The sequence below is a fragment of the Harpia harpyja genome, chromosome 10 (assembly GCF_026419915.1).
Source record: "Harpia harpyja isolate bHarHar1 chromosome 10, bHarHar1 primary haplotype, whole genome shotgun sequence".
In the NCBI taxonomy this organism is placed as follows: Eukaryota; Metazoa; Chordata; class Aves; order Accipitriformes; family Accipitridae; genus Harpia; species Harpia harpyja.
This window is the reverse complement of record NC_068949.1, coordinates 15,811,812-15,883,900: the sequence shown is the minus strand read 5'-3', so window position 1 is coordinate 15,883,900 and position 72,089 is coordinate 15,811,812. Positions and strand designations below refer to the sequence as shown.

At 44.0% G+C, this 72,089-nt stretch overlaps 2 protein-coding genes across 3 annotated transcripts; both read left to right on the top strand.

The window, feature by feature from the left end:
- The first annotated feature begins 17,032 nt into the window (after positions 1–17,032).
- Positions 17,033–19,360, top strand: SLC18A3 (solute carrier family 18 member A3). The gene has a single exon (XM_052799389.1). It carries the CDS (start codon positions 17,115–17,117, stop codon positions 18,705–18,707), a length of 1,593 nt encoding a protein of 530 aa, XP_052655349.1. The 5' UTR covers positions 17,033–17,114; the 3' UTR covers positions 18,708–19,360.
- Positions 19,361–20,822: 1,462 nt separating this feature from the next.
- On the top strand, positions 20,823–63,620 carry CHAT (choline O-acetyltransferase). 2 transcript variants are annotated; one of them, XM_052799775.1, is made up of 16 exons: positions 20,823–20,977; positions 23,960–24,104; positions 26,185–26,376; positions 28,573–28,691; positions 30,132–30,185; positions 32,901–33,081; positions 34,075–34,252; positions 38,729–38,898; positions 40,973–41,073; positions 41,275–41,403; positions 42,557–42,679; positions 44,162–44,303; positions 47,410–47,472; positions 51,387–51,524; positions 59,538–59,649; positions 60,646–63,620. In XM_052799775.1, exons 2-16 carry the CDS (start codon positions 24,042–24,044, stop codon positions 60,708–60,710), a joined length of 1,830 nt encoding a protein of 609 aa, XP_052655735.1. In that variant the 5' UTR covers positions 20,823–20,977; positions 23,960–24,041; the 3' UTR covers positions 60,711–63,620. The 2 variants fall into 2 exon arrangements, with proteins under 2 accessions (XP_052655735.1, XP_052655734.1); XM_052799774.1 differs by lacking the exons at positions 59,538–59,649; positions 60,646–63,620 and adding an exon at positions 53,201–53,882 and having other exon boundaries at positions 20,824–20,977.
- Positions 63,621–72,089: the final 8,469 nt, after the last annotated feature.

The following is a 72,089-nucleotide window of genomic DNA, read 5'->3' as shown; positions in this document are numbered from 1 at the left end:
AATCTAGTGAAAATACGTAACATTTATTAACAAATTTTCTAAACATATACAACTGCCATCAGAGTCTCAGAGGCATGAAATCAGAGATTTGATGTTTCTGTGCAGAATTTGGTGTCAGTATACGCCAGCCAAGAACAATATTTGTTAAAGCAACAAATTGGGGCCTATACTGGTAAGTAATGGAGAATGAAGTTTATACGTCAAACACTCCAAGATGCAAGAGGAAATATTAAATAAGCAAGCTCTGTCAACCCGAAGGTGGAATTCATTTCTTGGTATGCCCCAATAACTAAGTTCCTTCTCACTTCAGAAAAGCGGGTCTTTTTTACAGGCAAAAGGTGGCATCAGATCTTTGTGCTAAGGAATGAAAAAGCAGCAGTTGCTCCATAGCTCAAATATGAAAATAAAATACGTTGTCACCCAAAAAGACATGCAGAAATGCCGTGCTGTCAGTAACAATAAAATACTATCTAGTAATTAGAAGTGAGTTACAGTAAATAGAAGGAACCCCATTCCCTGCCAGGCCGCATCTCCTATAGCAACTGGCATATGGGCAAAGGGAGATGAAATTCTATCAAATAATGCTTCTCCATCTGCTTACACTCTGCTTCTTCTAGACCCTCTTTTTCCTTTGCTGTCAAAGACTTCCCTAAATGCTAGGCAGTAGATAACCAGATCTGGGGCTGAGATGCAAAAGGGCTTTTTCCCCCCCAAAAATACACGATACCTTTGCTCCCCCTGCTGGGGAAAGGGTCAGGAGCGAACAGCGCGGAGAGTCCTGCCGCGGGGGACAGCTCCCTCCCCCCATCACCCTCCTTGAACTACGGACGACCGGGTTGCATCCGAAACATTTGCTTTCTTTTAACCCCGTGATACCAATTCGATTCTAGTCATAATCTCTACGGACTTTAGATGCAGTTAGTGAAAAGTTTACACATAGGATTAATGAATAATGAGGGAAGCTCATGAAAATTCCTTTTTTTGTGATCACCTTCTTGCAAGGTTACTCAATTCTTTGCTTTTCATAAGGAACGAGTCCTCTTGTGCTGGGTAGAAAGGCAATTTCAATATCAGAAAAGCGCTTAAGTAGCAATGTATCATTAAATAACATGTCAGGAGGACGAGCATTTGCTAGCTACTTAAAACCGGGCCTTTGCTATTGACATACAGAAATCGCTGTAGCAGATTTTCTGTAGCGAGGATGGCAAGCCCTCTTCTGGAACCTTGACTATCTCCCTTTAAGGTCAGCAGCAGCAGACCACAGTATGATGATTTTATTCTTATCAGTATTTTTTATTAATTTAAATAGTGATCCAAGGGAAAATGTTCGTGTTACTTGGTAGAAAATAAAAGTTAAAATAAAAGTATTCAAGAAAGCTACTAAAGAAGTTAGGTATTTGGTTATTCCAGTTTATCAAACAAAGAGAGCAATAAACCCATTTTTAAAGAGCATCTCTGCTGTTATATTTGTAACCAGAAGGTGGCATTAAATTGCCGCAAATCTGCTCCAAGTGTCCTTAACTGCTGCTCACCAGCGCCTAGCGGGGAAGAGTCCTGGGCATTTTACACAGCCACAAATTTGTCATTTAAGCTACCACTTGGGTAAACTCCCTGGAATTAGAGCACTATAGCCAATAACTAACTCATGCTACACTGGCAACAAAAATGCTTTATTTCTTCCTTCTCGTCTGTTCCCCCCATGCAACAGGCCTCTGGCATACCTGCCCTGGCTTTTCTGGAAGACCACTGAAACTACAGGACTCAGAAGGACCCCACGTCCCTTAGTGTGTACAACACGTGCAATACTGCCTCATGTCAGCAGTGGTGCAGAACCTCAAAAATGCACGGGAGTTTCAAACGAACAGGTTCCCGTGATCCTCACCACTTACATCATTTCCAATGAAAAGGAAATCGGGGGGTTGGCTGGATCTTCTGTTGGTTTCCTGTAAAGTCTGAGGGCCATGCTGCCACCTTCCCTCTCCTACAGTGTTTCTGTATAACTTCGGGGACGCATTTGTACTGATTGCCCAAGCAGAGGCTTCCCAGGTTGTACTGAGAGAGAAGTTATCATCTCAGTAACTGGTCCACACCCTGGAGCCCTACCCAAGCGCAATGGAAAGCATCCTGGGTGCACAGACTCAAACTGAAAGCATCTCTCAGATGGTTGAAGTTTCAGGAAGAAAAACCCACACAGGCACACCTGCGCACTGACACCAAAGAGAGCCTCAGAGCCCTCAAAGTTTCTTCCACGTGGCTCAGTTGAGCAGGAGGCTCGATTCCCTCCTGCACTGCTCCAGATCTGCACTGCTCCCCTCAGTCCCAGCGCCGATACACACTCCTGAGCAGTGGGACACCCTGGGGCAGGCACTGCTCCAGCTGCACTGCCAGCTGTCTGTCATGGATGCACAAGAGCTGTCCCGTGACATAAAGAGAAGAGGTTAAAGGGATGCTGAGAATATCCCGGTGAATCTTCTGGTACAGAGCAACACTCACCCCTGCGCTGTGCGCCAAGTGAACGACGGGGTGTTACGAGCAGCACTAGAGACACAGACAGGCACAGCTTGCCCGGCTCCAAGCCGCCCCTCAGTGCAATGGCAAGATTTCCAAGCAGACTGCAGCAAACAGCGGAGCAGGCAGAGAAGGAGAGTCAGGGCCCTGCTCCCCTTGGCCTGCTACATCCCCACACCAGGTCTCGGTCACGCCATCCTCTTTGAAGGAGAGGGCTTTGCTGCCACGGGGCTAGCTGCCAATCGACAGCTAACAGCATGCAAACGCATGGTGCTCTGCCCATAAGCAGTTGCTGTCTCAACACAGACTCTAGCATACTGCCAGAAAAGAACTTTAAAACAAAAAATATATATTTTTTTTACTAAGATAGCTCAATATGGTTATTTCATTTTCCATTTTTAATGAGTTGATCATTATTCTTTTTTAGTGAAGTCTGGTCTTACTTTGTTCTAGTGCTACCCCACCCCACCAAAAAGAACAAACTTGGGAGCAGAAATTGCCATTTACTAAAAAGTACAACAGAAAAAAAAAGTAGGCATCCAAAGTTGCAAAATGGAAGGATCAACGTTCAGGATATTTCAACTCTACTGCAGGATAAGGTGACAAGGTGAATACTGGGACTTCTTTCCATGATCATTTCCATGCAAACACAAAAGGAAACTCCAACAAGGAAGAATCCAGGTATTGGAGTTACTCTGAATTTACACAGAATAAGTAGCAGTTCTCTCAATGAGCCTTGTTCTTATCTCAAAACTTATTTGTAGCTTTGCTTGGGAAAGAAATAAAGAGAAAAATATGGTATTGTTATTCCTGTCCTTCAGACAAATAACTCAGAGGTTTCTGAGTGTTTGGAGGTTTCTTTGTTTTGAAGAGAAGGAAGGGGCTCCAGTGACAGACATTTAAAGAAGATATCAGCTTTGCTAACACCTATGTGGCAGCCCAGACAAGATGAATATGTGCATGCAGAGGGAGAGCAGAGAAATAAAGCTCAGGGCTGGAAGAAGCCTTGCCATTTGGGTTGCCAGTCATCTGGATCAGCACAGCCTCCTGACAGCCCACAAATATGTGTTTTCTTTGCCTGGGACTTGGTGGTGGAGGGACAGGGAGGACAGATTGAGACCAGCTCTCAGCATGACATGAGTTAGATGTGGTCAAGAGCCATATCTGGACCCACAATATAAACATGGTGGGGGGGTGTGTTTATGTATGAGCCCTATTACTGCTGCCTGAGAAACTGTAAGGCAAGGAAAGGTTTGGAGTGCACAAGCAATGGCAGGCAGCTCTGATCAAAAGCACAGTGATGCTCGGTTTGTAGCACGTGAAACCACTGAAAGATTGAGTGCTCAGAGAGACTGAGGGAAATGCAAACAGACACCCCGGAGGGGAACCATTTTTCAGCAGGTCATGAGCAAGCCAATAATGATTTCCACTTCATTTGTATGTGTGCTAAACATACTTGGCATTACTTCAGAGACTGGGGTCAAAAGTTCGATGATTATAGATCTTTGCTAAAGGCATTGTACTAGAAGATGCATCTGGATAGCTGCTAGAGGAGGGTCAGAGCCAGGTTTGCACTAACCTTTACCCCTGCCCTGTCCTGGTAGGGTTTCCCAGCTGAGATCCATTATATACGTAACTAGCACACTGAAAAGCAGCCACAAAGCTTATCTTGCATGTTACCTCACTGCCAGGATGCTTCAAAACAGCAAATAGGCAGCGGAGCAAGTAGGGCCAGCGCTCATTTTGCATCTCCCAATAGCCTTTCCATGCTGCCAGTCTCCTGGGCCAGCAAGAGCCTTCCTTTGCTCCAGACCCTCTTCAGCATGTCCTCCAAAAGCATATCTAAGTACAGCACACACAAAAATTAAGTCATGCATATGTGAGGGAGGGGGTAGGATAGCCATCTTCCCTACCAGCTGTCAGGGAAAGGTAGGTAATTACAGAAGGGCAAACTAGAGCACTTTAAACTAGCCAGTGCCTAACACAGAGAGTTCAAATACTCCCCCTTGCAGTAAGTCAGCATACACACTCTTGCTCTCTCCACAGTGGTGCCTGCACTGCAGTTGAGGCCCTTGCACACACTGCTTTCTCACCACACAGTAGGACACCCATTTTCCAGGTACAAACACAGCACCTGGTCTTGAGGGTACCCTTATGGGGCTTAAAATGGGACCTAACTCTCTGCTGCTAAAGGAAGCTTTGGACCAGCCTCATTCCCCCAGGGGAGGTAGTAGCAGATGCCTGTTCCCAACCCTGGGGCAGCTCTGCGGCAAGCCAGCGTCCCTCTGAGCACCCCAGCTCCTGGAGCAGCACCAGCAGGCAGCTCTGTCACAACCCTTGCTGCTGCCTCTCTGGAAAGAGAGCACACTGCACCCTTAGCTGCTTCACTGCTCGCCTCCCCGTAATGCAGCAGCAGCAAAGCAAGTCCCAGCACTAGCTGATTTGCCTTGACCCAAGAGAAACACTTAGCAAAGGGTCAGACAGCCAATAACTCAGTTTGTTGAAAACACTGACAGCATTTTAACCTCACCCTTTAGGCTTTGGTGGTCTGGTGGATTCACAACATCAACCCCACACGCTCCAAGATACATGGTGGAGTTCCTCCCACGCCTCCAAAGAGGTAGGTGGTCCTTATGTCACCCCTTATGGCCCCAGTAGCACTTGGCTGTTGCTGCTTGGGGATAAGCTGAAGAGAAGGTGACCTGCAAGCACAGGTTTCTCTGTCTGAGGAAGATAAGAGCTGCAGCAAAGAGGAGGGTCAAGTACACAACCACAATGCTAGGAGTGTCCCTTTCCACCAGCTCTTGAGAGCAGCCTCACAGAAAAGAAATATTCCAGGGAAACCTCAAGCAGATTCAAGGGAAATGGAGGACCAGAGGCTTTCAGTAACTCGCACAGGGCTTGGTTGAACTGGATTCAGGTAATGAATACTGGCTGGGGAAGACATGAGTTCATTTTTCAAGGACTCCTGTGCAATTGTCTTGAACTTTAATAGGAGCTTGCAATGCATGCTCTAAGGATATAAGCCTGGTAGACACATGTTGTCAGTTTGACTTTTCACAAGTGGGGAAAAAAAAAAGCTAAGGAAAACAAACCCATATCTTTTTTGGACACCCCTCCCCCCCCTTTTTTTTTGTAATTAAATTCACCATAATGACCACTGCAATCTAAATCTAATACGAAGTCTGAGTTTCTGTTTTCCATCAGTAGCCATTTGCACTGCTTGATTTAGGCAACTCACTAAAGCATAAGAACGATATTGCAAGACAACCTTCTTGAGTCAGCGGGTAAGAAGAAAAGCTTACCTAGACAGTATTAAATCACTAAAATTGATTGCACCCTATTGCTTATGCTCTGATTCCACTGGCAGGAAAGGTATGAGCTGGCTTATTTACACACACACACTAGTGAACTCATTCACACACAGCTGCTTTCCACCTTGGAGCAATAAAAATTAATAATAAAAATAATTAAACCTCATCAGCCTTCAGGCATTTGGAAGCCCCAGAGCCCCATCACCAGATCCTCTGAAAATGCATCAGCCTTCTCATGAGCAAAATTGGGGCTCAATTCCTGCAGGGACTGGCTGCTAGAACTACCACAGTGCCTGGTCGTCACACTCCAGCAACAGATTATTCCATGGTATCGACCCCTCTGCTCTGGGTTAATTCTTTTAATTGTCTCGCCACATCTTTTCCCATTAGGCTGATGTAACTTGTTTAAGCATACACAGATTGATTTATGACAGCACTAGGGATGTTAATCAGATGCCTGCTCTCCAGTTAATGCACGCTCTGTAAGAGATGCAGGACAATAGTCTCCCATATGGGAGCTCTAGCCTTTTGCCTTGAAATCAAAGGCAGCCTCACAGTGAGAGCAGAATTACACTGCACTAAGAATAGGCGGCTGCCACTGGCGTTGCAGGTAAGGCAAGGTCATTGCCTCCTGCTCTCAATTCTCAAGTGGCATCTTCTTTAAATATAGCTGCAATCAAGGAAATGGAAAATCTCTTTAAAAGTTCACTGTTAGGAAATTATTGGAGCCCATTGAAATCCTTGTCAGGAGGTAAAGGGTTCCCTTCAAATGCAACCTCGTTTGTCTCCAAGAGGCACTTTCCTTCATAGTGTATGTTCAACATCCTTTAGCTCACTGCTGCATGTTCCCTGCATTTCCCTTTTATTGAAGGAATGTACATAGGCAGAAGCCTGCAGAGGACAGGCTTCTTTTCCGTGCATACTGTTTAGGTCATGCAGTGCACAGAAGACATAATGTTCAGATACTATGGAGATAGTTGAAAAACAGAGTTATCAATAGTACCAATAAAAATTTGAAAAGTCTTTGGAAAAAATAGGACACCCTGCAGATCCAAGGTACTTTTCATTCTATTGCTGTGTTCAAAATTAAATCAATTAGATATATTCAGTGAGAATGAAGTTTATCTGCAGGTGCCACCGTCTCACTGAAAGTCAAAGAAAACCTGCCCCCTAACTTTGTGCTTCTAGAAAAAAAAAAAGAAAAACAAACAAAAAACTCCCACACATCCACTGTGCCAAACTGCTAAAGAAAACTGAAGTTCTGATTCTGACTCTAACCTACATAACCAGAAACTCTTTGGGATTACAACTGGGACACCACCAGTCCCATCACATTTTGACAGCAAATCCCATGCATTTTCCCACCATCAAGAGGGCTCAGAGCAGGAGCTCTCTCAGCTGATTCTCCCAGGTGCTTCTCCTGCTACCCAGCTGGTCCTAGCAAATGGACTTCATCTCCTCGGATTTGCAAATCCTCCAGAGAGCTTTCAGTACAATTTCTAAACACAAAGTTACTGGATGTGCTGACAAATTTCAGGACTTCTTAAGACATTTATTCCACTTATGGCCTACTCTTGTCAGATTCAAGGGCAGGAGGGGAGGAACTTATATAAAAATGTATTAAAAATTACAGAAACGACCTCTTGAACTGAGTCCCAGACCCATCTCGGACCCTTTAAACACAGCAGAGGGGAAGCTGATTTGGATGTAAGCAAATACAAGAGCAAATCCAACAAGGCCTAAAAGTGACCAAATTCATGGCAGCAGCCGAGGCTTTGGGGAGGAGAAACATTCACACAGCCAAAGTAGGGACACACTTCCAGAACTAAGTAACAACAGTACACCTGCCCTTTCACAGTTTTCCTATCTCATCTGACTTTTTCTGCAGCCAGGCCACAATCAGCAATGCCTCTCCATCAGTGCTGTGCAGCCTGGAGCCTGCTGGTAGCAGCCTTGCAGCCCCTGAGCAGGGGCCAGGACTGCCCCGGGCGGGGAGCAGGATATACCCCTGCAGCATCGGCCAGGCCAGTGCGCTGGCCAGCACTGCCTGCCACTCCACTGCCAAGCCCAGCTCTCACCCAGAAAGGGTGTCTGGAAGCATCAACCCCAGGAAAGATTTCCCAAAGCCCTGCATCAGCATAGATGCGCTAAGGATGAGACACCAGGACGGGGAGGGGAAACTGGCACTAACTCCACATGCTTCCAGCCCAGGCAGGGAAGCAACGGGAGGTGCACAGTCCCTGGGAGCCAGTCAGTGCAGTCCAGGTTTCCAATGTCAGGTATCTCGTATCGAGAACAACCTTCACGTTGAGAGCAACTCACAACATTTTCAAGCAAAATAAGTGAGACAACTGTAAAAGTACCTTCAGATGATTCATGAACAAAGACCAAAAAAACCTTATCTAATGTATTATTAAGTATGGATTATTATTCAGCTCCATTCAAAAATACTAAAGGCTGCTTTAGTAGATCTAAAAGCACCAGCAGGAACCACTGCCCTTTGTACCTTGCTAAGAAGAGCCCCCAGCTGATAAAGGCCCCATGGACCATATGCTGCTCTGAAGCAGCACTGACAACAGAGATCTCAGCAGATTCTCCAAGTGACAAAAAGCACTGTGAAATCACTACCTTCACTCTTCTGCCTCTACCCACAATCTATCCCAGGCTCTCACTCCAACAGCAGCTTCAAACCAACACTGGCTTGTCCCAACCCAAGATTGGCCTCACCTGGTGTCTGAGCCCATAGAATCATAGAATCATAGAATCATAGAATGGTTTGCGTTAGAAGGGACCTTAAAGATCATCTAGTTCCAACCCCCCTGCCATGGGCAGGGACACCTTCCACTAGACCAGGTTGCTCAAAGCCCCATCCAGCCTGGACTTGAACACTTCCAGGGAGGGGGCATCCACAACCTCTCTGGGCAACCTGTTCCAGTGCCTCACCACCCTCAAAGTGAAGAACTACTAATTTAAATATAACCTCTTTCAGTTTCAAGCCATTATCCCCTGTCCTATCACTACATGCCCTTGCAAAAGGTCCCTCTTTGGCTTTCTTGTAGGCCCCCTTTAGGTACTGGGAGGCTGCTATAAGGTCTGCCCGGAGCCTTCTCTTCTCCAGGCTGAGCAAGCCCAACTCTCTCAGCCTGTCTTCATAGGAGAGGTGCTCCAGCCCTCTGACCATCTTTGTGGCCCTCCTCTGGACTCGCTCCAGCAGGTCCATGTCCTCCTTATGTTGGGGGCCCCAGAGCTGAAGGCAGTACTCCAGGTGGGGTCTCACAAGAGCAGAATGGAGGGGGAGAATCACCTCCCTCGACCCACTGGTCACACTTCTTTTGATGCAGCCCAGGATACAGTTGGCTTTCTGGGCTGCAAATGCACATTGCTGGGTCATGTTGAGCTTGTCGTCAACCAACACCCCCAAGTCTTTCTCTGCAGGGCTGCCCTCAATTCATTCTCCACCCAGCCTGTATTTGTGCTTGGGATTGCCCCGACCCGTGTGCAGGACCTTGCACTTGGCCTTGTCGAACTTCATGAGGTTCGCACTGGCCCACCTCTCAAGCCTGTCAAGGTCCCTCTGGATGGCATCCCTCCCCTCCAGCATGTCAACTGCACCACACAGCTGGGTGTTGTCGGCAAACTTGCTGGGGATGCACTCAATCCCACTGTCCATGTCGCCAACAAAGATGTTAAACAGCGCTGGTCCCAATATTGACCCTTCAAGAATGCCACTCGTCACTGCTTTCCACTTGGACGTTGAGCCCTTGACCACAACTCTTTGAGTGTGACATCCAGCCAATTCCTTATCCTCTGAGTGATCCATCCATCACATCCATGTCTCTCCAATTTAGAGACAAGGATGTTGCGCGGGACCATGTCAAATGCTTTGCACAAGTCCTGTATGCTAGCAGGATAGGACTGAGGAACTAGCCATGATGCACACCTACTGTCCCTTCCTATATTTGTGTGGATACTAATCCTACATACCTGCAAGTACCTACACGATGGCTTCAGCCTCCACTGATTTTATCTATGCTGCAAAAAGGAGCATTTTCTCCCCTTGTTCTCAAGTGTTTTCAATACTTTGAAATGCCACAGCCATTCACAATGTTAAGGCAAAGGATGAAAGCTACAGAAATGTAACTTCTTATGAACAAAAGAATGCAATGAGAAGAGCTGGGCAAGACCAGTGATAAATTCTGCCACAGCCACGCCTAATGTGCCTATAATATATGCACACGAGTAAATATCTAAGGCACTGAGTAATTATCTAGGTTTACCTTTCCTGACTTTCATAAGTCACATGGAAAAGTAGGACCCACCACAACATTATGTTGTCTCCAGACACGAACACCTATTTCATACTTTACTCAGAATTTTCTCCTTTGCAATAATTTTCTGAAAAGGCATTACAAAATCGCCAGATGCCAGAGCTTTTCTCAACAGTATGAAGATGCAAGCTGACTTGTATCCTGTCACTGGGATATGTCATGTATAATATATCCTGCAAACACGTTTTTAATTCTTTGCCAAGATATTTGCCTCCCCAGTTAAGTAAAACATTCATATTCAATTCATTCTGGTTGGGAGAATGTTGATCACTTTACAGATTACCAACCCAAAATATCTGACAGGTTATTTGAAATATCCTTCCTCTGTAGCCAGCATGAGGAGAATGCCCAGCACGATGGAAACTGTATTGGTTTTGTGTGGCAAGGTTTTGGTAGCGGGGGGGGGGGGGTTACAGGGGTGGCTTCTGTAAGAAGCTGCTGGAAGCTTCCCCTGTGTTCGAGAGAGCCCATACCAGCCGGCTCTAAGACGGACCCACCGCCGGCCAAGGCCGAGCCAATCAGCGATAGTGGTAACGCCTCTGTGATAACATTTTTAAGAAGGAAAAAAAGTTGTGACAGCGGTATTCGGCAGCCGGAGAGAGGAGTGAGAACATGTAAGAGAAACAACCCTGCGGACACCAAGGTCAGTGAAGGAGGGGGAGGAGATGCTCCAGGCGCCGGAGCAGAGATTCCCCTGCAGCCCGTGGGGAAGACCATGGTGAGGCAGGCTGTCCCCCTGCAGCCCAGGGAGGTCCACGGTGGAGCAGATATCCACCTGCAGCCCGGGGAGGACCCCACGCCGGAGCAGGTGGGTGCCCGAAGGAGGCTGTGACCCCGTGGGAAGCCCGCGCTGGAGCAGGCTCCTGGCAGGACCTGCGGATCTGTGGAGAGAGGAGCCCACGGAGCAGGTTTTCTGGCAGGACTTGTGACCCCGTGGGGGGCCCACGCTGGAGCAGTCTGTGCCTGAAGGACTGCACACCGTGGAAAGGACCCATGCTGGAGCAGTTCGTGAAGAACTGCAGCCCGTGGGAAGGACCCACGTTGGAGAAGTTCGTGGAGGACTGTCTCCCGTGGGTGGGACCCCACGCTGGAGCAGGGGAAGAGTGTGATGAGTCCTCCCCCTGAGGAGGATGAAGCGGCAGAAAATAACGTGTGATGAACTGACCGTAAACCCCATCCCCGTCCCCCTGTGCTGCTGGGGGGTTGGTAGAGAATCCGGGAGTGAAGTTGTGCCCGGGAAGAAGGGAGGGGTGGAGGGAAGGTGTTCTGAGATTTGGTTTTATTTCTCATTACCCTACTCCGGTTGATTTGTAATAAATCGAGTTAATTTTCCCCAAACTGAGTCTGGTTTGCCCGTGACGGTAATTGGTGGGTGATCTCTCCTATCCTTATCTCGACCCACAAGCTCTTTGTTATATTTTCTCTCCCCTGTCCAGCTGAGAAGGAGGGGGAGTGATAGAACGGCTCTGGTGGGCACCTGGCGTCCAGCCAGGGTTAACCCATCACAGAAACCTACATTTAAACTGTCAGCAAATCAGATTGCCAGTCTGATACCACTTTTAAAGCCACAGAAACTACTTGTGAGCATGTGGAAGATGTGTTTCCTGATGTCTTAGTTCTGAGAGGCTGTTAAGCAATGAGGAGCTAATGAGGAATTTGATTTGGGCTACAGCAAAGGCCCAAAAGGTGAGCAGACATGAGTGGCTAGTGGAGAAGCACGTTAAGAATCAGTAGCATCAAAACATTTCTTCAGCTCCTGCTCCCTGCAAAATTATATGAGAAATGAGTGCATGTATGAACGTGAGGGTTTTGGGAGCAAGGAGCAATTGGAGCAATTGTATTTTTACAATTGAAAAGCTGAAAAACAGGTAACTTTGGAAAAAAAACAATATTTTTATGGTTGGTTGGAGAACATTTTGACAGGCGTCCTCAAAAGAGCAAAGACAGACACGATAGGACAAAAATAATGGTAAAGTACTAGGAAGAGAAGCAGTCATTGGGAGGAGCAGGATCTTCACAGATCTTAAAGCTGCTTCTTGCATCTTAAAGGTGGATACCATTTGTTGTCCTCGTCTAGTCTGGGACTGACAGAGCAAAAGTTTGAAGGATGTAAAGAAGAGACAAGAGTGGTTTAAGGTGACACACAGAGTAGACACAGGCACGGTGGGAACAAAACAGGAAAAGAAATTTCAAACTGAACATTAGGAGACTACTCAAGCTGTCAGTTTTATTGGACAGCTTAGTATTCTCTAAGAGAGGAAGTGGAAACTCCATTCCCTCAGCCATTTAGAAGTAGACGTGACTTTATTGTAGAGACTACCCTGTACTTTTAGAGTTGGAAGACATGCTAGAATTTAATAGCTCTGTTTTAATTCTAACTGAACAACTGTCTATTACAACTAACAAGAACATCAACTATTGCTAGAGCTAACATAAGCTTAGACACAAACCCTTGAATTACTTTCTCTCTTCTCTTTCTCATCTATTTTTTTGTCTCTCTCTAAGCCAGAGTGAAGCAGCATGAAGTACGGGTGCAACATCAAAAAAAAAACAAAAAACCCAGATCATTTACCATTCCTCAAAAAAAAAAAAAGGTTATGACAACCATTTATAAAGAGCAGTTTCACTTACTGAACACAGCTTTTACAGAAATAGACAGGCACACTTTCATGTACAGTCCCCGTCCCTCGTCACACCTGTATCATGCATGGGTTTTGACAGAGAATTACAACAGACATGGTCTCCCCAGAAGGCTGTGCCTGGTGGCTATTCCCACTAACGCCAAAAGCCCCGTTGGCTGAAGCGGCTAAGGCTTTTCCAGCCAGTACTGCCAACCAGACCTGCCCCGCCGGAACCTGAAGCAGGACCAGGGGCACCAAGCCCTGTCCCCCCTCACCCCCCCGCCGGGTGCCACCGCATGGCATCACCAACCATGGAATTTGCCAGCCCCTGCCAGGACTCCCTCTTTCCTCTGCTCTCCAAAGCTCTGTGTGTGCCTTTGTGTGCCGCTGCCTGCACCAGTGTGTCTGTCCGCCTTGGGAAAAAAGATTTTAGTGCCCAACAGAAACGGCAGGAAGCTCAACTACCACTGACATACAGGAAGATGTTAATGCCTAAGACAAAATACCCAATGTTTTCTCAATAATTCCACTCATGGCAATAATTTATTGGTTTCTGTTTGACAGTCTGACCATTTTGTGCACAAAGATGCTTTTGAAATTAAGTTGTTGAAAATGGACTTTACCTTCTATCTCCTCCCTTTTCCTTCACCACTGTTCTAAAGATTATAACATACTTGTCAAACTAGGTGAGCCTCTCCTATTTGGCAGGATCAGATTAGCAGGTCTTTTAATCAGAAATTAAAATTAGAAAAGAAGCACATAATTAGTTTAGCACTGAGTGCTAAAAAGTATTGCCATACCCTTAAGAGGACAAGCTCTCTATTGCAGACATCAAATACTTAGGCTATTAAGAAAATTAGTATCTTGCAGACATGAGGAACTCTAACTCTCTGACTCATTGCGTTTGGACTCCTCATAGCAAAAAGTATTTCTCCTGTGGAAGAAAGACTCCTAAGGATGTGGGATTAACTTAAGTCCATTCCTGGCAGGAGAGTGCATCACAGCAGTTGTTGCTTCTCTCTCTCTCTCTCTCTCTGTAAAATCACCCTGATACAGCATCAAAACCAACTGTCATTCCAAAGTGCGAGGACTATGAATTCAGTAGGTAGCAGGACAAGCAAGCACAGATGGTACACAAGTCGTTTCTTCTGTTTAACTACTCAGGTATGTATTTTGATATTTAGAGAGAAACCTTTCCCATTTTTCCAAAATTCCCAATGTAAGTAGGTCTTTCTTTTTAAACTAAAGCGAGTGTTAGAAGTGTGACCAACTGGTCATACTAAACCCCACTTTCCCCTCACGTTCAACTTGAACTGATACCATCAGCAGACGTGTAGGTTCCTATGCTTATATGCGTGTTATATATTTTCTGTTCTTTCTGAAATCGTGAAGGTCCTAAATGTAATTTCCCTTCCTGGGTCCTGGGCTTTTTTTTGACTCGAGAATAAATTCCTCTCTATGGCAAAACAATCATCATGAGCTGCGTTTTCCTTCATCTACAGCCTCTAGAACAAAAAACAAGTGGTAAGAAGCCCTGGTGCAGTCATCTCTGTTCTTTATACAGACCTACAATCTTCTCCATCTCCTTGACATTAACAGAGGCTTCCCAAAAGCGCATGTTCTGCACTGGAGGACAAATGAAGCACATCACCTCCTCCGCATTCCTCCTCTCAAACCAAGTAAGTGTCACATCTTCTGGGCTTTGGGATAAAAGTACAAAATTTTAAAAGTCATCTCATCTCACCCTGAACTGTCTTCCCAAATACAATTATGAATTTCTAAGCCAAACACCAGGGATACTTTTTTTTTTTTTTTACTTTAATATACTGTGGGTCCATCAACTTTGACCACATTTGAAGGTACATTTTCTCCCCATTAGTTCTGTCTAGTCAAAGAAGCTCGCGTAGCGATGACGCATCTCTTGCAGATAAGGGTATCCGCTGATTTGATTTAATAAGAGGGCTAAATTTATTATGCAACATTTTACAAGTATAATTCTGCTTTCCCTTGATGGTAATAAATTCAACATCAGCTCCCCTGAGACAAGAGAACCAGTCCCTTTATTATCCAGGCATGACCCCCAGAGCCAGATTCCATTTTAGAGACGGGAAATGACCATATCTCTGATTAAAAGGGAAACTTTAATCAAATAAAGTGCCTCATCAAGCAAGAGCCAAGATTCCAATACTCCTGACTGCAGCACAGCAACGATCCAAAGTCGTATCTGCCCCCAACCCATTACCGCTTACTGCAAACGTGATATCCATCCCAAACAGGAGGTGCATCCTTCAGCAGTTCCTTTATCATTCGGGGAGCTGCTCCTCCTACGCCCACAGTCCCTCGCAGAAACCTGTTCTCAAGCTGCTACCCCAGGGTCTGTTTGAGGAACCAGAGGAGGATGGGCTTTGCAGGGTCTGTTGGGTTTTTCTTCCCCAACTAAATCAGTCTTGCAAGTGACAAGTAGCCTGAACCATGCAGCCAAGTGCGGCAGCCATGGCCTTCAGCTTAGTACCGTTCCAACAAGACTTTTCTATTCTCTCAGGTACTTTCCTTCTACACTCTGAAATGATCTTTTGAAGCATTTAGGATACTAGCTTATGTAGAGTCCCAGGTCAAGAGCTTTGTCCCTATTGTCAGTGGTGTATTTCTGCAGTTTTACAGCGGGGGTAGCAAACGAATAACAAATAATGATAAAAATGACAATACGGCTGTCTAGGGTTATTGTTATTTTAAGTGTGCTTTAAGACTCCACTTCTGTGTAAGCACAATTGGATCTGTATGCCACTCCATGCAGGGATCCATCTTAAAGCCTTTCTGTCCATCTAGACAGTTTTCTTGCAACAGAGCGAGATACAGCAACTGACAGATAAATCATCTCCCTTTCAGCCACGGAAGCCCAGCGACGCAAGCAAATGAAGGCGCCCAAACTCCACATCTCCTCAGGAACCGCTCAGCTGAGAGATCCAGTCATTTCATACAGCCTTCTGCAGAGATCCTTCTTGGATCAGGCCACGTGTCGTTTCTGCTACAAGAGTAATGAATGGTATTTACCCTGTGCTTTATGCTAGTGAAGAAGCCTCTTCCTAATACCAAAGCCTCTGCACGGAGAGAGAGACCCCTTGCTCCGCAGGGCTTCCCGCTGCAGCACTGGCCCGGCAAAATGCGGGAAGTACATAATACCACCGCACTTCTAAGATTATTTCCCTGGCGTTTGTCTGAGCGGTAGGCACACAGGCAGCAGGAAGACGGTTACTGTGTTGCTCTCTGCTTTCCAGTGCAGCTTCAGCGGTGTCCTAGGTGGGAGCGCTGTCCCCGGCGGGGCACCCACCCCCTGAGGAGGGGCAGGGCTCACCCCGGCCCCGTCTAGCCCCGTACCCGGTTAGCCCGGGTCTCCGCGGGCGCCCCCGCGCCCTGCCCTGGCCCGGCCACGCCGTCGGGGGGCGTCCCGGGCGGGGGAGCTGCGCCGGGTGTCGGCGGCCAGCCGCGGCGAGCAGCTCTCGGGTTAGACGGCGGCAGCCGGTGTGTGCGGGCTGCGCCGCGGAGGCACAGGGCGGCCAGGGAGGGGGCGGCGGTTCCTTGCGTCCCCGGCGCGGGGGCGGAGGGGGGCTTCGCGGCTCGCACCGCACAGGGGCCGAGCCGGTAATCGCCGACCCCCGCGGGCGAGCCGGGGTCCGGACCGCCCCTCCAGGGCAACTGCGGCGCGGGGCCGCGAGGAGACGGGACCGCTGCCCGCAGCGCCGGCGGGCGCACGTCGGACCCGGCCCGCTGCCCCTGCGCCGCCCAGGCCCAGAGAGAAACGACGGAGCGAGGGCTCCGGGAGGCTGCCGGGGGCGCGGGGGCCGCGGGCAGCCGCGCCGTCGGGGCGGTGAGAGCTGCCGGCGGACCCCCGCCTCGGGGGTGGCGCCGTCTCCCCGCCGCCCCCCCCCCCCGGCAGGCACATCCCCGGGGCGGGCAGGGACCGGCGGCGCCCCCCCCCCCGCGCCGCAGCCCCCTTCCCGCGGCCGGGCAGGGCTGCCGCCACCGGCGCGGTACGGCGGGGCGGGGCGCGGAGGGCGGGCGGCGGGGCCGAGCCGGCGGCGGGGGGGGGGGGGGGGGGGCGCGGGGCCGGCGCGGTGGCGGGGGCGGGTGGGGTTTCTGTGCGCGGCGCTTATTAGTGTGGTGATGGAGGGCCGGCCCCTCGGAGCCGCCTCGCAGCGGCGGCGCGGGCTGGCGGCGGCCGCCGGGAGGTGAGCGGCGGCGGCAGCTCGGGCGGCGGAGGCGGCGGCGGCGGCGGCGGCGGCGGCGGGGCCGCCCCTGCCGTGCCCCATGCGGGCGGCGGCGGGGCGGCGGCGGCGCTGAGGGCCATGACGGAGGCGGGGGGCGCGGGCCGGGCGCGGGCCGCCGTGGCGCGGCTCTCGGAGGCGGTGGGCGAGCGGCGGCGGCGGCTGGGCACCGCCATGGGGGAGGCGCGGCGGCAGCGGCGGCTGCTGCTGGTGGTGGTGTGCGTGGCGCTGCTGCTGGACAACATGCTCTACATGGTCATCGTGCCCATCATCCCCGACTACATCGCGGCCATGCGCGGCGGGGGGGACGCCGCCGGCCCGTTCGCGCCCGCGGGGGGCAACGAGAGCGGCGGCGGCGGCGGCAACCGGAGCCTCCTGCGGCCGCGGTACCCGCCGGCCGCGGGGGGCAACGAGGACGTGCAGATCGGGGTGCTGTTCGCCTCCAAGGCCATGCTGCAGCTGCTGGTGAACCCGCTCAGCGGCACCCTCATCGACCGCGTGGGCTACGAGGCGCCGCTGCTGGCCGGGCTGGCCGTCATGTTCCTCTCCACCGCCACCTTCGCCTTCGCGGAGAACTACGCGACGCTGTTCGCGGCGCGCAGCCTGCAGGGGCTGGGCTCGGCCTTCGCCGACACCGCCGGCATCGCCCTCATCGCCGACCGCTACGCCGAGGAGCCGGCGCGGAGCCGCGCCCTGGGCACGGCGCTGGCCTGCATCTCCTTCGGCAGCCTGGCCGCCCCCCCCTTCGGCGGCATCCTCTACGAGTTCGCCGGCAAGCGGGTGCCCTTCCTGGTGCTGGCCTGCGTCTGCCTGCTCGACGGGCTGCTGCTGCTGGCCCTGGCGCCGCCCTGCGCCGCCGGGGCGCGGGCCAACATGCCCGTCGGCACCCCCATCCACCGCCTCATGGTCGACCCCTACATCGCCGTGGTGGCGGGGGCCCTGGCCACCTGCAACATCCCCCTGGCCTTCCTGGAGCCCACCATCGCCAACTGGATGAAGGAGTCCATGGGGGCCAGCGAGTGGGAGGTGGGCCTCACCTGGCTGCCCGCCTTCTTCCCCCACGTGCTGGGCGTCTACGTCACTGTCCGGCTGGCCGCCGCGTACCCCCACCTCCAGTGGTTTTACGGGGCCCTGGGCATGGCCGTCATCGGCGCCAGCTCCTGCCTGGTGCCAGCCTGCAGGAATTTTGGGCAGGTCATCGTTCCCCTCTGCGGCATCTGCTTCGGCATCGCCCTGGTGGACACGGCCCTGCTGCCCACCCTGGCCTTCCTGGTGGACGTGCGCCACGTCTCTGTCTACGGCAGCGTCTACGCCATCGCAGACATCTCCTACTCTGTGGCGTACGCCCTGGGGCCCATCGTGGCCGGCCAGATTGTGCACACTATGGGCTTTGCACAGCTCAACCTGGGCATGGGGCTCGCCAACGTGCTTTACGCCCCTGTCCTCCTCTTCCTCAAAAACGTCTGCCAAATGAAACCCTCTCACTCAGAGAGGAACATCCTCCTTGAAGAAGGACCTAAGGGACTCTACGACACCATCAAAATGGAGGAGCGCAAAGGCATGGGCAAAACCCTCCGGCCAGCGGGCGAGATGGAGGAGAACGGCATGGACTCTTACCGCAGAGACCTGACAGGGGTGCCCGAGGAGGACTCGTCAGACTACGAGTACAGTTAGGTTCCCCCACACGGCCCAGCCCCGGGAGCAAGGAGGGGCCTGTGGGAGAGAGGGAAAGGCGGGGATGAAAGCGTTACTGCATTATGTTTCTGTACTGATGTGCAATATATACAGTTTAACCTTTGTCATGATGTAATGGCTTTCTTCTTCTAGACTTATTTTTAATTGGTATTTCCTTCAGCATTCTGGCTAGGTGGAGGGGGTGGGGAGAGGGGGACAATCCTGCAGAAAATTATCCGAATAATCATTGGCATAAATCTGGGGGGGATCCTTCCAAGAAAACCAACAACAACAAAACAAAAAACCCAGCAGCCTCGTAGCTGGGGTATAACTGTGCAAAGTTTTCTCAAGCTGAAACTGTGTGTGACATACTGTATAACTCTGTAAAAAATATAAGAAAAGCAAAAAAGTCTGTGTAAAATTTTGAATGGCATATTCAGGGACTTAGTAAATCTTGTGTACATATACTTAAATATATGAAACCAACTGAAAATCTAAGAAGAGCAACAACTATCACAACATCTTATTCTTCCTTGGGAATAAACTGAAGTATTGTACTTTTTCTGTTGTGCTGCTCTCTGGTAAGTGCAATATGCTGTATTACGTTGAAGTCCAAACTACAAGAATAATACGATCTGAATAAATGGAATTGAAGGGGATCGATTGTCTTTGTTTCATTGTTGAGGGCTGCTTGAGGGAGGGAGCTGGTTGTGCTCAGTGTAACCCCTACGGTAACAATTCCTCATAACACAAACGTCATGGGTTACCAAAATCGCCCAGGAGAAAACCCTGGTAAAAATTGTTCTCATTCATTCCTCAAAACATACATTAACGGGTCCAAGCAATCAACGTCGCATTGCAAACGTGCTATCGATTGCCTAAAAGCAGCTCCTCATGTTCTCACGCGGATTTAATTTTAATTCTCATAATCATGAATTTCAATTTTCGAATATTCGAATAAAATTACATTACCAGCAGTTAAGAGACACAACACTGGAAAACACCTTTCTTGGTGCTGAAAGCTGCCCCAACTGCAACGTGCCCGGCTCAGTGTGGCCGACAGGGATTAAACAGAACAAAAGATAGGTGAAGCGCTTCATTCAAACCTTTGCACAAAGTGGAAAACTTCAATCCAACCAGAATGGAACCAGAATGCGTATTTTGCCCTGTAAATTTATCCTGATATAAAAGAAAATCGTTTATTTAAATTCCTAGCTCATTAGGAAACAAAATAAGTTACTTATCGTCTCAAGAGGGGAAAAAAACTTATGTAAACGGCCACAGCAACTACGAAAGGGCTTCCGCCCGTCCGTGGGGAGCTGGGCGCCGCGAAGGAGACGCGGAGAAACCGCTCGTGGGTTCCGCTGAGCTGCGCGGGACGCGCGGCCCCGCCGCGCCGCAGCTCCTGTCGGGTCGGCTGGGTCGCTGCTCAGGCGGCGCAAAACTCGCGAAAACACGGCGACGGTGCTTTGGCACGGCGGGTTTGGCGAAGGAGCAGCGGCCGCCGCGGTAGGGGCTGAGCCCCGCTTCCCTAAACCGCAGCCGCTCTCTTTGCGCTAAAGCGGCAACAGCGGCGTCGGCCCGGGCCGCCCCCGCTCCCGCCCGGGCACAGGTCCGCCGCTGCTGCCGGCCCCAGGGCAGCTCCCGCGGAGCCCGGGCGCCTCCCGAGACCACCGCGGCCCCTCCCGGCCGCGGTGCCGGCAGCCCACCGGCGGCGCCGCCCGCCCTGTTCGGCCACGGAGCCTTCAGGAGCCGCAGATGCCCCGCGGCGACACTGCCCGCCACCGGCGACAACCCCCCGCGGCAGCGCGGGTCACCGAGAGCTGTAACCCTCAGGGGCTCCCCTTGCCGCCGCCGGGGAGCTTCTGGGCTGACCCCGACGGCGGTAAGGGCGCGGGCGAGCCCGCCCTCCCGGGACGCAGCCGGCACGGGGCGAGCCGGCGCCGGTGGCGGTGCCGCTGCCGCCGCCGCCGCCGCCGCCAGGCACGGCCCGCAGAAGGGGCAGGCCGACAGCGGCGCGGCCCGGGCGCGGAGGGCGGCAGCGCCTGTTGCGCGCAGCGGGAGGGGCGGGCAGGGCCGGGCCGGGCCGGGCCGGGCGGCGCCGGGGGCGCGGGGCGGGGAGGAGCCAGGCGGTGGCGGGGACGAGCCGCGCTCCGCACGCCCCCGCCCAGAGGGGACCTGGCCGCGGAGGAGGCGGCGGTACCTGGGACAGAGCCGCCGCGACGCGCGGAGCCCGCCCGGGAGCCGCTCCGGAGCGCCCCGACGAGCAGGTACGGGCGGGCGGGCTGCGCGCCCCCCCCGCTTCCCGCGGCCCCGACGGCGCGGCCGCAAGTGCCGGGGAGGGAAAGCCGCGGGCCTGGGAGCGGGGGCGGCGGGTCCCGCGGCGCGGAGCGGAGCGGAGCCGAGCCGAGAGGGCTCCCCTCGCCGAACTCCGCGGCGCCGGCGGCACCCGCGGGGCCGCCCCGTTGCCGCCGCCCGCGGGTCCCGCCGCGGCGGGCGGTCCGGGAGGGAAGGGCCCCCGCCCTGGGGGCTGAGGCGCGGGGAGGTCCCGGGGCGCGCCGGCACCGGCGGAGCGTGAGCGCTCCCCGACGGGCCCCGCCGCTGCTGCGGCCCGCAGGGAGCTCGCGGCAGGCGACAGGGCGGCTCCTGGCTCCTCTCGTAACGTCAACGGCCGCAGCAGTGCGCACCTCACGCGTGTACTCCCGATAACGCCTGCGTTCCTCTTGACTTTAAGCAGAGATGCCCGAGAACTTTAAGGTTATCTTCCGGATAACACTGAGAGTGAGGATGAATAGATGGGGGCTGAGTGTAATGCCCCAACAACGTTATATGTTGCAAGCTGCCTCCCGAGCCCACAGTGTATGGAGAACTCAAGTATAAGCGCAGGGGCTTATTTCAGTCCTCCTCTGCTATCTGCTAACGGAGAGATCGGTGCCTTTTGTTGTGGATTTGAGCTGCTGCTTTGAGCTGTGGGGAAGGCCACCAGGCTCCCCAGCTTGCCGTGACTCGCAGCCACCCTGCTAAGCTCCTCACCCCGGCCCTCCAGCTAAGCCAGCTGTAAATAAAAATGGCTAGGATTATTTTTTTTTTTTTGCCTAATAACTTTGACAGTGCACCTTACAGCCATTCCGGTAAGCAACTTTGAAGTCATCTTGAATTTCTGCAGGATTTTCTCTTGTGTCAGTTTCCTTGTCCTTTCTTAGGCAAATACAGGATTGGGTGTGATGCTAAGCTGGCAGTGCTTGAACCAGAGACAAAGCCTCAGTTCATCCCCATGACAGAGAAAAGTACAGTTCAGGCTACCGCCCCGAACTCTTTATCACACTCATTTTACAGATAGGGGAGTCTGGTACTAGTAGCATTTCCCACAGGCACAGAGCCAGTATGGACTTGCAGTCAGTGTGACTCCATAGTGCAGTTTGACAAAAAACATAAGGAAAGAAATAACAGAAGTCCCAGTGAGAAGAATACCAGCAGGATTTTGCCTTTAGGGGCTCTGAAGACAAAATGGCTGCTCTGTATTTGAACACCGGTGGGGAGCTAAGGCCGGCCCATAAACAACTGGTAAAGCCACAGTCTTCCAAGAGTTACAGGATGCGTCCGTTTTTTGAAGTGCTTTGAACCTATGTTGCTAGGAATAGAGTGCACGGCTAAGTGGTGAGACCTGTGCAGCAGACAAGAGGGAGCGGAGCAGCGCAGCGGGTTAATGTGGCCTTTCCGTGAGGGAAATCGTCTCTCACCTGGGTTGAAATTGTGAGCAGATGACAGATCAACATGAGTTTGCTGTGCGGCTCATTCCAGGGCCTCAGGGACATCTCTCAACCTTATACAACCTCCTTCACAGCACATGGCCCTGCTGGCAGCCAGTGCAGGACAGGGAGAAGGCAGGATCAACGCAAGGTGTCAGTGACCACATACACATGGACAGAGCCACGCTGAAGCCGCAAGGCTGGACTAGCAAAGCCGATTCCTCAGGGGAGGAATAATGCACAGCCATCCCTGCCCATCGCTGAACAAAACTCTTCATCTCACTTTCAGACACTGTAGGTTTTTATCCAAATTGTTCTTAAAAGCTGGTGTAGAAATGAATAATGAAATAATGAAATAATTCAAGTGCCCTGAATGTATAGTCCCAAGGGTTTCAGAAAGGAAATATGATGTTCTTTTCTACTTAGTCAACACATGTTGTCTTTTATATTTTGCATACAGACAGTGCAAAGTAATTAAAAAAAAAAACAAAAAACCTATGATCTGTCAAGACCTGACTGAACACAAGAACTTACTCTGCTTTAGCTGTACCACCGTAATTGAAGGACAACTGCTTGGTGTGGGCACTATTGTATCAGAAGAAATATGTGTGTCATATAGCTTATTCTTGTACAGAAAAGGAATGAGAGGCATCTTTAGAAGTGAAAACCAGGATAAGCACAATACCAGAGAGACACAAGTGGAAGCATTTGCTCTGTCACAGATGACTTCTGTGACTTTTGGCAGGTTAAGCCATCTCCCTGGATAGGTATATGCTATTTGGAAAGGCTGCTGTACGAAGCAGCTCAAATGCAGTGTATGCCACCCCTCCCAGTCCTCCCACAGCCAGCCTGCCAGCCTAGGCAGGTTCACAGGGTCCCCCAGCCCAGAGCTATGCCCCAAAGCACTGGCACCCTGCAAGCTTCTAGCCTGCAGGGGAGAAAGGCACGACTCCATCAAGCTCCTTTCCACAGCTTCCACACCTTAAAAGCGGAGATGACAGCACCTCACTGTGTCCATGGAACCATGTAATGACAAATACATTTAAAGACTGTGGTGCTTTCATATAAAATGGTAAAGGGAGGACATGTAAGATCCTTAGATAGAAAACTGCAACCTTACTATTACATGTGTCTACGTAAGTACATTCAAAGAAAAGTCACCTCTTTCCTCCAGCTAACATATAACAGTAATACAAAGCGTGCACATCACAGCACAATGCATTGTGAAGTAAATTAGAGTGACAAAATAAACCATGCTGAGAAGGGACCATTTATGTGCATCAGATAGTTCTGGATAAAGAAATTTATAGCGAAATGAGACAAACAATGTCAGAGCAATCTCCACAGGGCTCAGTTCAGCTACTTTCGAATGTTGTGTTTCTATTTCTCTTCAGTTTTGCATTCTGAAGCTTCTGTGTATGCTTGCGCAGGGAATACTCCCCATGTACATTTTGGTTATAAATAATGGGTACTGACTGGACTTTAAATCTTTTCTATTTCCAGAACTGAGGCGTGAGGCTCTGTAAGTGCCCCCAAGTGGCTTCAATTTCTGTCCTCAACAAAAGATATCAAAAGAAATGCAGGAATGCCTGTCCTAGAAAAAAACATGCAGAAGAAGGAGAAAGATACATGCAGTAAAGATGAGACAGTAAGTGACTGCTTCTCGGAAAACAAAAAGAAAAAAAGGAAAAAAATAGGTTGAAGACAGATGACTTAACAACTTTTAATGCTGTAAATTAATGTAAATTAGTATAATTGTAAACCAAGCTCTGTTCCAGAGCTGATTTCTTCATTTTAGGCAACACTAGTTATTCTGCAGCAGTTTATAATCATGAACTTTGATCTAACATTAGCGCTTCTCATATCCAAATACACTGTTCATCACAACATCCTGTGAAGAATTCCAGTAAGTGAAATATTTTTACACAACAGCAGATGCACTACTACACAGAGATGGCATGTAATTATTTCTTAATAGTACAGAACTATCAAACTATCATATATGATTCATTTTCAAGCTGGTTTAAAAGATGCCGGATGTATATGCCTGTAAGCAGTCAACCCTTTGGATTTAAAAGCTTTTTTCCTAAGCAGAGTCATGAACTGTATAGTAACCTTACCCAGAAAGATAAGGCCAAAGCCAGGTATCAGAAAGAAATACTATTTGGCACATCTATTTCCACTGACCAAGAAATCAATGACGGAAGAGATATGCCCTGACTAAACATAGCTTGAAATTGTAGAATTACCATTCTTTTATTTCTGAGATCCAGGCTAAAACAGATTTGCATTTCCATTAATAACAGGTAATCCTATGACACTTTTTATCAGTATCTGAAGTCTTCAGTTTCTAGATAGGGAAACATAATGCAGCACTGACTTTTCTGTGGCTGTCAAAAGGCAGAACTTGTATTTGAGCTCGGAGGACACCCGCTCCCTGCCTTCTGTTCAGAGCACTTCCTCCACCCCCTCCCTCTCTGCATGCACTAGCAAAGAAGTTTGCGGCTAGCCTTGCTCTGAGCAGCAGGTGGGTCTAGGTGACTGCCAGACATCTCTTCCAGCTGAAATCACGCTATTATCCTGCGATCCTGTGAAAACGACTGTCTATTACATCAAGAGCTAGTAAAAAAAATCTGAACTTTACCTGCTTTAGGAGACAGGCAAAAATCAGAGACATAAACCCTCCAACAGTTTATGGTCTACACTAATCACTAATAGACAAGCACAGCTGAATTAGGTGACCCTTTCTCAACTGGGAGACGCGTCCACCTCCCTAAGGAACCATGCTTGGAGCATCACAGCCTCTTGCAATTTCCCAGTCTTTCATGGATTACCTCCTTGCTTGATTTTCCCACTGCTCCCATAATTTCTCTGGCTTTTATATGACTAATTACACTTCACTTGTTTAATTCTACATTAAAAAACAAAGGAAGCTTAACTGCATGGACAGCATGAGATTGTTTTCTTCCCAGATACTATTGGTTTCCTGCTCCAGAGAGGATAAGGATAAAGCAAGTATAAACAGAAATGTTTTATCAAGCCTTCTAGGAGGGTTCCAGACTGGCTGACAGCAGAGGTTTGGCAGGGTAAAAAACAGGTTTATTGAGGATTGTATGTAGTCAGTGCTAATAAACAGGTAGATCTGCATGTTTCCTATTTCTGCAATTTTATAACCAGTCATATTACCAATCAGACAAGTATTAACCCACGGTTTTACTGATCACAAGCTAAATGCACTTCTTTACTAAAGAAATACCTTCTCTTAATGCATTATTTTATTATGCTTTAATTTATTTGAAGATTTCCTAGAGTCTAGCTCAGACTATATGCTTGCATCATGCCTATTTGCCTGTTTGTCCTAGGATTTCTAGAATTTTTACCAAGGAATATTTTCCTGTTTTCCACTAGTTTCCTGGCCTATCCATTTGAAATCCTCATTGGCCAAAGGCCTACAAATAGAGCTACTGGAGAGCTACCACTGCTTCAGTATTGCATGCAACCGCATACTACGTCCTACAATCCAGGCACTTTAAGACCTAATGAAACTCCACTGAAGTCACACAATTACATGTGCAGTAATCAGGCATCTCAAATACTAAAACAGAATAAATGGATTAAAAAAGGGATGCAATGTATTAATCAGCAACAGAAGAAAAAAAAAAGTGGACAGTTTGGGAACAAGTAGAATTACTTGCTAATTTCTTTTTTTTTTTTTTTTTTATGATTAGGCAGTGCCAAAACTTCCAGTCCCACCACTACAACAGACCTTACGCATGTACCTACAGTGCATGAAACACTTGGTGCCAGAGGAGCAATTTAGAAAGACCAAGGTCATTGTGGAGCAGTTTGGAATTGCAGGAGGCCTGGGAGAATCTTTGCAGCAAATCCTCCAGGAAAGAAGGGAAAAGACAACGAACTGGGTAAGCAAATGCAGATGAGAAATAATTGCTGTGTTGGATGATGCTCATTTACAAACTCTTTGTGATGTTCTGTAGGTGATCACTGCTTTCTTTCAGTGGGTCAGTACAAACAGGGGTCACCACAGATTCTACCAAAGGGAATTAATATTTCAGACATAATTAGGCTAGAATTTTCAAATGATGTCAAAATCCATGTCATTGTTATGTTTTCAGATCAACAGTTTGTTGACATAAATGAGGGAATTCATGCATCTCAGGTGCACGCACACAGGTGTCAGCTCTACCTCTAGGAAGCACTATATTACATCCTTTTTCAATGTAATTTGTTCCTTTCCCTTTAATTATGGGATTTAGAGTTTTTATTAAAATGAAAAATGCTTTCTGATAGGGCTATAAAAAGTGCCTTGCATACCCGTCTAGCCAAAGCTCTGATCCAGTCAAATTATTCTGGAATGGAACGCTTTAGGGTAGGAATTACTCTTTTTAAATTAAACTATTATTTGCCATTCATTGTCACACCATACCAGTGTAGTTACCCTGAAGTACTTACTTTGCCAAATATACACATACATGTATATATATCTCTCACATAGACCGTGCTGAGCCCTTAGCCTTTAAAAAAGTCCAGCTTTCTGCTTCCCAAGACAGGAAAATTAAATAAGCCATAGATAAAATAGATTTTATCATTCCACAAAGTCACAGTTCATCCTGCCTGCATTAACCGTTAGAATATGGCAGCTGAAAACTGAAAGCACTGATTTCATTGAAGTCCTTCCGTCCCAGCAAGGAAGAGAGACACTGAACAGTTTCATGGATTCAGTGAAATCCTGCAGGCTTGCTACTGATATCAGTGAAATGTGGTTCTCCCATAACTTTTCAGTTGTGTGACCCACAAGAAAACTCCATCAAATTGCTGCTGTAGTCAGAAAAAAGGCAACAGTACTGGCAGTGCTTTTATTTTAAAAGCAGCACTTAATTTCTGAACTACTTGTTGCCATAGTCTGAGGGCTCAACTAAATGCTGCTGAATCTCGTTTTGTTATTCTGATCATAGAACTTCATGGTTTTGGTGGCTAAATTAACCATCACTTAAATAGTGTTCCTGATAACAAATAACATTCCAGGAGACAACTGTTCATTTAACCACTTATACCGTGAAAATTACAGCGGAAGGATGTATAAACGTTTTCTGAAACATCTCAACTTTAAATACCAGTTATTAAAATTAAATACCTGATTCTTAAGATAAACTAGAAATGTTTTTATTTAGAATTTAACTTGCCAGGAGTACAGCTCTAGTCAGTCCTCCTGAAGACTCCAGAGACTGTGGGGGAAGCATCTGTTCTAACAGCAATGAAATATCTCAGAGGAAAACTTTTTCAACTGATGCGTGCATTCGTAATTATTTTTGCATAATTTTGTTGGTTTTTTATAGTTACTACATGCAAAGCATGCCCGCTAAACTCTGAAAGACCATTTGATCTTTTTATGAAAGCCTCTATTTTCCAAATAATGATTCTTCAAACTCTGCTCAGACATGAAAGAATACGGTTACCGTACATCTGTGTTTTCAATAAAAATGGTTAGAAATTTAATACGTGTGTCTGTCTGGGTCAAACATCAGTAATCTACATTTGTGTCAGTGGACAGAGAGGGAATTCTCCAGGGGCCCTATCCACATGCCAGTATCTGCAAGACCGAACCATTAGGCTCGGGAAATTCTTTTCCCACTCTGGCTTGCTACAGGGCAGTATCTGATGGCTAACAACAGAGCATCTTGGCATGATTTACAAGTATTTGAAGGCCCCCGAGGAAAGCCATCACTAGTAAAATTCTTTCCGTCTCTTAAATATATCCCAATCACTATTCAAGAGTCAGCAGTTAGCATGTTGTACTCAAACACTTTTTTGTTAGAGAGAGAAGCAAACAAGAAAATACCCAAAATGCCACGATATGGAGCTTGTTTACTTTTTAATGGAACACACTGTAAATTGCCATTGATTGAAAAATAGGATTATGGAATTGCAGCTGATTTCAGCTGAGCTGAGGTCACAGAGCCCAGACTGAAAACACTCAGCAGCTCCATTAATCAGAGCCCTTGCAGGACACCAGAAGCAGCAAGCGCTCTCCCCTTACCCCCAGACTGCCTTTCTGCATGTTGTTCATAGCTTTAAGATTTCATGTCCCCTTCCCTTAGGTGTTTAACTACTGGTTGGATGACATGTACCTCAACAACCGGCTAGCTCTTCCAGTCAATTCCAGCCCAGCAATTATCTTTGCTCGTCAGTATTTCAAGGACGTAAATGACCAGCTGAGGTAATGTACTACGACTTTGCAGCTTTTGCTAAATGAAAGGATATTTTAAATGTACTGCTTTTGCAAAAAGACAATCAAGTTTCATTTAAAAAAAAAAGGGCTGAAACCATTAAATGATTTCATACTAGGCCTGCTGACTGAGGGCAGTGTTTCTGGGGTTACTCATGCTGATACTCAGAAATAAAAGTGTCATTACATTTATTGCATAAAAAAAAAAATGCCAAGGGATTTATAACTTTTCAAAGGAATATTTGCAAAGCTTTTCGTTGTATAATTCAAGCAAACCATTTTGCAATGGAAAAAAGAAATGCTAATTTCTGACACATTGTTTGAAGGAAAACAATCTTTAACATGCCATCACTATGACTCTTAGCCACCCTGCAAACTGAAAAGGCCACACTGGCATTAAACTGTCCCTCTCAGGTGCCCAAAAGGGCACCAGAAACACAAGGGATCTAAGAATAAGAATTCAGAAAACATTCCTCCCCAAGAACACTGCTTCCTTCAGGCCCATTCTTCCCAGCCCTGAACTGACCTTTCTCCTTTGAGCTGTTGTGGGCAATTACAATCATTTAAAAAGTGAAAAGGTAAGCAAGTAGCCAAGCACAGAACATACCTCTCCAGACACCCTTAAAACAGGATTCCACTCTTCAGCCTTTGCTAAAACATTTTCTCCTTTTAAAACAGTAAACCAGATCAAATCTACGTTCATATAGTGCAATTTTCCTCTTTGCTTTTAGCACTCTCTAGCTGCTCATTACTGAAAGAATTAACTGCATGTGAATTTATGCTATTATAAAACAGCCAGAACCTTGAAGCCAATATGTGTTATTCTAACATTTTGCATAGACAGCCAATGCATCTTTTTACTTTACTTTAAACATAACTATAAATGCTTCCATTCATTACTGACTAAATTTATTGTGCACACAGCTTTTGAAAAACCTCCACTTTGCATTTTCTAATGCACGTGCTTTAACAAGGAAATATTTTTCTCAGAGACTCCCTTTCAGACACAGTGCAAATGGGCAGTGTCAGGAAATAATACACCTGTCCACAGCTCTGCAGAAAGAATATCTGCTTAGGACAGGAAGTACTCTAATAAATTGGACAGCTTATGAGTATTGATACTGAAACCCATGTTAAGGATTCTATTAAATATTCAGCCTCTGCTCCCATTCTCTAAATAAATGCTTTCAGGCTTCCTCCTGTGGTAGTCTGTTTAACCATTTGAAGGGACCATCTCTAGGATTTTGTATTTCTCTTGACGTGAATTAATTTAGGTTTTAGGTGGGGGCGGGGGCCTCTTCTTGCCAAGCCAGAAGACTTTCTCTCCTTATGCTGTGTCATCAATCATTCAGGCTCTCCTCTGTCTCTCAGAAACAGCCCAGTGTTGCCAAATGACAAAAGACTGATGTCACGTCTATCTGCTACTTGCAGGTTTGCCGCCAATCTCATTTCAGGAGTGCAAGACTATAAAGCTTTACTGGACACGTAAGTAGCTTAAAAGGAGAGCTGCTGCTTGAGTATCTGCAGGGCTTCTGATTCAAGGGTGCTCTAACATGCCCGAAGTCAGGCTGCATTGCACCTCTCCACCATTTGGAAGGGCTGGGGCTCCAGCGTGCTTCAGGGCAAGTGCTTCAGCAATTTTTCTGCACTTTCTGCTCTATTACTGCAATCGAACAGGTTGGAGAAGGATTCTTTTTGATGCCTGGTAGTCGTCACTCTAGCATGTGCAGTGCTGCCCAAAGGACGCCCACATCTGCCTAACGGGGCTACTGAGAGCACACCAGGAAGTCTGTGCTCCCCAGACCCAAAGAGCAGCAGCACTGCAGCTACACAGCCTGCACACCTTCCCTGGCACCGGACACCTGCCAGGATGCTGCACCCCTTCCACGTACTGCACCCTCCGTTTAGAACATCAGCCCCCCCGCCTCCCTCCCCCAAAAAAAGAAATAACACATCCCACCAGGAGAAGGAAGCCTCACCACAGACAGGCTGGTTCAGTGGCTAGTAAAAATAAGAAGTTACTTAAGCCATTGCTACTTTCTGTGTATAAACACAGGGGAAATCCATGATTGTTTAAATCATGTATGAGGTAGCTCATAACAACATTTTACATAGCACTTCTTAACCTCACCTAGTATGTTCCAAGTTTACTGCTGAAATCACTGCTCCCCGAAGAATAGAAACAGTGGAGAGCCAAACACAACGGACACCACACCATGATAGGGAAGGGGTCATTTTCCTGTCTGGAAATACAAGAGGCCTATGTGATATGCTTTAAGCAGTGCTTATTTGGGTGAGGAAGGCAAAGTTCATATTCAAACAACGAAGCCCCTATCATCTATGAATTAGGTAAAAGAAAGAGGAAGAGGCTGTTTGATTTTTCACTTCAGAATTCTGGCGGCTACTCGGAAAGTATAGAAGAGGTACTTATTTAAGAACATGCTTTTGTCCAAGATATGCAATGCAACTGCATAGACCAGCAGTGGTGTGCTATGAAGTACTAGTATTGCATACTAGTGTAGTTCGTTGCGTCTTTATATGACAGCATCTGAGATGAGATAAACTACATTGCTCAAACAAAGGATAATTTAAATTCTTACTATTTTGACCTCACTACTCCAGATCCAAAGACTCCTGTGATCAGATTAGCTTGTCTTAAATCAATAATCATTTAAATCCTCACTACTGTGTCCTCATATTGTTATTACTGTTTGCTTATCACCCCTCCTGTATAATTATGAGGATACCGTAATTGTAACATTTTCAGTTCCCTGTTGCTGTTAAGGACTTCTACCAGCGAGTGTACTGCTAGCTTCTCTTGGATCATCCCACATGCAGAAGCACAATATTCCAGCCCAAACCGAGGCATTTAATTTTAACTGTGCAGATATTCCATGCAGTTGCCAGAATTAAATATTTCAAACAAATCCTAACTTGCTCACATAAAAGAGTTATAAGATCTTACACAGACATCTCCTAAATCAGTACAAGATTTTTCTGGTGCCATCAGTCAGCATTAATAATGCCTTTCTTAACTGCTATAATTACAGATTGTCTTGTCTAAATCTACCATGCTATTCCACTATTTTTGATCATCATAGATGCTCTTTAAAACTCTGTTAAATATAAGCAGATTTCTGCATTATGCAAAATGTGAGAGAAGGAGAATGCTAATAACCCTGTTTTGCTGATAAGGAACAAAAAAAATTAAGCACCTGTACAAGGAAATAAGTGATGCAGAGAGTTTGAGAGCCAGGAACTAAAGTGAATATCCCTGGTTTAGAACTGCAACAGTTCTAAAGAGACAGTTAAAGAAGATAAACTAGCATAAAATGTTACCTGTATGACAGTAACCCTCCTTGTGCGTTTCTTTGCCCCTGCCCCTCTCTGGCAGGCTGGAAGCTTAGTTCTCTTTTGCGGAGGGAAAACCTCTGCACTACAAGATCATCTTCTTCCTGTGGTCTCTGCAGCCTCTCCCAAGTGACAGCACCATTATTTCCTGCTACAGTGTCAGTGGGATATTTTACAATCCATAATCATGATTGTGATAACTACTTTTTTTTTTTTCTGGCCACTAAAGAAGCCTTTTAGGATGTGTTGTTTTCACTTGCCTTCCAGTAAAAATGGAATAGGTTTTCAGCACTTATTCCCCCATAGGTCTAGGTAAGGATTAGCACATAAACAAGTCTCTGTGGAAAACAGAAATGCCCTCTGTATTGCCCCAGTCGTTCCTGTTCATCAGCCAGGGCCCTCTCACACACTCCGTAACCGCTCTGCACAGTACAGGGCCACTGTGATTTGCAGTGAATTTCGTCAGTACTTTTTTTCAAGGTGCTATGTCTTTTCCAGCTGTTCTTGCTGACTTCCATCCTGGCAGGTTTCCGAGATCTCATCTAGGCAGGCTTCCCATGCACATTGCAAAGCTGCTTGTGACCTGCTATTCTTTCCATTTCCACTAGATGATAATGCAATTGCTTAATGAATATGCATGAAGCTGCCAGGAATGATGTATTTAACTTTGGTATGGGAATTCATCTATTTCCCTTATACTGTAATCTCGTTTTATTATTCAATTTGTGTCATACCTGATCTAATTGTAACAGAACAAAGGACAGATTAGATTTCTTTTCCTTTCTGTTTCTCTCTCCCCTCTCTCCCCTCTTTTCCTCTGGCTTTGTTTTTCTCCTTCTCTCTCTCCAGCCATGCTTTACCTGTTGATTTTGCTCGTGGACAGCTGTCTGGTCACCCTCTCTGTATGAAGCAATACTATGGACTCTTTTCTTCCTATCGTCTTCCAGGACATACCAAAGATACACTCGTGGCCCAGAAAAGCAGCATAATGCCAGAACCAGAGCACATCATTGTTGCTTGTAACAATCAGGTAAATAAGTGTTCTTTTTTTTATACCTTTCTATATTTCTTAGTTTGCTTAAATTCACTCAAGAAGAGCCTAATCTAATCACTGTTCAGAAACACAATTAGCATGCTACGTATGAGCTCACTTCTTACCAAGCATTCACTGTCAATATTTCCAAAAGATGCTTCTGCAGCATTTTTGTCCTTAGCCCACATTATGTTTCAAGTACAGTGATGCAGAAAGGAAGAATGCGGCAGAATTCATTTGCTTTCTCATTCAAACAAAAATGTTTATTAAACAGAGGTGAAACCACAGAGAAAAAAATCTTATTAGACTGCATTTGCTGGAAATGCTCTTCTCTTGACAGTCAAGTATTGGCACACAACACCTAGCATATATACCACCATCGCATGTAGGGGGACCTAAGCTATGCCTGAAGAAGTTAGCATAGGTGCAGGCAAAACTACTGAAGCCTTGGAGTGAATCTGCCCCAACCAACAAATGCTATCGAGCAGCAGAGTGTGTTGGCTGGGCAGGCTACCTCATAGCCCAGCTTGACTATCTGTAGTACTGGAGCCATGCCTGCAGGCCCCCTTGGAATGAAGGGGTAGATCCTAGTGGTCCCTTTTCCAGGAAGTCCTGTTCTTCACCTCAATGGGAAGTTCTCTAGATTCTCTAGGTTATTTTTAAACAAATAATACCATGGAAATAATTTGCATACTTCCTGATTTTATCTCTTCAGGGTTTTTTAAGCTTATTCAAATAACCTACGTTTTATTTGAGCCCAACACACAATGTAAGTCTCCTGAAGCAACTGGCATTACACTGGTGTAAAAACACAGGAGGGGTGAGCCCTGGGCCAGTCCCCAGTGTTTTTGTGCTCCATTGCCTGCAGGCCTGGCTCTCCAGGCAGGACTTCAGCATCTCAACACCCACCCAGGCAAAAGTGAAATGTTGGACCAGTAAGGGTCCAACCCATCTGTGACTGTTCTTCTGACTTCTGTCATTTTTTTGCAGTTTTTTGTTTTGGATGTTGTCATTAATTTCCGTCGTCTCAGTGAGGGAGATCTTTTCACTCAGTTACGAAAGATAGCCAAAATGGCAGAGAACGAAGAGGAAATGCTGCCTCCAATTGGCCTGCTGACAACAGACGGAAGAACAGAGTGGGCAGAGGCCAGGACGATCCTTATGAAAGGTTAGCAGCAGCAGTCCCAGCTTTCTCTTCTTCATCATCTTCCTCCTCTTCCTCCTCACCATCATTGCCTTTCTTTGCTGGGAGTGAACATTACAGCAAATATAGGACTGAATGTGCAACCACACTGCTGAATTTTTCTAGCAGGACAAAACTCAATACCTGTAAGTGTTCAGATGTGTGTTACCAGGGAAGCTGCAGATATGGTTTGACTCTTTGGCTGTGTATGTTTAAGTGTTACACCATGTAAATAGCTGTCACTCATTCTTTGTTTTTCATCACATAAATTACATTACATCAGATTTTGTGATTTGTCTCTTTCTTCACATCCATTTTGTACCAATAGGAATGATCTATCCTCTTCACTTTTGACAACTATTAGACATTTTTCATCTCATCTAACAAAGGCATCTACAAGTTAAACACCTATTGAATCTAGCCGTGTACTCTCTCTAGTCAATGGAGAAAAATAGAAAGTACCAGGGCTGATTCATCCAAATCTTAAGTAAGGATCTAGGAAAGGTGATACCAGTTATTATCTGGGGATAGTTCTCTCTGTCTTCCAACAACAGGCAGCATTTAGCTGTCTTGGATTCTGGACTTGAATACCTGACTTTGAAACAGATGAAAATAAAGGATGGGATTGGTCACCTCCATCACTTCACACCTTATATATTTTACCCCGAAGCTAAGTGATGTAAACGCCCTCTTTTTGCCATTTTAGATGACTTAGGTATTCATTTTCCCTCCTGAGAAAAGTGTTAACTCATCTCTTTATCCCCAGTTCTGCAATGCTACAGAAAATATTTCTGGTTTACCAATGCCCTGGACCATACAAGAGTTGCCAATAGTCTCAAAATATGTTTACCATCCCAAGGAAGACCTTCACTTTTCTTATTCAAGTTTATCTGTGCTTATAATAGATAAACACACACACACACAGAGTCCTGGCCATTATTAGAGCATTATTATGTGGTACCAGTCTCATCTTTAGGTTTTTCCCTCCTCATCTTTTCTTTTTAAAGCAGGAGAAAAAAAGATTCTTTATTTTAATGAAAACTGAGATAAACACCTAATCATTTCTTTTCATGCCATGCTTTTAAGTAAAACAGTGAGTACCTTGAAACCTGCAGCAGAATCATCTTTGTAAACCTACATAATCCTAAAGACAAAAGACAAATCAACAAAAACTAGCAGGACCATCTCTATGGTGTTTTTGGATTGCCTAGCATTTGCCAAAATATTCATTTTAATGAGGAAGCAAACCAACTCAGTTATGCAGCTGAAAAAAAACAGATTCTGCATTAGCAAATATTGTAGCACCATGATGTGAGCCTTCTGTAATCTAAGCAGGAATCCCATCCTAGACCACTTGTATTAGCACAGCTCCTCTATATAGTATAATACATTGCTGTTACACGTGGATACATGATTATTAACAGCCCTTTTTTCTTTCTTATCTGTGGTGAAATGTTCATGCAACAGTAACTAACAGAGGAAGAGAAAAGCCTCTAGTGAAGCAGTGTGAGGTGGAAGGGGTCACTCCACAACTGTTCTGTACTGGGCGGGGAAAAAGATGATGCTTCAGGACAGAGAAGACCTATACAGCACTTTGCAGATGTTATGAAGGAGATATATACATGGGCCTGCATAGACCTACAAGTAGAGGATAGGTCTTCTAGGTGAGAAAATTTCAAAGAAATTGTAATAGACCTAGCCATCACTGATATATGAACACATTCAATGTTTTAACTGCATTCAGGCTGCAGAACTATCTCACTTTCCTAAGCCCAGGAATTCAATTCTTACTGCTATAGGGGCTGCTGTCCCATGCATACTATATCTGAATTTGATTCAGAACTGTCTCCTCATATTTTTGTTTTTAAAACAAAACCCAAAACCCTAACTAACCAACAGCTGACTGGCCAATTCAATGCAATTGTGTGCATTAGAAAGGAAGAAGGACAAGAAATGTCTTGCAGGGCTTTAGGCTTGTTCTCACACTTCTCCGCTGTTTCAGCTCTTTCTGGAAATACTTCTTTTCCATCCCAAGTCACAGTTCATGAATTCTTGTGCAGTTCATTGCCTGTTTTACATGATAATTTTTTCAGTGTTTGATCAGCTCTTTGGACATGTCTGTTTCTTTCTGTAAGGGCATCTTTCTCCTATGTTTCTTTTTCTAGCAGAGATTAATTTTATTCACTCTAATACCTAGACTCAAGATACCCTGAAGCCATATGTCAGAATAAGGGATTCATATCTGTCAAAGATGTGTGGGCAGCAGCCACAATGAAATATATATAAACCTATCAGACAACATAAAGCAGAATGCTGAGCAAGCTGTGAGCAGTTTGTAAATCACTGTCCAAGCAGTTTTTCCTTGAAGGTGCCTGTCTACAAATACTGGCAGCTGATGTATATGGGGCAACTTCCATTCAAAAGGATCTTTTCAGCCTTTGCATTGATGTACCCAGACCATCAATGGAATAAATACCACAATTATGGTCAGCCCTGCAAGTGTCAGATACTAGAAGAGCTTTACAGCAAAGAGGACAGGGACATGTCTTCTCCCTTATAAAGCTTCTGAATGCTTTTGAAGACAATTCATAGGGACATCAGTGTTTTACATGTTGTAGGGAGGCACAGGTCACTGGCAGAAAGCTCAACCTATCTGCACGCCCCATCAGTTACAATCTCCTGGCTCAAGTCTTTGTAGGAGCTGGCAGGAATGCCAGGTGCATTCCCTAGGACTCTGCTTCTGTGGGCAACGGAAGACAACACGCTGTGTGCTCCACCAGGTCCCCACACAGCCTGCAAGAACTCAGGCTGGCCATCCCTGTCACTTGGGCCCATGGCTGCCAACACTCCCTCAGAGGAGCCACCAGACAGCAATAGACAGTACCTTACCACAACCTGCAAGAGGCCACACCTCACCCTCTTCCTTCTCAGCCACTGCTATCACTTGCCTTTCCTCCTCTTGGCACCTTTTTCATTTCTTGCATATTTGCACTCTTTTTTACTACACAGCAACTGGCGAATGAACCTGGATGATAACAAGCATCTGTATATTTTCTAGCTCCTCACTAACCTATGTTACTCATTTTGGGAAGGTACATTTTTTCTTACTTGACAAATGCTGTTCTTTCAGACCATCAAGCTACTTTTTGTATTTGCTAACATTAAAAACATGCACATTTTGAAATGGCTCCATATTTCAAATGCAAATCAGAATTGTTTCATTTTAAACATTTTTTCCATTCTTTCAGTGAAAATCATCTCCTGAATTGAGCACAGATTTGTTGAACTTAGCACAGACTTACAAGAAGTTTTGTTCAATCTGAATTCATATCTTTCATTAAGAACATTCTGAAACAAAAACATTTTCACCAAAATCTAGCAAAACCAGCAGATGAAAACTGATCTGTTAAGAATGGAAGGAATTTTAAGTTGATGTTTGAAAGCCCTTTTTCCTTTGATCTTGTTAACAACCATTTAACAGCAATTAGTGATGTTATATGCTTTAGAGCTGTATTAAGTGCTCACAATTAAATATTTCCTATGCTTCAAACTGGCCCTCAGAAGCATACAAACCTTTACCATCATAATTTTTCTGAGTTAAAGAAGCTGAGAAAAAAAACGCCTCATAAATACACCATAAATAAGGAGGAAAGCGCTGAGGACAACGTAAAAATAGCCTTTGTGGTCCACCTGTAGAAGCAAGAGTGACAGCATAGGGAAAAGAAACAGAGAAGGAGACCCAGAAAAAGCACATTTTATTCAGCAGTACACTAGTGGTAGGAAAGAAGTGGAATGTGTCAACCCATGGTTTTGGCAATACCATGTTCAAAAACTAAACCTCACGACCTCATCTGCAGATGTTTCCTCGTGATGTAGGCAGTATACCCAGTCCAGGGCTTATTTCTCTAAAGTACAAGAAATTACCAGGGACAGGAGGGAGAGGAAGGTTTTATACAAGAACACAAAAACAACGTGGGCCCTGCTGTTCCTTGTCCAGAAAAGGGTTTTAAAAGGAGAACAGCACAAAACCAGTATAGGCCCTGCTGGTCCAGAGCAGAATACTGCAGCACTGCAGTAATAGCGTGAGCTCTGAAATTTTCTATTTTCCACCTGTCCTCTCTGTAACTGTTATATATAAAATAAGTAAACATTGCTGGCTTTAAGAGTAAAATAGATCTATTTTGTAATATAATTACTTCAGGAAATGAAGGGCAGAAAAAGAAAGTGGATATTGTTGAATCATATGAAAGATACAGAGATATTGCAAAAGTTAACACATGAACGAATGCCTTGGTGTAACACTTCCTTGCACTGAGATGTTCTGTTGTTGAGAGAGCTCTGCAGGCACCAGCTCATTGCAGTCATGGTCAGATCTTCAGTGCTCTCCAAGGCAGCAGAGTTCCCCAGCCAGCCCTGCACTACAGGTAAGAGGATGTGAACATTTCACTCTTCTATCCCCAGACTCTACTAACCGCGACTCTCTTGACATGATTGAACGGTGCATATGCCTGGTGTGCCTGGACAGCCCAAGCGAGGTGGAACTCAGTGATACAAACATGGCACTGCAACTGCTACATGGGGGAGGCTACCATAAAAATGGGGCCAACCGTTGGTATGACAAACCCATGCAGGTAAAAACCTTACAGTACTATGATATTACTTGCACCTGGCAAGGGACACCAGTTGCCCTTGTGGTAGAAACCACTTAGAATCAAGTGGGAGGAAGAGAGGGAGGTGGTGTCAGCATCTGCCAAGGCAGGGTTGGTGCGAGCAGCACTGTTCCTTGCAAGGCAGGGGAAGCAGACCTATTGCCTTGCTGGCAGTGGGGGGGCCTTCTCCAACACAGGTGTGCTTTCACCTTCCCTGAAGTTGCTCTTTGCACTTGAGGAGGCAGACAGATACACAGACATACAGATAGGTAGACATCTGATTAAAAAAACCCCCAAACAGTACACATTTAATTACATTCAATCAAATGAAATAAAAATGCTGGACTAGCATCCCAGAACAAAAAAGAAAAGCACAATAGCTTTCTCTGTTTTCTCTTTTCACACATATTCGTGACGTCCTAGAAATACTACTGCTTATAATTTAGTGTGTGTTTAAGTTAATATTAAGTTCTTACTTAACAGACTGTTTACTCATTTGATGACATCCTTGTTGAGGCTTTCCTGGAAGTATTGATTTCTCCAGCCTTTTTCCCCAATCAGATTTTGATTGTCATATTTGAAAGTGTTGCACTGTTATTTTCACATTTTGCATTAGACCCAGGGTGAAGCAATGTATTAATCTCCAACTGTCAACAATGTTGACACCTCATGAAAAATTGAAAAAAACCCCTGATTGATACATTGCTTGCGCAATGCTTGTTGCTCTTGCCATATCTAAGAACAGCAACATAAAAAAGGAAACCACTAAACTAATTTCACTTGCACTGACTTACCCCAGTACGAATACATTTCAGTAGTCGTTACTGATTTATGCTACTGCAAGTGACATTATTAGCAGACTCCAGTGCTGTGTTTTTAAAGAACAACCATTTGTCTAGTTAAAATCCCTTGTTATTTGCAGGGCCACTAGTTGAGATGTTTCAAGCAGATGAGAATAAACAAGATTTTATTTTTGTTTACTATCAGAAGGTAGCAGAAAGCAAATAAATTTGCACAGTATATGGGAGATCTTCATCTGTCCCGATGTACTCAGGCTAGAAGTAAATCAAAGGCAAAGAGAAATTCTTAGGGAAAAAAGATCCCATTTTCTTTCATGCAAATGCAGATTACGTAGGAAGCCATTCTCACAGTAGGACTTGTTCTTTCTCTCCATATTCTTCTTCAACTTTGCAGTAATGCATCAGATAACATCCAGCTAAACTTGCTGCATCACACACTTACTCTGTGAAAACCCCATGGGAACCAGGGAGGCAGGATGCATATGTGTGAAACATATGTGCAGAGTGAGCTGAGTGGGAGAAGTCCAGCCAAAGACACTTCAAAAGAAGTGGGGGAAAAGTCCAGAAAAAGGACAGAAAACACGTGAGACAAGTTGCAGTTTGGTCCTAGACATCTGCTTTTGTTTGAGATGCAAAAGTAACCAGCTGCTTGGGGGTATCACAGAACTACAGTGCAGCAGGTTAAGTGTCACCAGTTATACCATGTGTATGCAATGAAATCAGAAATGAAGACAAGTAAGAGGGAAATGAAGAAAGCACCACAAAAGAAAAGGTGAAGAGGAAGCAGAACAGTAAAACAAGCTATGAGAGAGCTATCAAATAAGGATGACTATGCTTATTTGATAAGATACTCATAATAAAATGTGATCCTAGGGGACTTCCCAGATACAGAAGTTGCATTGCCCCCAAATGTGGAAGGAGAACCCCAGCGACAGGTTTTCTCTACCATAAAGCAGATGCTAAATCCAATTCTTAGACTCCAATGGGAAATGCTAAAATTTATGTTCTCACAGGACTCAGTCCAAAATAGTAGCATGAAAGGGATCCAATGCAACGCCATTCACAGGACAAGAAAGTCTCCCATGATAAATCTGTAAGTCACCCACTGATCTGCAAGTCAAGGAAGTTCCTGATGTGAGCAATAAGAAAACCACAGGAGAATGACAATATCTTCTGTTAGGTTGCTATCATGGGTAACTTACCCAGAACATGATTTATTCACTATATATCTTGCACTTGTTCTTTTTCTTGCTTAGTTTGTGGTAGGAAGAGATGGAGTCTGTGGTACCGTGTGTGAACATTCCCCTTTCGATGGCATCGTACTGGTGCAGTGCACTGAACACTTGCTCAAGCACATGTGAGTCCCCTTTCAGTACGCCTATTGTACCCACTCTAGCCCCCAGGAAGCCTCTGCCAGTGGCTAATTCGCCCTGGTGCACAGGGCCACTAAGACCCATACAACTTGGAAATCAGTCATTTACCTGCTAAAAAAAAAAGCAGTGTTTAACAAATAGATTATTCCTGTGACCTTAAAGACTTTTCTCTCACAAACTAACAGGAAAGAGAGCTCCAAGAAGTTAGTCCGAGCCGATTCAGTGAGTGAGCTTCCTGCGCCACGGAGACTAAGATGGAAATGTTCCCCTGAAATTCAGGCGCGTTTGGCATCAGCAGCAGAAAAACTCCAAAGGTAGAACAGATGCCTTGTTTTTTTCAACAATGACTGCAAGCTGGGAACTACCCAGCACATTTTATGCAGGCATGGGTTTCCTCCTAGAGGGCTCTCCCTGCCCTCCCGCTCCTCCTCATCTTCCCAAGCTGGACTTACCTAGCATCCCTTTGCAGGATGGCACCCTCGTGGGCTGGAGCTACTTCGCTGTATTCAGGAATAGCATTACCATTGCTTTCCTTCCATGTAAATATTAGGAAAGCTAAAGACCACCAGAAAAACAGTTAAGTCCTATTTGCCTGGGATGCAAACAGTGCAGGTCCTTGGTTTTTGTGGATGCACTTTATGGGTTTGACCTGACTAAAGCCAAAGCCACGGCAATGGGGATATGTATATGGGACAGTAGACTACAACTGGTTTGAATAAACAATTTGAATTCAGGAATGTAATTTGTTTACATCCATGTTGCTCCCACAAAGGTTAGTTCTTCTGACTGTGTTTCCAGACTGTAAAAGATTTGCATGATCTTTGGGGGCGGGGATGGCAATGACTTTTTTTTTCAAATTATTTCATCTCAACACTCAGGCCTGTGATCGCTCTGTAGAGAATGAACATATGGTCTACATGATCAGCTGTAAGTACGTCCAGTGTGATTGCATTAGATGAGACCTCAAAGTGGCTAGAAGCATACACGAGAGTATGAAAACATTCAGGGTGCAGAGTAATTCCTTTTTGTTTTTAAATAAAGGTAATAGTCCTCTAAATTGAAACTTGCAAGGAGCTTACAGCCTTCATCAGGTTTTAAATCCACCCATTTCTCACTGTAGTAAATCTCACAGAAATTTGTTGAGAACAAAGGAGGCCCTGGCTTAGGCTTCAGGAGTGGAAACACTAGGTTTTAAAAGAAGGTGTTTTACTCAGATGAACAGAATGACCTGAGTGCCATAGCTCATGTTAAGACTGCAGATAACAAGCCCAGTCTAGAATCTGTATGAATAAGAGTTACTGACTAGGAACAAGTTACCAAAGGCCAGGACTGTCTGCAAAGCAGAAGCCCACTCATCTCCAAGGGAGTACAGGCAGGAAATGATCTCTGGGTTTTATTTGCAAATGGAAATGGAACATGAGATTCTTGCATCTCCCCCCACAGTAATTGCCTCTGCTTGTTTTCCAGGATAGTAAAAAATCTGGACTTCATCGCCTACAAGTTTGAGAACTATGGAAAGGAATTTATTAAGAAACGAAAGATTAGCCCAGATGCCTACATTCAAGTAGCACTTCAGCTGGCATTTTACAGGTAAGGTTAATTCAAATCATAGGAACAAGGTAGCACAAGAGTAGATTCACAATTTGTTTTTTATACAGAGGGTCCGTTTTTGACTCAGCACCCAAACAAATGCCTCCTGCATGGAAATGAGTGATCTTGCCTAATGACTGTAGGTCAGACAAGATAGAAATTGCCACCCAGTTCTGAGACAGAGTACTCCCTTCCTTCACTCCCTTTCCCTCTCCTTGCTCTACCTTCCCATCCCTGTGTCCCACACATGCCATTCCCAGCCAGTACCCTCCCCACAGCTGTCCCTCCGCTTGGCATAGAGAAGAGGGTGAGGGGATGTGGCAGGTAGTGGCAGACAGCCCCACCACCCACAGCAGCAGAAGCAGCTAGGGAGTCCAAGTCCCTTGCCACTGCGGGTAGCTTGGGAGGAACCATGGCAGTAACCCATAGCTCACCACATATGCATCCCTTGCACCACAAGGCGAAAAGCATTCACAGGGAAAAATACTACAGCAGCATATCAGATCAGAGTTCCTACACAGGATAGTAACTACTGCTGCTTCCTTCTTCACAGGCATCCCAAGATTTGATAATATCCTCTAATTTCCATGGTATTATCAAAGTTAAAAGCTCCTTTCTACATTGTCAGAACAGCTAACGCTCCAGGCTAGAAATCGGTTGCATGGTTTCCTGCAGAACAGCCTATTACACTAATAATTCTTTATCATGTCAAATTAAATCCTGAAGCAGTCTTTACCTAGTCAAAAAACAGAGATGCCTAACACATTTTGCATACTCCATTAACATCTGTTAAACATCCAGTTTGCGTATTCTATTAACCAAACTCCAACAGTGACCTCGTCCAAGATTTTCATCTGGATGCCAGTCGTGATATAAATCCCATGTATGCAAGAAAAACCTTGGGGCACAGTTACGTTCTGAGACCCCTGCTTCAACTGGAAGGCACAGTAGGTCTCCTGAAGCGAGGAATAGTAGCTATATATACCTGGACCCAAATTAAACAATATTTGCTATGTGGGTTTTCATTCCATCTCTCAGTCTCAAATAGCAGTCTTTTCTCCTTTTAGTTTTCTGTTTTTCATTCACACAGAGCGCACTTTTTTCTTGTTTTAGATAAAACATATTTCAAGCCCATATGTAAATGATTAATTACACAATTATTTTATGATGCAGTACAAATAAAACATTCCTTGAGATCTTTCAGTAAATTTTAGCTTTACTAGCCTTGCTTTTACACAGCAAGTCATTTTTTACTGGCAGTGCATAACTAAAATGTATACAGCTGTATGCAGCTCCTCATATTAGAAAGGAGTGAGCATCCATCTTTTTTAAGTTTCTTACAGAATTGTATCAACATTAAGATGAATGCTATGCAAAAAATAAAATCATGGCTGTAACAATAAAACATACCAAGCCTGTATTTCTTTTAGTCTTTATGACTCCTTGAAAATATTCTTTGTTTTTCTTACTTCATTCTCTCAGATGCCACAGGAGACTTGTCCCTACCTACGAAAGTGCTTCCATACGCCGATTTGATGAGGGCCGAGTTGACAATATTAGGTCTGCTACCTCAGAAGCATTTGCTTTCGTAAAAGCAATGACTGATGACAAGACAGCTCTATCGGTATGTTGGTCTGGCTCCATCTGCCTTCTTTGGCAAAACACTAAGCAAATAGTGCATTCACGATCCCCAATCTCTCATTTTTTAACTGTTAACCAAGAACATAAAGGCATAGGGCAGGGTAGCAAGCTTTACAGGATTTTGCTTTTTGTGCAAACCAACCATTAAGCTAAATATAAATATTTCCTTATTTTTAGTTAAGATTCAGAGGTGCCTAAACATGACATTATAAGAAACAAAACATCTGATTTTAGACTTAGTACTGTCTTCTGAATGATCTATCATCATATCCAAATTCAGCTCCCTACAGAGATCTAGGCTGAACATGCAAAGTTCAGGATCATTATACTGCCACACCAGGGGAATTGCCTGGCAGGTCCCCTGCAGTAGATAGCTCTGCTGCAGATTGCAATGTGTGAAGTGATACAATTCACATGCTTTGATTTCTGCATAAGGTTCTGGCTGATCTATTTGGTTTTAAAGGTATGTTTCTACCAGAGTTAGTTCTATAGGATCCTCAAGGGGCCTGAACCTTCATGACGAAAAAACTTCATCAAGCTAATAAAGCAACTCTCCAAATTGTCCTGACATCATCCTGCAAAAAGAAAAATTAAATTGCCTTTCTTTGAGACACCACCATCTGTTTGCCAGAAGCATGAGTACTGTACATAGTAGATGGGGACGCAAAGAGGTACAGCTGAGAGAGCTGAGACTATAGCTGCACAAACAGCTTTGTGCACTGTCCCGCCTGCCATCCCTGGAGAGCCTCTCTCAACGTCTCTCTGTGTACCACTTCCACCCACTGCACTTCGCTGCTGTACAGGGAATTTCCAGGTGGTTGTTTAGATGCAAAATGCTGCCACAATATAGATTATTTTGCACAGTAAGCCCACTCCAGTGGCAACAGCCCACATGGCTGTTCTTTAGAATCTAGCATAGCATTGCTAGAAGTATTGATGGGCTGTAGATTAAGTGTAAATGAATGAAATATTGTAAGCCAAGCTCTAATGTCCCAGAGGATGAGGAAAATTTGCCCAGAAGTGCTCTGTTCCCCCACTGCTTCTTCAATCTCCTTAAGGTTACCATGCCCAGAACTTAGCCCATGATGAACAAGACTCAAATAAATTCCATGTTAAAATGATAACTCAAAGGAAACCTGAAGTAATTCCCTACACTGAGTGGGTAATTCAAGGCAGATTATGACCATACTATTACATATAATAGTGACTACCATACAGTAGACAAGAAGAGGCAGTTGTTATTTGCTATCAGTCCCTGTCTGACAACATGGTTCTTAATCGTATTTCATTTGAAGCTGCTGTCATCTGTGCACACCCTCCCCTCCACACTTGGGCACTCGGCATACCCGCAGCCCCAACACACATTGCTGCAGGCTGACTGTACTCCTAGGAGGAGCCAGCCTGCTCCTAGCACATTGTTTTGCCAGATCCTTCTTGTTCCCTCCAACAATCTCTTCCTACCTTCCTTATTCCAACACTTACTGACTTCTTCAGCTCTCCCAAAGCTTCAGCATTTCTCACCGTTTTACCACCCAAATCTGGGACTGTGCCCACCTTTCACAGCATCCTAAACTGTATTGCTTCACAGAAGCAAGCAGAAGAACGCTATGCATGTCTAGAGCGAGCTCAATCTCAGCCCCCAAATCTTTATATTGCATGCCTTGGCAGTACCAAATAGGGAGAATAACGGTTTCATTCCCCCTGAAAAACCTGTAATCATAACGCAAACCATCCACTGATAGCTTTCCTAGCTTCTTGTCCACTGAGAGATGCAAAGGACATTTAAACAGATCTGTGATTGTTCTTTCCCACAAACTTTTAGAAATCTTTGTTTTGATGTGAACATCTTTTGGTTCAAAACAATATATATTGTTATCACAGAATCACAGAAACAAAATTCACTTAACACAACCCTATTCCAAAGTGATTTCTTTAGACCTACAGACTGCCTCTGGGTGTGAAGGGGTTAATTCTATTTTTTGGACAAAGCGATGCATCACTTGGTTTAAGTAGCCTTGAACTCCCCAAAATATATCCATTAATCCAAATCAAATTAAAAGAAATTTTCTATCTGATGCTAATAAAAATTATCTTCAAATGGTAGCTTGAACAGTCACCAAAGATTGATTGAGTTGGATTGATTCTCTAGCAGGAGAAATATCTCATGCATTTGACACTTGCTGTAAAAGAATCAGCAACTGACACTGCAGAGATTGCTGAATAGCTGTAAATTAATCAGATTTAAAGACTGCATTTGGTAATTTAATCTGTATAAGGGAACTAAGGCCTAGCTGTAGCCCTATGAAAAAATATCAGACTCTGGACTTCGAATGTCCCTGATGGTGGCCTTGAATTGCTTCTAAAATGAATTCTTTGTTCAAAAGATCATTCATCGTCCATAGGAGCTGAAGGTTCCCTGTTTATCCGAAGACCCAGTCATTTCTGGCTGTTTCAGGGTCTCCCAAAGTTGCAGTGTCAGACTTGATGTACAGCAGGGCAGCACTTCTTAGGATCGTTCCCTTAATATAAAAGGCCGCCATTTGACAGGAGTCAAAATTTACTAGCTTGTTATCTGAAATGTGAGGCATCTGTGGAGGGTAGAGCAGCCTTGGAAAATTCTAGATGCCCTTTCACACAGGGGAGTAATTTTTTGACCAGCTAGTAAAATATCAGTAATGGCTTTCATTAATATCACTGTCATTGTCTAGATAAACCATTCTGGAGAAGATATACTGCCTGGCTGTTTTGAAAACACTGAATTACACTAGGCAATTATTTTCCCTACTTCAAATGGAGCGATTCAATTAGTAATAATCTACACCCTCAAAATCCATGGAAGGAATCCATGAAAGAGACTGCAGGTCTTTCCTCATCTTCAAACAAACCACCACCAATAAGCCTGTTCAACCCTTGCACAATCAGGCACCGTTGCTGATCAGGACATTGAATCCCTATGGTTTTTCATTTATAAAGAGCACTTACACCTGAGCCAGGAGCAAAGGACATTTGAGAGTGCTTGCTAATTGATGGAAGATGCTATTTCTTTGAGGGTTTATTCAATAATAGATATATTTTGATTCTCCCAACAGGATTCTGAGAAGATGCAGAAATTTAAGGATGCAATTGCAGCTCAGACTAATTACACTATTCTGGTAAGTAAAACACTACTTCGTCTGAATAAGGACTAGTTAGTTTTTTCAAGAAAAGTATGAAGATACAATCATTAACTATTTAAGTACCAGAAAACATAAGCATCTCTAAATAGGAAAGTACCTGCTATGTCACACCTACAAAAATTTCTGATGACCCAAACACCCTCAAAATAGACATATTCAACTAACCTCACCTTAAAAAATGCTTCCTGGAAAGAAAAATAACAAAATTCTGCATTAGACATCAGTGGCAAGACCATCACTCTTGGGCATTAGCTCTCTCTTCTAGAACTGTCATGGAACATGACACTCTGCATTCAACATATTCATGGGGAATGTGCATCTGTGAAATGCTTATGATTTGTATCTGTGTCATAATTAGGAGTCCCAGGGATGAATTAGGATTCCACTATTTGGTGCTGTACAAATTAACAATTAAAAAATGGCCTCCATCTTAAAGAGCTTGCAATCAAAATTTAATAAAGGGATTTTTTTTATAAATATTGAAAAGTTTGCAAGGAGGAACAGTAGCCAGATGAAATAAGCCTTTATTCTGTGTGCTTTGTGATCAACATGAAACGTTAGCCATGCAGATAGCCAAGAAAAGTGTCAAGGACAGCTGAGAGCCTTATCAGGATGAGAAGTAAGCAAGGCTTAAAAGCAATCAATTTAACTGCTGTGTAACATGTATGAGAAACAGAACTCCAACTGCAAAATCCAGATCCCCCAGATTTACAGGTATTTAGACCCATAAGCTATAATGTTACAGATAAGCTTAAGACGGCTCTTTGGAAGGAACATCAGGAACTTTTTCTTCCCCCCTAAAACTAACCATTTATGCATTTTCTTATGTTCCTCTTCCCTAGAGGAGAGAGGTCCTTATCTGGGACCTGATCCTCAGATGGACTGATATTCCAAAGTGCAATTTCTAGGAATTATTATAGTAAGCTCTCTTCTAAAGACCTGAATGCGGTGTCTAATAAAAGGAAGAGATGCCCTCCAGTGAAGAAATCAGTTTAGTATCAAATACAACACATTTTTTCTCGATTAAAAATGAGACAATCCAGCCTGGGTAATGCTCTACATCCCACTGTGCCAAGACAAAGCACAGACTTGCTCTACAAACAACTTAGTCAAACCACTCATGAAATTAATATATGTTAATAACCAGCTATGTTAAGTGAATTTGCTACCTATGGTTTTGCCTCAGACCATTGCCTAACAAACTCACATTGCTGATTACTGTTTAAATACTCATAATATTCAAGAAATCAATCACTTCCAGAGATGGTTTCAAAAGTATACTCAGACCACTGGAGAGATAAAGTGTTGCTTCCAGGCAGGATTCGTTCCTAAGACCATGAAACAAAAGAAGCAGGAAAGAAAAACAGTTTTGTCTTTCAAGCATTGTGCTGGGAACCCACATCTTAGAAGCTGAGACTCCACATCATCTCTAAAGCAGAAGCAAGTCTTACTTCAGGGCAGCTGTCTCACCTGAACCATCTCAGGGTAATCTCACAGTGAACACAACATACTGTAGGTCTCCTAGGTCACAAGCAATGGAATTTCTGTACAACATCTGTTAAAAAAAAAAAAAAAAATCCATAAAATCCCCCCTCCAAGTCATTTCCATTCCAGAAACTGTTATAAAATTCAGTCTCCAGTGTAGCTCATGGGAAAATATTAAAATCACCATTGGAAAATTAATTTATCTTTAAATTTAAAAATGTCTCCAGGTATTTCTACTCACCAAGCTCCCCTTTCTTTCTCTGAATAGCAGAATGTAATTGTTGTGCCTTTAAACTATGGGCAAGACTTATATGGTCTGACTAAATTGTGTGTAACAGACTGAAATGTAATAGCTCCTAAGAAAAACAAAAAAATCTACTTCATAAAACAAAAAGCAATTTAATGATTTTATTTCCCCTTGTTAGGGCTTACTAGTAGCATTGCTATCTTAAATGTGGAGCTCTAAAATTCAATTTAGCACAGTTTTTTCCTACGCGTTGACTCACAGTTTATTTCGTTAGCCTGTCTCAGCCTCTCTTCAGACGTGACATTGATCTATGTTGCAAAAATGTCATTGCTAACAGCCTTATAAATCTTGTGTGATAGCAAAATATTTCCTTTGATTATCAAGTCAGTTTCACTCTATGGGAAAAACAACGTAAACACTGCCCTGATGTGTGCTACTTTTTTGCAAGCATCCTTGCTCTGTCTGGGCTGATGAACAAATAGCCCTTTTACCAATGGGTGCCTACTCCTTAATAAGCCAAACAAGATTTTGCACTCCCAGCCCCCTGCTTCGGGCACTTATTAGTGGTTAAAATGATTCTCCTCTTAAGAGGAAAAGCAAACTTGTGCTTTTCTTTTTCTTTTTTTTTTTTTTTTTTTAAATTCTCCCCTTAAGAGGAAAACCAAGCTTGTTCTCTTTTAAATCTTGCCTTCTCTCAGGTTGCTTATTTCCCTCAAGCTACAGCTCAGTCCCCATAATCAATGCTCTCACCAGCTAGAATAAATCTAGACTGAAGGATTTTAAATGCACGTTTTAATCTGAGGCAAATCCTGCCTGGTTGAAACAGCTCAGTGCTGTTCTTCAGAGGCCAAAATTTTGATTTCGTTTCCTAAAGAAACAAAACTCTGTAACGATCCTGTCTGCCCATCTCCCACTACTGACTTCTGATCCTGTTAGTCATCTTCAATCACATTTGCTAGCAGGGCAAAGATCTTAAAGCTAAAAAATTCCTTAAGTCTATAGTATTAGGTAGCTGGATAGAGCAGACGGACCTAAGCATAGCAAGCTCATGGCAGAAAGACTGACTGCAGGCTCAGCAGTAGTTCTTGTGAGCTGGCTAGCTGGCCACCAGTGTGCCCCTGCTGCTAATGTTCAGCCACCGCATGTGCTGCTGATGGCCTCGCCTGTAACCATGAGACGGGAGAGGAAATTGGGGACATTCGGAAGCAGGGTTTGAGGGCAAGCATGGCTGGTTCTGCACTGGGGATGATGGTGAGCAGAGACATGGGCAAGCAGGATGGCAAGTAGACTGCTTTAGGTCTCTTGCTTGTCAAGCACATTATTCTCCTCTGTTAAGCCCTGTTTAATTTGATTTTAGACTCATGGTACCTGGACTACAGTACCATCCAACTATGCTGTCCTACACTTACTGTTTCCAATTGCCTCATTAAAGCGAGGGCTAAAGTAAGGGCTGCCCCTGAGATAATCCAGCTCTGCAATGACGCCAGCACAGGGAGAGGGGGAGGGAATTGGATATTTGGGCAGTGAATTGAAAAGGTATCTGTGTCCCTAATCTCAGTCTTCTCAAGTGGTGGGGTATGCTAGTAGATCTGTGATAGATCACTGGTAAAGCTATCTGTTATTCTATGATCACTGTTAAATCTGTTGGAGACATCTACCAAATCTTTGGATCTAAATTCTATGGAATTACACATGCTTTACCTGCCAGAGTGAGATGCAGGCAGCAAGGCAATGAAACATTAATTTCTTCCAATTTGGAGGTGTTTTGGAGCCTCCAATTTTGAAATACAATCTAAGTGACGCACAGGCAATTCCAAAACATACTCTGAGATTTCTGGTGTCCCATATGCTCCCCCCAGCAGCTTTGGAAGCCCACACCATGATATTCAGCTCTGAAAGATGATGAACACCCAGAACGCCAGATAACATCAGTACATAATACATCTCAAGACCATTTCCTTCCTACTTTTTACATCTTCAGAGCACCATATGAATTTCTAGTTACTGATCAAAGTACATACTCAGAGTAATATCTGAACATTACAGGCATTACATCACTCAAACCCAGTTCATCAACTCTGACCAGAGAACAAGGCAGTAACAGCCGAGAAAACGTCTCCATACTCAGTTAAATGCTGGTGTCTTATGTTGTACGCAGGCTATTACTGGAATGGCAATAGACAATCACCTGCTAGGGCTCAGGGAGGTGGCACGGGAACACTTCAAGGAACTGCCAGAGATATTTACGGATGAGACATATTTGACAAGCAATCGATTCATCCTCTCGACCAGCCAGGTGAGTTTCTCATGTTCACTGGTCTTGCTAAGCAAAGGCTAATTCATTTGTGTTCTGCCAGACCTTGTAGCTCACAGTGAGAACAATGTATTTAAAAAAAAAAAAAAAAAAAAAAAAAGCTGATACTATCAAGAAGTCTGCAAAATTCTCCAGATTTTTAATCCAGTTTTGGTTCACTCTGCAAAATCAGCAAATCAGCACAGTAAATATTGACTGAAGTTATCACTTCCCTTGCAATATCCCAAAGACCTTCCTGGAAATGCACACAAACAAACTCAGTAAAATTTGTATGAGGGCTCAGTGTTTCCTCGCTTTCCAAACTATTTATCTTCCCGTTCCCTTTCTTCTCATCCTTCCCCTAAGGTGACAGCTCTAGTGGGAATTCTTTACTCCAGTGACAGTACAGCCACAAGCCAGATAGGCTGCCACTCTGAGAAACAAAAGCCAAGAGCCATGAGGAAATTTTACTCTTAAAAGGTAGCTGTGTTTGAAATCTTTGAGAGCCTTCAGTTACTCAGTGTAAGACTTCAACCTCTGCAGGCATGAATCTTGGATTTACAGACATTTTAGATATTTACAGACATTTACGAATTTACAGTTATTTGCAACTACACTAAGATACTCCTAAGAGTCAACACTTCCTACATTTAATGTTCTGAATAAGGAAACATCTTTATAGCATACAGCCTAAAAATGAAATGTTTCATTGCATATAGTAGCAGTCCTAATGAAAGAAGAAATCTATGTAGGAATTCATTTACTGAAACACTAACCCAACTGCACAGATTGGAACTATGCAACAAAAGAGACTTATAATGTCATGCTACAGCATAAAACCTTAATAAGTAATTTGATCTTGTCATAATGTTTGTAGGCTTTCAGACATGAGTGAACGTAACCAACACACTACTACATAAATTCTCCAAGAAACTATCCATGAGCAAAGAGTGCTTCTGAATAGCTTTATGGCCTTCGGCTGTTGCACAGCAAATTTATCTGACAATTCTATGGCTCTATTAGCAGGACTAATGGCTTGTTCTACACCATTAAAAAGCCAAATGTCATTTGTGAAGGCCCATGTACACAAAGTCTGAAACATATAGATTTCTAACACATCTTTTATTTTCTGCAGGAGAAAGTGTTTTGCTCCTGTATTATGCCATGATTAAACTGAGGTGTAATAGAAATATAACAGCTAGATGCATTAAAATACGTTTTTATACAGCATCATGATTATAAATGATTGTTAGAAATGGACAATACTACTTTCTATAATTGATTACAGTCTTCACATTACAAGTTTAACATAACCTTAAGAAATTAAAAACCTTAGTGAAATTTTATGTATCATAATTACATACAGCCTTGAAAGCTCCCTATCTATCAGTAACATATATAAAGTGAGCAAAGAAATGCATTATATCCACTTCAAATGATACCAGTTTTCAAACACGGGCAAACAAACAGAGCAACCAAATTCTATACCAAGATCGGCCTTTACCTTTCAAGTATCAGCTCCAGGTCTGGACTTCTGAAGGAAGTGATATTCTACAAGGGGGATTCACCACTTTTCCAGCATTAGTAGCATTTGTTTATCTTTTTCCTCATTCCTAACCAGCTGATTTTGGGTGCCCTGATTAATCAGAGATCACTCCTTACCTTCTCCCTGCAACCAGGTTCCAACTACAACAGAAATGTTCTGCTGCTATGGGCCAGTCGTGCCCAATGGTTATGGGGCATGTTATAACCCTCAGCCAGAGCATATATTATTCTGCATCTCAAGCTTTAAAGACTGCAAAGAAACCTCCTCAGACATGTTTGCAAAAGCTGTGGAAGAAAGTCTCCTAGAAATGAGAGATCTGTGCAGCAAATGCAACTCTACAATGGCAGAGCCACTTGCTAAACAAGAAGCAGCCACACAGCTGCAGAGTGACTGCAAACTCTAAGAGGCTGTGGGAATTATTCTCCTGAATTCACCTGATGAAGAAACAGTGACATAGTTGTTCAAAGGCAAGATAGTACTAGTAATATATTAGTGTAGAACCAAAATGTCATTTGTTTTACATTGTTGCCAACATTTAAAACCCTGTAAGTACTATGGCTACCATTTCTTGCTTGAGAGTCAGCAAAAAAGGTTTGGTCTCACTGGCTGAAATGAAGGAGGAAGTAATACAAGTATGTGTTGTACTACCATTTCTAACCATAATCAACTTAGGCCATTTTATCACCTAAAAGATCAGTAAGTTTGTATATGACATAAATTAAATGCTAAGGCACACCAATTAATTAATATCCCCTGCAAGTAGTTCTAAAATATTCACATCTATTCCCGCAAGATTTGCATGGAAAGAAAAAAAAAAAAAAACAACCCAAAAAACCCCCCAAAAAAGAAATTTCCCCTATTGGTAATGTTGAGAGTAACATTGTAAATAATAGGCTGATGCCATTAGATCTTGAAAATATGCATGAAGAGTATTTAATACCACCATGCTATTTCCTACATAAGAAAAGCAGATTATTTTTAAGAGTGGCTGCTGGGTATTTCCACAAACAGAGTTTAGGAAGATTATACTAGTGTTTGCACGATCCCCCAGTTCAAAAATGCTGCAGAAATAATTTAGCCCTTATTCTGGTTTGCACTGGCCCCAGCACAGTCCCATCTGAAAGCAGCATACTGGAGATAAGATCCATCATAGAGAACTGGGAGAATTTTGTCCGTAATAAATTGACTTAATTATTTCTTTCTATCAGTGAGCAAAATCCAGTCTGACAGAGAGGCAAAGCACAAAGCATAAGTGAAATTCAATCCTACTTAAGACCTTTTTTTTTGCACAGGAATGAATTCAGTCGCTGTGACTAGCAGGAGAGTGTATGCAACCACACAAAATCAAAGAGCAATAAGTAACTGGAATGAAGAGGCAAACTTGCAATATAAGGAAGTCTCCAAGCTAGAGCTATAAATACCAGTTTAAGAGTACTCATATAAGCTTTGCATCATCCCATTTGGGAGGGACTTGTATTTTGTATTTTTTAATAGTAGATGTAGGGTATCATATTCTGCAATATATAGTAAATGCAATGAGGAAAATACTATAGTATCTGGTAATTCCCATATTCTGTGAGTGTTATCCTGAGGGTTTTCTTATTATCTCTTTTGTTCCCTACAAATCCTTCCAAGGACTGATATTTTCAGTTACCTTCTCTCAAGCTGAAATATGTTGCCTTGCTTAGAGGTGTTCAGTCATCACTGTTAGAATACAATTTACTGACTAAAGACACTTAGTAACTCCAGTGCAGACCCCTTGCCAGGCAAGCTGGAGCACACCTGCCTGTGGAGAAGCGGAAACATTTCTTCTTCCTTTGCAGACTGAACAATCACATGCTTAAGCTCTCTCAAGCCTAAAAGCGGGAGAATAGGTTTATTACAATAAACTAGAAGCGCAGGTACATTTCTGTCTAGGAACTCTAGATACAGATTCAGTAGATATATAAGTCCATGCTTATTTTACTGCCTCTTTGGAGTTGCATACATGCAATTAGGCAGTCTGCTGGACAAAGGCTATCCATGACCCTATATATGAAAGCACAGTGGGCCTGATAATCAATTGGAGAAAGTCAGCTATGTTGGAGCTAATCAACTATGATGATTTACAGCAATTGAGAGCTGGGGTCATTTTTTTAAGGTTAATGAGTTCATTTAAAAATATGTATGTTTTATTACTCCATGAGCTGTGGTTCAAGCCAAAGATGAAATCTATTGTTAGGTTATATAAATAATATTATGGCATAAAAGCTGCCCTGAAGTTCAAATGTAAAAAAATTAAGAAAAAAAAAAAATCAAGAAAACTGTTAGTCAAACCAAATGTTCGCTTGATGAATATACAGTTCAAAATATGACTTTAAATTGTTCCTATACTATAATTATGAAAATTACTTTGAAACATTCCCAGTAATTTTGCGTTGTTCTGTTTCATGTTACTACAAAGGCATTCTGCATTTTTAACATAAATGTAGCACTACAATCTCAAGATTTTTTAATAGAATTGTATGTTTAAAATTATAACCATATTTTAAGTGTATAAAAATGCTGTGAATAGTTATTTGATTATTTATTAATTTGCTTCTAATGAAATGTGTAATTTTATTTTGTATTCCTAGTTCCATAGGTACTGATATTTATTTGCAAGTATTACCTGTGTTTTCATTTTACACTTTTTGGCTGGAATTTTAACAGTAGCTCAGACACTGTGCTTAACGCACAGTCACTGAGAACTCAGGCAGAAACTACGACACCTGAAATTTTATACCAATTTATGATTAAGAGCCCCTTACTTGTCTACAGCTGCCATAACAGGTGTTCTGGATTCTCCAACACTGGAAAATACTGGTGGTAGAAAATGCCAGCACCACATTTTTACTCGAGGAAGAAGCCAGTGACCACCCATACTTCCTATTTATTTAGCTAACCATTCCATGCTTTATCTTAAATACTTACTGATCGGGTTTTAGTATTCAGCCTGAATGCCTGAAACGAGCAGCTTAGTGAACTCAGTCCCCCCAGAGGAAGGCATTTGTGTACATGCTTAACCTTAGCCATTACCCATGCTAAAAGTAGTATCTGCAAAGTACCTGACTTTGTTCAAGAAACTTCAGACTCGGTTTAGGTATGTTTAAATTGGAAAGTCCTGATTAAATTACAGATGGATAAAATTCACAGCACAGGGCATTACAAACTTCTCCCTTTGCCAGCAGGAGCTTCATAAGGGGCTGTGCTTCTTCACAGTTAATGGAATCCCCTACACCTGTGTGGTATGATCCCGTGCTGCAGCTGCATCTATTAAGGATTTCAGGAAATAGGTAGTTTTCTTGGGTACCTATTTAAAAGTATTTGTATTATACAAATGAAGTTCTCCTCTGAAGTTCAAAAATACACAATCTGTGCACATGCACTTACGGAAGTCAAATGTGAAGCTTTTAAAGTGTTTCCAACCAGAAAACGATGGAATAGATTGTTCATTATAAAAAGGGAGAAAATCTCGATTGACAGACTAAGTGTAATTACATTAAGGTAACAAGTGGCAACGATTTAATGAGACCTCTTGGTGGGAGCCGGGAGATGCAAACCCCCTGCGAGAGAATTTCAAGATGGTAATTGTTTCACTCTCTCCGTAGGTGTACACCCACATACACGCAGTACTGGGACGTAGAGATTAAAAAGCCGATTTTTTGTCAACTTCTCTATTTACAAAAGCAAAAAGCAACTTGACTTCAAAAGAGCGGTGGTTTAAGCGTGTAAGAACCCGACCTCACCCCTCTGAGTGCTGCCAAAGGCCCCGTGCGATCTGTAGTTAAGCAGGACGTGGTTGTGGCAATACAGCCGAACTTCTTCTGGCGTAGGAGTTGCGGAAGACATAAAAATATTTTAGCGATACTTTTATTTTTATAATATAGCATAGATTTATGAGAAATGCAAATGTGTACCTATAGCACATTTTGTTTCTGTTACGTTTCGTGCTGTGTTGAAATATATCTCTCTGTCTATATTAATATATATGACCCGAAGCGCGCGCTGGTAACGCGAACTCAAGCTTATTTAAAGACGGAGTTCCGCACCGCCAATAAAAACTACCACAGGAAAGTCCTCGTCGCCTTTTTGTGCCAGGCAGCCCCCCCGCCGCCGCCGGCGCCCCTCGCTCCGCCGCAGGCCGCCTGCCGCGGGGGAGCCTCTGCGGCGGTCCCCGCCGCCCCTCAGACACCCACCTGCGCCGCCCCGCCGGGCCGGGCCGGGCCGGGCCGGGCCGGGGCAGCGCCGCGAGCGGCTCCCAACGGCTCCCGACAACGGCCGGGGCGCGCGCCCCGCCAGGCGAGGCGGCGCGCGGGTCACCGGCAGGCGACGGCGCCTCCCGCCTGCGGGGCCGGCGGGGTGCCCGCCCGTCCAGCAGCAGCCGGCTCATTCGGCAGCACCGGCCGAAGCCCCGAGCCCCGCCGCCCGGCTGGGGTCTGCAGGCGGCCCCGCGCTCTGCCGTTCCCCTGAGGGAGAGGAGGCGCAGCGGGGCAGGGCGGCAGCTGGAGGCCCGGCCCGGCCCGGCCGGCTGGTGTTGCGGGGATTTCTGGCTGGTCGCGCCGTACGGAAGGGTCTCGGTGTCGGACGGCTCGCAGGCTGCAACGCGAGGCTCTAGCGGTTGCGTTATGTGTGCGACAAAGGGAAGAGCTGGTCCTCAGCCGTGCCTCGGGACGCACAAACACTCCCATCGTTTGTGTTTGCTGAAATAAACTCGTATGAGAGCATGTATATATTTTTCTTTTCCAATTACACAAACCTCATTAAAAACACAGTCTGAAATGAACTCGTAAATCAAAGATGAAACTGTTTAAGCTCAAATGTAGCTGTAAAGCAAAGTACTTGGGCGTACAAAGTAACGTTTGTTGCTTACAGCTCAGCTGTAATTCCCAGCAATTAACGTAGGTGGCAGGTACCCCCAGACTGGGGGGGGGGGGTCCCGCGCCGTGTTCGGGAGCAGAGCTCTCTCCGACTTGGGGCGCTGGCAGCCAGGCTCCAGCTGGGAGCCTACCGCAGGAATTTAGATCACACAGGTGCGTCCAAAACCAGAAAGATACGCTCAGTGTCAGACAAATCGCTATTTGGCTGGCACGGGAAACTTAGAAAGAGCGTGAGTTAATGCAATATATGGGCTACCAGCAACTCATTCAAATTATCTTACTGGGGTTGCGAGATCGTTCCAATGTACCTGGCATGGACCGAGAGAGACCACGGCTCAACCTAGGGAAACTAGTAAGGTTTCTTTTTTAATTTAGAGCCAACAGTATAGAGATATGCCATCTCTCTCATCCATTTTATAAACGTGAATTAATTGTCAGAGATTGCCACTGAAGTTTCCTAGAAAGCAGGGAGAGCTGCCTGATGAGGATGACAAAACAGCAGCAGCAGCTGCTGAAAGCATGCTGCTTTATGAACCAGACTCCTTCCTCAGCCGTTTTCTGTAGCTTTTCAGTAAGTTGAATTAAAATGCTGCCAACAGCTGTCACAGGTGGATGCAGTTAGGTTAAATGTTTGAGAAACACCGACCCTTGCAAGTCATACAGCTACACTGGAACTGGGATAGAGGAAGCAGTACCTCTGCCCGCCAAAATAACTGATGGGTATTGGCCAGTATGCTGTCTCAGCCTTAATGCGTAGCTGATAAAAACCTGTAAAGGTGAGACCCTGAATGTTTGACTGTACAGGGATCTACTTCTGCCTTGGAAAACAAGTCAACAGAATAAGATGAATTAAAAAAAAATTAAATCTATGGGGCCCAGGCAGAAGCACATGGCATTTCTGTGTTACTGGAATTGCATTATCAGCCAGTTCTCTTATTTCCCCAGTTCCGATTAATTTACAACAACACTATACAATGTACCGTAATAAACCAAAAACCACCTAATTCATCTAAACAAATATGTGGGTCGAGAGAGGATTTTGTCCCTTCTGGTTTCATTCTCAGCTTCACAAAATCTCAAGTCTTTAATGTCCTGAGGAATTACTCTTTCAGCAGAAGCGAAATGAATTATGCATCAATGAACAATTGGGTTATCAAGGTTGTTCACTTAATGTTCCAGCTGTTCTATACCACCATCTTAACATTTATTGGAGATTTCTTTTGAATTTAGTCTTATTCCATGGTACTTACAAATAAATACGTTGCATTTCTTACAGCTGCTGTGCCAGTTAATAGCAAATACAAGTACATAATGAATTTATTGCCTTTTACCGCTAGAACTAGAAATGACAGAGGGTGGAGGCTTCATTCAAAGGAGAGCCATTAATGTAATAATAGTGAAGCCAGAGATTAAAGCTGATAGGATTTGTGGGGAGATTTGTACAGCACTTAACTACATTAACACTGTTTTTTGCTCCTTGCCATCATAAGAGCTAAAACTTAGATACACTCAAGAGTTCACAGGACACCAAGCAAATACAGTACTGGCCACTGCTTCTTTGCCCTTTTCCAGCTGTCCTGCAGGCATCGGCTTATTCTGGAAGAGATACCAGGCTGGAGCACTGTAGAGCTGGTGGTCAATGGGGAGATGGTATTTCGCTGCAACATCAATGACCTGGATTTTGGTAAGTACAGAGTTTTATTTGTCGCAGTGTCTCGCTGAAAGCACTCACATTTTGAAATGAGTGCTTCCTAAGGCATAAACAGTCCAGGTTCTGTCAACACTAACACTTTTAAGCTCTGCATTCCTTTATATTTGAGGCAGTTTGAAGGGCACAGTCAGGAAGAGAGGATGGTTTGGGAGTTAAGGCCATGCTTGGGAGAGCACTGTTCAGGGCCTTCCTGGATGCACCAGCACACAATCACAAGAAAACCTGCTAGGTTTCAGTCCACAGAGGTATTAGGGCATCCTTTTGCTTTCAAAATAGCAAGTATTTTTCTTTGCTTAGGCCTTAGTTTCTTTGGGGTTTTTGTCTTCCCCCCCCCCCAGCAAAACACAGATAATACCATTTCAGTGCCTCGCAGAGAGTAATTTTTTTATCATTTTTTGCTGCAGGTGAGACAATGAGTTCAGGGCTCAAGTTTTCTCATCTCCTATGCAAGTGGCTTCCAGAGAAAGGCTGAAAGCCACTGCTTCTCACCTCCCTACTTTTCAACAGCCTCTCTAGGGCTGGCGACGGGAGTTGTAGAGCAAAAGCAGAAAACTGACCAAGGATAATGGCATTTCCAGCACTACAGCTTGGTTGGTTTCACCTTTCTGAAAGGCAGGCAGACAGGTCAGGAACTGGGAGGTTCCAGCTGGATATTTCTTCCAACAAAATAGAACTTTTTTTTTTGTCCCAATCCTAGCCCTACGCTGGACAGTGAAGTACTGGCTAATAGGCCATGCTACTGTCTGCTGAACCACCTGCACTGCTGCATTCACCTTTTGCTCTGTTTCAAATCCAGATCAATGCTGAATCAATCTCAGATTATACAGCTAGCCAGGGTAGAGCCAAGCTGGGTCCAAGTACTGTGAGAGAGAATGCAAAGGAATACAGATGCTAGGAGAAGAAGTAGACATGTAAAATAAGAATAAATTTACTTGCATATACTTTCTAAGTTGTGTTTTTCTCCTTTAGGAGGTGATGGCAAGTTGGATCCACTTTGTGAAGAAGCCAGAAAAGCAGCGTTAAACGCATACTAATTTACAGGGACTGATTTCCCTCTTACCTTGGTTTTCTGTCAGGCAACTTACTTGCATTACAAAGGTATTAGAAATGTCAGGATGCAGTTGGTTCTTTACACTTCTAGGTCACTTAATGAAGCTCTAGATAATCTTACTTGTTACACCCATGTGTCAACCAAATAAGAATACACTGCCTTTTCCAGAACCAGTCATATGTTACCACCTTGACTATTACAAATTCACGTAGAACCGTGACTTGCATGTAGTTCTAATAGTTTGATTTTCCTTAAAAGAAGAATGAAACTCCTGGATAGCTTTCATTCTTTCAACTTTTAGAAAGTTTCCTATGTCAAAGATAGTAATTTCAAAGTCATTCATAGCTGATGATCAATCCATACATATTCATACAGATGTGGCAGTTGCCCTCTTGGTCACAAATGTCTCAGAAAATAGCTCGTGCATCATCAGACACAGCCCAAAGGTACAGAGAGAAAGAAGTTAGCATAGCCATAAGGATGGGAATAAAGCTGACTGGGTGTTACCACAACTGATATTCCAGGTATCTCAAAAGTAATGCTACCTTTCCCTCTCTATTTCCTGCCCCCCCACCTTCCAATAACTAGAGTATGAAGCTTCTTTTTTGCTCCTGATTTGTCAACATATACTCTCAACCTCAACTTAATTTTAAAAACACTTCTGACTCAGGTAAATTCAGCAGTTTGCAAATAATCGTATGCCAGAATGCTGGTACCCTGAGCAATTTTCAGTTTGGCCCATAATTAGTTATGAAAGAAAGAAGCGGCTAGTCTTTGCATCCTAACGAGTGGTGTGAACAAAGAAACACAGGATTTGTTGAGGGTCGGGAGCGCTAGGCGGCAAAGCTGCAGTTTCTAGTGCAGCTGCAGGAGAGACAGGCTGCCCAGCACAAAACCAAAGACAAAGAAATCTGATCACTGGGTATCTCCTATCAGCTGTAACCTGCAGGGAGATAGCTGCAGTTACAAATAACCAAGCCACGTTTACAGTGATACTAATCCAACACAAAAGTGTTGTCAAAATAACACTATCACTATGTCCAAATACAGTCCCTTTCCAATGACCTAGAGATGACAGAGGCATTAAAACAATATTCTTTAGTGAGAAAAAAATACTCATAGTTAAAGTTGAGCAAAGCAGAAACTGTATTGTCCCTTTTGAAGACTGAAACATTTTTGCTTTCTACAACTCTGATACACCAAGATTAGAAAGTGAGAACATTCAGACTGAACCATATTGAGAAGATCAATACAATTGAGCTTGGCACAGATAAAAAAGGCACTTTCTGCAGCAGACATTCACACAGAGAGCGGACTGGGGTTTCAGCATCTGCCCCACTCTTGTTCCCCGGACAGCAGTGAGTTGGTTCACACTTGCTGTGTCTCTGACCCTGTCATGACTGAGCAGCCTGTCCTGCACCACAGCCCAGCTCCAGCCTCCAGCTCCAGTGCAGCCCTCGGCATAGGCAGGGGCTGTAAAAAACCCACCCTACTGCATTTGTCAGTGGGACACCGACAAATGGCTTTCTGCTCTGGCAGTAAATTGTTTATCGGCCTCTTCGGTAAATGCAAATTAATTAGACTAAGTTAGTTTAAATAATGTTAGTTCTGGGCAGAATTTACTCCCCAAAATAGAAGACTAAACTCCCCAGATCTCTTGAGCATGGAACGCCGTGAACATCATTGGAAATGCTCCAGGCAGATGAACTCAGCAGTGTGACTATTTTTTTAAAAAGTGTTTTAGTTTTGCTGTGTTCAGTGCCCTCTGTAACATCACTGAGGACATTTCTGACATACCTTCAAGTTAGAATGACAGGAGTTCTGTAGGGCAATATTAAGCCATAATAGATCGACATGTTTAGCTGAAATAAATACAAATAAGCTTTGAGGAACACAAGGATGCAGGTCTGAAAGAGAAGCAGCAAACTTCAAGACAATATAGGTTGAGAACAACTGCTCTGACTTTGCTTTAGAGTAATATTATGACCAAATCGTGAAAGACCAGAGACAGATGAGAAAAGATTTTTTAATACGACAGTGAGATATCTTCCAGTGAGATAAAAAATTAGCTCCATCAGACATTTTGAACACAGCCAGCTAGAATGCATAAAGAGATCTCAGGCCCCATTACTGTGCTTTTGTTACAGAAGGGAAAAATAAATACAAATTTGAAGTAGCCCTTTCAGTTTGGTACCCGTCCCCCAAACACTACCTGTGATTAGTTGCCATGGCACTAGCAGGCAGCTGGATATTTGAAGGCACTGTAGTAGCCACTTGGACAAAGGCATTTGATTTTTTTCTATGTGAAATAACCACTTTTTTCCTCAAAGTCTCCCTCATCTTTAAGGGGATTATCTGCCCCACAGATAATCATGGCCATTTGAAAACTGAACCTAGCCTGCAAGTCCTCTCTACAGTGACTTTCATCCAGACTATTGTGATAAAGTCAAATCAGGAGGAAGAAAACAGCAGCAGCACATTATTCCAGTAGTAACACCAACTAAATTGCTGCGCAGCTTTTATGGTTTGACTAATTGTCTCATTAAGACACATTTCTGATCACTGAAATGGATCTCAAGTATTATTAATCACTGAAAAAATTGTACCACTAAAGAGCCTCTCTCCCTCCTATCCTTGGCACTCTTTGCAATGGAAAACACACAAAGGCTCCCGTTGATTGGAGCCCCGCGGCTACACAGTTGGCAGTCAAACAGTACTAATGGCACAGTAACACAATATAACTAAAATAGTTTGCCTTTTAGAGTAACAATCTCTTATAACATGATTAAGCTGTATCATGCGCGTTTCCTTATGTTTTGCAAATGGCTCAAAAAAAATCTGACAACTTTTCCAGTAATTTCTTCAAAAGGGGAGGGAAAATAAAAAATCATTAGCTATCAAGAAACAAATTAACAACACTTGATACATTAAAAAAAGATGAAAACAACTGCACCAAGCACAGGCTGCACAGCAGCATGGTTGTGTGGCACCCAGTCCACTTCCTCTTGCAGAACGCACCTCCAAAGACCAAATTTGTCACATTTAATTGCAGACACTTTATTGAAGCACGCACTTAGTTTAGCAGCTAGCTTGCTCTAGGCTACCTCTGTAACTGATGGAGAGAGGCATCTCCACAGAGCAATTCAAATCTCTACTAGAGTATAGACTGCAGGATCTCTGGGCTCCTAATTTAGGTCCTTTTTTGGTGTTTGGTTTCAGACGATATTAAAAGAGATAGAGCTTCTTCCTCATATGAGGAGCACATTTCAAAAGGAGCAAGCTGGCATTATCCAACACACTACTGACACGCTCTTTACATTCTCAGCAAACAGGAAGATTTTGCTCTTGGCCATCACTCCCAGTGGTTGCACAAGCCATACATTGCAACAAGACGTCTCCCCTTACAAGAGTCGTAGGTGTTTATCCCATACATTATCATATTAAAGACAGCAGCCACTTAATTTTCAAGTAGCTTATTCTCAGAAGCCTAATGCAAAAATGGCACAGCTATTGCTAGGAGAGACGTACACTTTCATGGTGGCCACCCTGATGAAAAAAACTGCAAAGGCCTAGGAGCTCTTTGGTGGAGATGGAAGTGGTGCATGGGAAGGAAATAACTCCATACAATTAATCAAGAAGAGTTGAAAAGATCTGGTTTATTCTCAAACATGTTTTGCTCATTTTGAAGCAACTGTACAATGGTAATCATCAACTTCCCATGAGTGCACTTCTGATTGTGTACTTGGAAAAAGAAAGCAACATAGAGCTGATATCAGCACAGTTCTCAGAAAAGAGTTTAAACTTCATTAGAGGAACAAAGTTGAATTACTTTAATAGTTGGGGTTTTTTAAATTAAAAAATATCAATGATACTATACATAGTTACATTTCTTTCCTGTTTGTTTTGTGTATTGACCATCCAGCAACATGATATTAAACACGGCAGCACTAAGAACTTCCATGCATCATTTTTACATATTAAGACAAAGTCTGTGACAGATTGGCTTTGCAGTCTGTAGGAAATCACTTCTCCATCTCCATCATCTGAAATGGAGATAACAGCTTTGAGTCACAGACATCTTGTGTTCCCTAAAACATTTTTCAATGCTCCAGTAAAAAGTGCTGTACAACTAGTTGTACGGCACTCCACAATTAGTGCAGGGAAATGCTTTATTCCAGTAAATTCTTTTTTAAATAACTTTTTTTCAGCTTAAAAGAGATACTTCTGTTTTTAACAGTTGTTTTAAACTGTCCAGATTTCTTTTGGTTATTTTAAGGTATTTTTGTTTAAAATACTGAGGACATTCCCTATCAATGCCCACACACGTTATGAGTGGAAACCAGCCCAAGAGAATACATGCCAGATTCTTCTGCTCTGGCAAGGCACATATTTACAAGACTCATAACTCAGTATAAGCTCATTCAAGTGAGAGACAAGATACGTTACTAATTTAAGAGGAATTTGAAATGTGGCCATTTAGTTGCTTTCAGTTTTGATCAATTTTGTAAGGCAGTTTTAAGAAAAGACAGGGTTGTTCTGCACCCACACATAGGCGCTATTCAGACATGCAAACATTTGCTCACATGCATGTGTATATGTAAACGTACCCAGGAAGGCATCTACCAAGGTCATATGAAGTATAGTCAGAAACATTACAAATTAGTGGTCTTTGTCATAGGCTTTGGAATTAATTCTGGGGAACAGAATATGCTACAGAGATCTCTGTTTACATCCCTTTGGGCTTTGTTACAGAGACAGGTACCACAAAGTTCTGCATAAATCTACTGAGCTCATGAGCTGCGCGATATTGTGCTCACTACGAAAAATACGATGTTACTGGTAAGTCTAATGAGGGGCCTGAGGGCTGTGATAAAGGCCCAAGGAAAAAAAAAAAAGGAAGAAAAAAATATTAATAATCACACTTCATGTAGCATGTCCCTAATTTTTTAATGCACGTAATTATCAGAATAGTGATTTTGAAGAGAAGAAAAAATACTAATTTTTTCTTTTGCTGACAGTCCCTGCAGAAGCTATTTATGTGCAGTCATATACTGACGTGCATACTCAGATATATTTTCCTGAAACCTGTAGAGTTTTGTCTAAGCAAGAGCTCCAGAATGTGTGTGTGTAAATAAACTAAAGAATGTCTGTTTTATAATGAGAAGGGTGTATTGTGGTATAAATATTGCAGAGCACATTAAATAAACATGGTCACATATGACCAGGTATCTATTAAGTGAGCACATCACAGGAGAAGTTAATTATCTAAGAGTGTAACTACGAATCATTTAGAATCACTAGAGATTAAGTTGCTTTATTTGTTTATCTTCTGAATAGGCAGTAGGTTGTTGCAATGAAAAGTCCCTAAGCAGCACAAAGCTTTAGCTCTTCATCAACCCTAAGATGACAGAGTTTTGTCAACAATAGTTTGAAGTTCTGATAAACCAAAAATTTTCCTCAAAGTGATTTTGTGCAAAATATAAAATATGCTGGCACAAAACAGTATTTAAGATGTAAAGGTGCAAAATATTTATGGTTCTTTTGATATCTTAAGCTGTTCAAGGGAAGGAAGACGACTTACATGGTAAGTACATACTTCCCTCATATTGCACCCCCCCCCCAAAAAAGTATACACAGACTTCTTCAAAACTGATCGTTGGTGTCAGAGACTAATATCCCAGGAGTGACGTATAATTTCAGTATATTAATATGAAGTTTCTAGACTTGAAAAGGCATTGTGTTTCAGTTGACATGCAAAAACATTAATTCTGATGGAAATTTGATTTTGCTTGGGCCATGAAATTCATGAAGAAAACTGTCCACTATTCATCCTATACAGCATAACAACATTGCAGACACTGTTTTAGTTAAGGATATGTTTGTGCAAACTGCTCTAGCACAAAGAACAACTGATGAAGAAGGATTTAATCACATAAAAGTCTTGAAAGCAAGATGAAGCCAATCCCTTTAAATGACTTAAGTACTGCTTAAACCCTGTAATTAACATATAGTAATAAATATTTCATCTTTAACAAGCCTATTGGGAGCAGTTTGTTAAACATTTATTTCTAGTCACGGGGAATTATGTACGGTCATTTTATCATGTTCTGTATTAGACAATTGTATTTTATCCTCTTTATTTTATCCACAGCAGTGGAGACTCTCATTTGGGGAAATATAATCTTTCTTCAAATGTGTTTTGCTTTTTACTAGTTAAGTTTACCCTTGCAAAGTCCTGGCCAGCAGACAGTGACGGTTCACATTTACTTGACAGCCTCTCCTGTGGAACCGACTTACTACAGATATGGGAGCTCTACTGGAAACCCCAGCAAGACTACCCAAGGCATCACTGCAGAAGTAACCTTGCAACCTGGGCAAGGTAATTTTGGGAGACTAGAAAGAAGAACCAAGGTCTCCTCTATGGTACAGCCAAGCCCCAGACAGAGGATACCAGGGGTGCATTTTCAGGCACCTTCCAACATTGACCTGCACTTTTTCCTTTACCCCACGTAGCATCGCAGGTGCAGGGAGAAATCTGCGAGAGCACCAAACATCACCGCCCTTCAACCAAGTCCCTGTGCAGACAGCTGCTATTCCACTGCAAGACCAACTGAAATGCGGTCATTTAAACCACTACTAAAACAAACCCATTATATCGATAATGTTTAATGTCCATCCAAGGAAAATAGTTGAGAGCCAAGCCGAGCTCTTACACAGAGCTTCTTCACTTGTGATAGTCAGAGCATACCCTCCCTCCTGTAGGGGAGGAGAATATAAAGCTGGCTGGGTATGACACGGGCAGAAAGTTTCTGTGTGCTCCTTTATGAGTATCAGTGAATTTATGGGCTATTGAATAGGAAGTAAAGATTTCTGCAACAGACGCTATGTTTCATTGTTTCACGCATCTTCAGTGATGACTACAATTTTTTTCCCCTCTAAACAAATTAGATCTCCATTTGCCAGTAATGACTGCATCACTTAAATATCAGAAAGGAACTGCCTGGTGCACTGATTAATAATTGAAAACTTTGAAGAAATCTGTGAAACATTTTCAATCAAAGCTAGTAAATCTCTAAAATATTCTTTTTCCTGAATAAATTTGCCTTTTGTTCTTTTATTCATTTTAGATAATAGGCTACATTTTAAATAATGACATTAAGAAAAGCACAAGCTGAAAAAAGAGTTGAGGAATATCTAAAATCAGAAGTGGTTTCAACAGTTTAAAAAAAAAAGCAAGAATTAAAAGAGAGGCAATATTCATCTGTTTCCTTCTTGCAAGTGTGTTGAATTTCTATTTCAGTCTGTGTGCCGTTTCCTGATATCTTACACTGATGATTAAGAAAATGTACCCACTTAATATCTGTCCTTGTTCTGCATAAACATGAAGAAAAACTTTCAATAATCAGTTTTTAATCAGTAGAGTCCCTCAAATCAAGACTCCTATTGCTACACAGTTGGACTTCGCAGAACTACTAAATGACCAAAGGGAACAAAAAAATACACAAAACTTTCTGATCAGAGCTAACAGAAATCTTGAATGCCTTTTGCCATTTAAAGTCTCATGTTATAGTTATCCTAGTCAGTAACCTTTACTACCCAAGAACAAGGGCAGAAAGATACATGCAAAATTACCCTAATCTGCAAAGATTTTTTTGGTGTGCTATAATGGTCTGTTTTCATCAGCATGGAGAGGTTGTATGACAGGTACTGATGAAAGCTCCAAGACCTGCAATCTTGTCCACAGGACACAGAGAGAGGCAAGAGCAGCAGTCAAGTGTCTGTCCATCCCAGCAGATCTCGCCTGGGGATGATGGCTGGAGCCTGGCAAAAGGCAGGTCATTCTTCACCTCTCTCCAGGGAAGGAGAATTTATTTTTAAAGGGTTTGTTTTGTTGGGGTTTTTTTTTGAAAAAAAAAAACCAAAAAAACAAAACCATGCATTTCTCTACCATCTTTCACGCAAAGGTTTCCTCACCTTTTCCAAACAAACCTCACTGCACTTGCACTGCAAGTGGCAGTATTTTACATCCCAAGCAGCTTTGGCCAGTGGCTTGCATCAGAAATCCACAGCCACACTATGGGTTTTTCTCTAGGCCTTAAAGTCCTCGGAAGCTCTGATAAAGTCCTCGAAAGCTCTGATAATAATTCAAAGGACAGTATTTCCTTCACCCCGGGAGCAGGATGAGGCACGCCTACCTGGTTCCCACCAGCCAGGTCTCTTACCTGCCTGTAGAAAGTACAAACAGCCAGGAGCCTGCGGCCCCCTTTCCCTCCAGAGCCTTTCCCAGCAGCCACCCTCAGCCTCCTTCGCCATTGTTTAACTCCATAACTCTAGACCTTCCTACCGCAGAAGTGGCCAGCCACGGTCCGCCCGGGCCCGTGCAGGGACCCCCTGCCCCACGGCGGGTGCCCAGGGGGCCGGCCGCAGCTCTCCATTCTGGGAAAACAAGGTGAAGTAGTTGAAGTATTTAGGGGATGATGGCAAAGGAGATAGAGATGGGCCAGCTCAGACCAAAACCTGGGCTTTAACCAGCTAACCACAGGCAGCATTTGCTTGGCCACCCACGCACAGGCCAGTCCCATCAGCCATAATTAAGCGGTCACTTGTGCTGGGTAACTCGTTAGCCTGGCAGGTGCCCTGACAGCCCCCCCATGGCATCCCACAGCCCAGTGCCAACCTGAGGAGCTGCCTGTAAAATTAAAACATACTGAATTCACTGAACCAATACACAAGACAATAGCAGACTTTTTTCTTCCATCTTTGACCAGACTTGGCAACTTTACAGAGGTATTTCATCTGCTTTTATGGATTTTCTGGCTGTACATGATTTTTGAGTGCACCTCTATTTCATGTTTTAAACAACGTTCAAAGCCATCTGTGCCACTGGCAAAAAGCTAGGTTGAGCAACAGCAGTCTGTGACACCTGCGTAAAGTTAACAGCAATCAAAAAGACTTTTTTTAATATATATATAAATGCATGTGCATGTGTGCATAGAGCAGAGGTTCCCAAGCTTTCATTTTGTTATTATTAGGAGCAGTGGTTATTCCCAGCTCTGTATCAGAGGCAGCAGGTCTGCTGTTTGTGCACCAAGGTAAGAGCTACTAGAGCTCTTGAGACAGCAACCAGAGTCTAGCCAAGGGGTTTCTTAAAAAAAAACAAAACAAGCCCCAAACAAACAAAACAACCCAAACAATACCCCCCAACACACACACTTTCATCTACTTGGTTCAAACAACGCACACACATTCCTGTTTCTTGTCTAGTCTTATATGTTAATTTTTACCTCCTAGAACAAGCAGAATGGTTCCTTTTTCAGAGAACAGGTCTGCTCTAGCAGACTGACTCCAACTGTACGATGGGCAGAGCAAAGGTTTCCACCAAGCACACCCCTGCTGTTAGCACAGTTCATCAGGTAGCTACTAGGAAACAAAAATAATTCTGTGACAGAAGCCGTTTGTCTTAGCAAGTCTTTGGCTGTTGTGGGCATGCATGACGTGGTATCTCACCCACAAATACAATGAAGTCAATTGATTCTCACATTTGCTGTTTCTTCCTTCCGAGTTACAAAGCTGTGATTTGAATTTCAGTGCAGAATGCTTGCAGAAGAGGCCTATATAATACTTCAGTCGTTTTCAAACACTCTACAAAGATTAATTGATTGCTATTTAGTATGTAAAAAGTATTTAACTTTTCAGCCAGTTCTAACAAAGTATTTGTTTTCTGTGAGATCAGAGAGGTACTCTTAACCCGGTTTAAAGCTGCCATTACAGAAACTTGCATTCATTGTTGATAATGTACCTATTGAATGTGCATCTATTTAACAACTCTCTGTCAGAGTTTTTTATTCAAGGGGCTTCATTGAAGAAAAGCAGCAGAATTCTGGCAATAAGTACAATCTATGCATTTAGCAATTTATAATGCTTCAGTAAGCTTTTGAACATTTACTATCTGAAAGTGCAGGCAACAGGAAAAGTAATTCAATAGAAACATATGTTGAGCCAACATGTTTAGAGAAATGAATCCCAGTGTTTAGAAATGAGAGAAGTTAATTCCAGTCTAGTTCCAGTATTTTAAAAATGCTGCTTGCAATAGAAATGTGCTCACTTATTACTTCAAAAAATTAGAATAGGCTAAAACAAAATATTCTAATATAACCTCAATGCTATTACTACTTTTAACCCAATGGTTTTGAATAATTATCTTTTTCTAGTCCAAATGCCGTCTCCCTCACTGCTACTGCATTTAAATAAGCCACTATTGAGAAAACAAACAGAAAACAGAAAAATGAGCTGCCCTAGCACTCTTACCAATGGGATGCTAATACCAGCACTCAAAGGAGAAACTGTCAAAAAGAACAGCCATAACAGAGAATTTCTTTCTTACATATTTTTATTGTATTGGGGTTTCTTACATTCTTTGATGGAATTTTTATGCAATTATTATGCCACAATCTACGATACACAATGAAAATGGAAACCTGTCATTTACCACTTACATTTCTATGTTAATTTTTGTTTTCTACCTCTGCATATACTGTGGCATAAGTGCATTTATCATATTTCATGCAGCACTGACCTGCCTTCTGCAAAGAGAATACAATAAACAGTGCCAGCACTATTTAGCTGCACTCAATTCTTGCCACAGAAACAAGCATTCATAAAAGCATTAAAATACTTTGGATGATGGTTACTGCCTATCAGCTTAATGTTTTGAGCTATAGAAACGGACAGGAGACAGTATTTGCTGCTGTCAACTGCAGTACTTTCCACATTCAGTAGGTTTGAAAAGACTGAATTATCTTCAATGTTTCAATGACAGAAAAAGCCCAAGGCAACCAGCCTGATTTAAAAGGATGCTACTGAGTTTCACGAACATTGGTTCTGGATCCCATGGTAAGTACCCTACCACATTAATTTTATGCTCTGACAGAAGGATATTTTTTTTCACCATCATGTTGTCTCCAGGCCAAATAAAGGGACAGCATAAGGCACACATCCCTTTTTGGTAACCTCCTTGGACAAGTAGTACCTAATCATAGCTAGAAGTTTTGAATACAGCTTTTTATTTTGACAAGACAAGAAGCTCTCCAGCATCACCTGACTCTCTGAATCAGGCATAAACTGTCAAGCCTTATTATGTCACAGCCAATACAGCAGCAGCGGGGTAAAACTTACTGCCAAGAACACAAGTATGTCCCAGGAGCACACTCAGGACAGGGAATGGGGGTGAAGTGTCATCTATGTGTTTTCCAGTCACTTGTTAGGATGTATCAGAGTGGCTGCTCCACAGACCTAGCATAACCCTCCAGGCACTGCAGGGGCACTGGGCCCTTCTGCAGCTAGTTACTGCTTCCTGCTTCGA

Coding starts and splice junctions, on each gene's coding strand:
- SLC18A3 (XM_052799389.1), top strand. CDS start 17,115: ATGACGGAGGCGGGGGGCGCGGGCCGGGCGCGGGCCGCCGTGGCGCGG.
- CHAT (XM_052799774.1), top strand. CDS start 24,042: ATGCCTGTCCTAGAAAAAAACATGCAGAAGAAGGAGAAAGATACATGC. Junction 41,404..42,556: donor GCAGCAGAAAAACTCCAAAG/GTAGAACAGATG, acceptor CTTGTTTTCCAG/GATAGTAAAAAATCTGGACT. Junction 42,680..44,161: donor CTTCAGCTGGCATTTTACAG/GTAAGGTTAATT, acceptor TCATTCTCTCAG/ATGCCACAGGAGACTTGTCC.